The sequence below is a fragment of the Phaseolus vulgaris genome, chromosome 3 (assembly GCF_051622355.1).
Source record: "Phaseolus vulgaris cultivar YP4 chromosome 3, ASM5162235v1, whole genome shotgun sequence".
NCBI lineage: Eukaryota > Viridiplantae > Streptophyta > Magnoliopsida > Fabales > Fabaceae > Phaseolus > Phaseolus vulgaris.
This window is the reverse complement of record NC_143500.1, coordinates 8980261-9052201: the sequence shown is the minus strand read 5'-3', so window position 1 is coordinate 9052201 and position 71941 is coordinate 8980261. Positions and strand designations below refer to the sequence as shown.

Here is a 71941-nt window from a genome sequence, read left to right as displayed (position 1 = left end):
TAGCCATACCCATTGAGTTTGCCTATAGCTCTTTGCGCATCTTCTCTGTTCACAAAGTTAACAAAGCCAAAGCCCCTGCTCATGCTTGTCTTCTGATCAATGGCAACATAAACTCTGCTTACAGGACCAAAAGAACGGAACAGCTCCAGCAAATCGGGCTCTCTTGTGTCTTCAGAAAGGTTGGTTACCCTCACAGAGTTCTCATCGTTTCTGCGCCGCATATCAGATCCACTACTCCTCTCAGCCCCCGCCCTCATACCAGGTGGCACATAGGCTCCCTTGGTTGCACCAGCTGCTGCCGCTGCACCATCTGATGTTGCAGGCTTATCCACGAATCCCTCAGATGGTGGGGCCAGATCCTTGTATGGACATCTTGAGGTCCAGTGATCACCCTTCTTCCCGCAAGTCCTACACACCATCAGAACAGCACCTTTCTGGAATTGAGCCAACGGGTCTCCACCAGTCTTCGGCTCCTCCGTTTTGGACCCTGTTAACAATCACACAAACACAGTAATCAATCCTATTATTCTCCTCTATAACACTCCTATAATTACTTAGAACACACTGACCTCAACTTCACGTCTTCACTATCATGCATAAACAGAGGTTTTTAAAAACACAGTAATTTAGAGACTTTTCTCACTTTGTTATTTTGGTTTTAAAACTATTTCCCTCTAATTCTTCTTTTTATTACAGTTTTCACCAATCAATTTCTCATTAAAATCTACTGGGTTTTGAAATTTGTTCTAGACACATAAGTGTCCTAAAACCAAAAAACAGAATCGACTGAGAGAGATATTTTCTTTTCCTGTTTAGTTTCATGATATTCAACCTCTCCCACAATTCAACAATCAACTTCGAACAATGTTATTTAGTTACATTCGAAAACTAAAACCATTTTTTTGAAAATAGGAATCGAACACACCCAACCTCTCTAAAATAAAGTGTGCAAGTGTCACTATCGCAAAACCATATTGAAAGTCCAAAAAAATGCCACAAATAGAGCCATATCATGATGTATCTGAAGGTTATCCAGAATTGTGAACAGAAAGAAGTAACTCAATGTAATTGCAGAATATGTATTTTCTCCAATAGCTTATTACCACAGACATTACCATTCAGCACAGACACTACCACAGTGCAATTAAGAAAGAAAACAGAGAAATTGTGATGAAAATGGTAATAAAAGATAGATTCCGCAGAGAAGAGAAGCGTTACCGAGAGGCTTGGGGCGTTCGAGGAGGATCTCTTCCGTGGAGACCATGGTGAGGCGTGCGCCGACGTCTTCGTGGACGGCGTCGCCGAACTTGGGCCAGGAGCGTCGTTCGACGGCGCGTTTGCTGAGACGCGCGTTGGCAAGCTTGCGGGTGCGCGTGGTGGTGATGATCTTGACCTTGTTGCCATCCTCGTCGAACTTGTACTCGATGACCTTCTTTATGCCGTTGTCGTCGGGCCCTATGACCTGCCGCGGCGGAAGGAGGAAGTCGAGATCCTCGGCGTCGTCCTCCTCCAGCTCGCCCCACCGCAGCTTGGTTGGTTCCCCTTGATGCGCCATTTCTGCAATCCCAAACCCTTCCTCCTTCTCTCTTCTCTTAAATTATATTCTCTCTGTTCGCTTCTCTGATCCCTTACACAGTCCCTGCAAGCGAGCAACGGCCACAACCAGAGAAAGAAAGAACCACCGGGGATTGTAAAATGTCAAATGAAAACCTGGTTTTGTGTTTAGGTCTCTTTCGGGTCTTGGGCTTCCAGATAAGGGCCCAGATTTCCAATTAAATAAGCCCAATAGCTTCCCATCACAAATCTTTTATAATTATAATACATTTCAAAACATTAATTACAATATTTAAACATAAATCAAAATATTTATGAATAAGATATTAAACATTCAAAAAAATAAGGCTAGAATATTCATCGTATCACATTTTATTAGGAATAATTTTATGAGAAAACTATTATAATAATCTATACTTTATTTTTTTCAAAGTAAATTTACAATTTTTTATTTATTTATTGTTTTATAAATACTAACAAGTAATTGGTTTGATTAAATATAAAGGAAAATTATATTATTGATTATTTCTAATTCTTAGATTAAATTAACATGTTCTTTTTCAAATTAATCTTCAAATTTAGCAAAGAAAAGATGTTGTTCACAAGTCTTGTCTAATAGTAGATAATGAATTCGAATAATAGAATTTTAGAGAGTAAGAAGAACATAAGGAATATTTTACTACATATATAATAACAATTAACTCTAGAGTTTTGACAAAATCCTAAGAACCATTTTTCTATCATGCAAGAAGATGAAAATGTAGTAACAATGATCAAACATAGAAGAAGTACACTATTGTGGATTTTGAGACCATAGACCATGACAATATGCCACCTCTTGGATGGAAAAGAAGATAAAGATTGTGCTAAAATCATTATATCAATAATCTTAAAAAATGATATTTTATTGATCAACCAGTCTTGGACTAATTATGATGAAAAAAGTGAACAATTTCAATAAATAGTCATAAAGCAAAATCAAAAGAAAAAAAAAATAAAATCTTCAAGATTTCCAACACAAAACTTTATTTAGGTTTGTTGCTTTCTTAAAATCTTCATGATTTCTCTATCGTCATAGTTTTTCGTCAACTCCGCGAGTGGTTCATAGCCAAAGAATATATGACCGATCCTACGGGTCCTCGGGAGTGTATCCGCAAAATGCAATTGGCAAGTTTTCAAGGACGTTGTATAACAAACAACACAATCCTTCAATCTTCTATATTTTCCTTAGATTCATGCTAAGATATTTGTTCAATACTTTAAATCTCCTAGAAAGGTTTTCTAGTGGTGGTGACTCTATAAATACTGTAATTTAATAAAGGAGGATCAAGGGAAGAATATCATCTAAATAGTAATAAACTAGCTTATTGGAAAGAGAGTGACATACCAAGTCACTACTTCTTATCTAAAACATTGGTGCCCATTTTGGGGTAAGGTAAAACTTTTCTCACCCATTTTCATTAATCATGCTACTCTAAAGAAACTAGATGAGGAGTCCCAAACAAATGGCCCAAATCGACATGGAACATCCCAGCTCTCTAGAAAATCCTTCACATGAACCAGGATTTAGTACGAGAGAATGACAAAACAAGAAAACAAGTAGAGACAGATCAACATGAAATGGAGGCTCTTTGACGACAAACAGAAAAGATCAACTGAGCGGAAAATCCTTCGCTAAGAAGCGAAGAAGTCCCAACGTTAATTGGAAGATGCCTTGAGAGCACATGAAGATATGTAGAAGGCTAATGCCAAGCTGCACTAGACACTACGCCACAAATGCCTAGTCAACGAAGAGTCAACTTGAATTATATTCCAGTATCGTCTGACACTCATCATTTCTCCCCGTACCCCCTCACAACATTATGTCCAAAGATACAAATTTCAAGGGGTTACCTGACCTTGAGAACATCTCCGCATTTTCCACGCTTAAATGAAGATCTTCGACAAGTTAGACGTCGTTTGGTGCACGATGTTTTTCGGAACTCTTTAGGAATTGCACTGCAATGGTTCAACAACATCCCCGACAAGATTATTACCTCTTTCTTGAAGTTTTCCTAAATGTTCTTTGACCAATTCACGTCTAATGCAGTGAAGCCTCCAAAAGCCACAAATCTCTTTGATATTCGCCAAAAAGAAAATGAGACCCTTAAAGAATACCTCAGTCATTTTTGTGACATAGTGGTGTGCATTCACCTGTATAATGAAGAGATGTTCATATATGCTTTCGTCAAAGAACTTTGAGGAATTTGTTTAGTGAATCATTAATCTATAACTGAGTTGAAAATATGATTAAGATTCAAGCACGAAAATTGTCTCATATCGAGGTTGAGGAAGTTATGAAGAAAAAGAAAAGCCAAAGAAGAGTGCTTCCAACTCCTAGTGAAACCTAGATAACTTTACAGGATTGGAATCAAAGGAGAGACGAGGCATATCGTATGGGGTCACCAGTTGAGAGAATATTTGCACCTTACATCGCCTAGAGGAGAAGTCACCCTTGTCCCCCTCTATCCACATTAAGAAAAGAGATATTGGCTGATAATTACTTCGGTACTCACATTCAACCAGGCGGGTGCTCGACCTAAATCGTGTAGAATGGTGTCTTTCATAGGACTCATGATCACAACACAAATGCTTGTTATGATTTGACTAACCAGTTGGTCAGTCTAACAAATGAAGGACATTTGTATTGATATGAGGAGGCAATGAAAAAGCCTATATCAACACAAAGAAGGGAGGTGTCGGCCGATGCGTCTATTTATCATTGGCCCTTGGGCGATGAACATGAAAAACCCATCATGGGTGACTTCAACATTATCTTAGAAGGTTTTGCAGGAGGAGGTGCGACTGGCTCAAGACGCAAACCATGCTCGAGCCATTTTGTCATTGGACGCGAGTGACATTTCATAGGACTCATGATCACAACACAGACGCATCTTAAAGTCAGGTTCCTTTCATCACTTTAAAAGGTAGTAACTATAAAGGATAATCAAAGAATGGTCAAAAAATGTTATGTGAATAACACGCACACATGACATATAACCTATTAATTCACCATCTCATTCGGTTGTCTAAATATAATTTGAAGTACGAGCTACGAGGAATTATAAAAAGCGCAAGTTTTGGTCAACTTTATTGTTGAGTTGATCCCACCTCTGAAAAGCTCAGGACCACAAGTAACGAGGTGGATCTTATCAATAGATGGGTCTTCCAACTGCAAAAGAAGTGGAGTCATGGTTATCCTAGAAGGATCGATGGAGTACTTGTAGAGTAGTCTCTACAATTCTCATTCAAAACCAACAATAATCAAGCATAGTGTGAGTCATTGATAGTATGGATGTTGTTGGCCAAGGAGATGGGATTCAAAGGACTTATGATAAGAAGCGATTCACAATTGGTAACCGCGCAAGTGTCAGGGGAGTTCTAAGTCCAAGATCCCTATTTCGCGTAGTACTCGAGGTATGTACTGTAAAACAAGTTGAATATAAAAATAGATTGAATATATAGATAATCGTACAATGAACCGTCTAGCAACACATGAAAGTGTAAAAGCAAGAATATAAATAACAGAAAAGTAAAGACACGAAAATAAAAGGCAATATAAATGAGAAACAAAATAAATGAAACAAAATTTAGTAAAGCGTAATTGTCAAACCGTCTAGTCTGCAATCACTTGCTAGACCTTCTAATGGTTGCTTTATAGAAAATGAAATGAATTTAATGACAGATTCTTCAAACAACGATTAAACCTTCTAGTAAGCAATCACTTACTAGACTGTTTAATGTGTATACGAAGAAATAACAAAAAAGGGAAAAATAAGCAAAAACGTAAATGAAAAAGGAATTAAATGGAAGAATCTTTGATTGCGAGAAAAGTAAATGACAGAAATCTTCTTAAATTACGAGAAATGTAAATTGCAGAAAACTATATGATTGAAAAATTAAATTGTAGTAAATGTAAATTGTTGGAACATAAAACAAGACATTACGGAAAATGTAAATGACATTAAATTAAAATGCAATTGAGACAAAAAGAACATGTAAACTAAAATTATAAAGTGCATAAATGAAAATGATCAAGAATTAAAATGAATTGAAAACGAGAAAAGCAAAATTTAGAATTGGAATGACAAATAGGGAACAAAAATCATGGTTAGTAACCTTCATATTCAATTTGCAAGAAGAGACCCAAATTTGGAATCCTTATTACTGAAGAAATCACAACCAATCGGTTTGTATGTTGTTAAAAAAACTACTTTCAATTGAAAATAAACTTCCTAAAAAGATTGAGGAAGTAAAATACTAATAGAGAATGTCGTCTCACATTATTTTTATTTCACTATTATCCATCTCCAAAACCAAATTCAACTTCGAAAAAGGATTACAAAATATAGAATGTAAAGATGGAGAAAAGCGTAGAATAAAATGAAGAACTTTTTATTAGAACAGAAACGTCAAAAACAAAAAACGAATAACAGAAAAGTAAACTAATCTACTTGACTAAACTTTAATTATTTTTAATCAAGCCTTCTAACAACCCTTATACTTGAATTCCTTAATAATTTTATCTTAATTGAATGAATTGAAACAGGGATATATAAAATTTTAATTTTTCAATTGTAGACAATTAATTATTTTCTTTTTAAAATTATTTTTTTATGCGGACTAGCTCGCTGGCTTGTAGGCTCGCAGGCTACCTCTTATATGGGGCAGGCCATTGTAATGAACCTACATTCCTTGTGTGGGCGGGCCAACCTGACCAACATTTTAAGAGTCAAACGCATGACGCCTATGAGGAGCAGGCCAACCCACATTACCACCCCTATTTATAATAATCCATTATAGAAAGAAACTTAGTTTATGATTATGTATACAATTTATTCCTATATTCTCGAAAACTCTCCAATAATATCTTCTATCCCTCACATAACACTTATAAATTTATCAAACTTGAGAAGACATCTCAAGCTTACAATTTTCAAACTAAAACAAATTGCATAAGGATATTACTTGAATTATAAAGAAGACATCTCAACAATTTTCTCCAATTGTTTTTACTATGATTCATTATTTCTTCTTAAAACTTAGTTTCATAGTAATGATAATCTAATACAACTTTTACTATAAACATTTGATGATTGAAGATGTTTTTTTTTTTTTTTACTTTTAAATTATTTTTAAAAACTAAATTAACCGGTTAGTACTGATAGTAGATTGTATTGTTTATCAAAACACCTATACTATTTTGAAGATTTTTTTTCTCAATTTGGTGTAATTTAAAATGTAAATTTTCAAAAAGAGTAAAAGTTTCTTTTATTTTTATAATAGGTAAGTTGTGCACCACATATACGAGATTTTACAACCAAAATCATGCTTAAGATTAACAAATTTAATGGCTGAAAAAATTATCAAAAAGAAGTCGTGTACCTTCTCATTTTTGTTTCTTTTTGTTTTTGGAATTAAATTTGTTTCATTATTACCTATATTTTAAATGATGGAATAATTAGTGAATGGATAACATAATTGTAATAATGGAATAATTTAAGAAAGATTGAATTTTTTAGTGTAAAATTAATTTAATTAAAAAAGATTTTAAAAATTTAAATATAACCGTAGATTAATTTAATTAAAAATGATTTTAAAATTATTAAATAAAAATCAATTTTAGAGATAAAAGAGAATTAGTCATTGACTAAATTGAATATTATTTTAGAGACTAAAAAGATTATTGGTATATAAAATAGTTTTTATTATTAATAAAAAATTTAAATTAATTTCTAAATTGATATATGTGTTCTCGAACTAGGTTGGGGCTGGGAGAACTATTGTCTTCGGGTGTCACTCGGTCGGTCGTGTCTCACTTCCTCCTTCGGTCCTTCTCGCTGAACGACTCCTCAGGCTGGTGGGGTACCTGCAAATGGCACTCCAACGCTCAAGTCAGTGGGGTATCGTATTCGGCTGGTTAGAATACTGTAGATAATGACGTACCTTCTTCCTTGGAATGCGTGATATTTATATTACCTTGATGGGCCCTTGCTGTTGGGCCGGATTAGGGGGTTGTTTAGCGATTAGGGTTGGATTAGGTCGTTTCCTAACCGTGGTTGACCTTTGTTAATTGGGTCAACGGTTTGACTTGAGCACCTTATGTCGGTCGGCCACATATGACACGTGGTCGACCTCGTACCTTAAAGTAGGGTCTTAATGCTTGGATTGACCGGGTCCATGGACCGGTCGGTCATCCCGGTACAGTTGCCTCCCAAGCTCGAGAGATGGTACAGCCGAAGAGTCTGAAGAGTGGGCCCCGGGCGGATTGTGTAATGATGAGTGAAGTGATGTTTGGGGGCGCCTGAGCGATTGACGTGACACGCATTAATGGGGGGTTTTTCTGGGCGCCAAGCGATGCGAACCGTTGGATCAAGCGAATCAACGGTTGAGGTTCTTGCGACGTTTGGGATTCCGAGGTCCTCCCGGGCTATAAATAGGGGCTGGGAATAGTGGTTTTCTCACGTGTTAACTTTGTTTGAGCTCCGACACCTCGAATCGATCCGACCGATCTCTGTTGCCTTCTTCGTTCGTCCAAAGGTTAGTCATGTCTGCTCCTTCTGAGTCTCCCCCCGCTTGTTCGTCGTCATCTTCCCCTTCTTCCTCTTCTTCTTCTTCTTCTTCTTCCTCCGGCCAAGCCGTTCCGGTCGGAGATGTGGGAAGTGTCCCTTCCCCGGGGTTGGTTCGGGAGGACGCTGGTAACGTGTCAGACCGTTCGGCCCCTTTTAAGGGGCCGCGACCCCACGCGAGCCCGGCTTGGGTAGATCCTTGGGTGTGCGAGGTGTCGTCCCTCTTTTATACCGACGCCTCCGTTGCCGAGTTCTTGAACGAGGTTCCTGTTTTGAAGGCTTCGGCCGAGGAATCTCTATTGGCGTTCGGTCCTTGTTCTTTGGGGGACTGTGTTTATAGGGAGCGGTCGTCTGATGAGCCTCCCTTTTTCTTCATGTATAGTTGTCTCTTTGCGGACCTTCACATATCTCTCCCTTTTGATGTCTTTACGGCCGGGGTCCTTAGGGAGCTCAATGTGGCTCCGACCCAGCTTCATCCCAACTCTTGGGCGTCCATGCAGGCGTTCCGCATTGTCTGCCGAACGTTCGGGTTGCGTCCCCTTCCCGTTTGTTTTCTCCATTTCTACTCTTCCTACCCAGCGAAGCTGATTAGCTGGCAGTCTTTAGTTAGTTGGGCGGGTAGTGTGTTGTTTAAGCCCTTCACGGCCTCTTACAAGAACTTTAAAGAAAAGTTCTTTAAAGTGTACGTGGAGCCGGCCGGAACACGCTACTTTTTCGACGAGGTCGGTCAACCTCGCTTTCCGTTATTTTGGTCGCGAAGTCCAACAAAGATAACAGATTGGCCGCGACCGACTTATCCGAGCGAGCATGAGCGAGAGATCTTCTCTTTGTTCGATAGCCTTCCTAAGAAACTCCCCGCTCGGCCACTTATGTCACTGTACAATGCGACCGATCGCGAGGAAGCTTTCGAGGGTATGCCGTTTACATTTGTCCCCTCGCCCCCTCTTCCATTGTTTTCTTTATTTGTCTGACCGATTCTCCTTTTATTTGCAGAAATCGTCAAGCGAGAGATCCCCCAGGCGGTCGGGATGTTGCACACGTTCAAGAACAAGCTAAATGAGAAGAGGGGGGCCACAAGTGCTAGGCCTCGGGTCGAGGGGAGTGCCCGAGCAGGCCCCTCGAAGAAACGCGGTCGTGAGGGTGGGAACATCGCCCGCACGGTCCGAGAGGCAGGGCAGATGACGGTACCCCCACCCAGTCGTTCCGTCAGGGGTGCCTCTCCCGCCACCGATGATTTCAACCGCCGCATTCCGACGGCGGTGGCGGTACCTATAGCCTCATCCGGTGCTTCGACTTTAGCCTTGCTGGGGGGCGACCGGACTTTCAGCCGGGCCGTTAGCTTCAAATTGCCCTCCGGCCTTGAGGAGGAGATTAAGTCGGTCCCTGAGGATGATCTTCTCGATGGTGGTATCGAGATGATATGCCGGGGACTGGTGCTGGCCCGGCGTGGTGCCAAGGCTCGGAGAGGCCACGCAGAGGAGATTTCCCGCCTTGAGCATGACTTGCAAGAGGCGGGTCATAATCTGAAGCAGGCCATGGAGGCCAACACGGCTTATGAGAAGCAGCTGTGTGCGCAAACTGCCGAGCTGGAGTTGCGCCAGAGTCGACTGGCCGAGCTGGAGAAGGCCGACGCTGAGAAAGCTGAGGAAGTTGTGCTTCTCCGCAAGACGTTGGAGAAGGCCGATCGCCGGGCTTCGTTGGCGGAGAAGGAGGCTGTTGCCGAGTGACAGGGGAAGGAGGCGGCTGAAGCTGAGGTTTTGAAAACCATGGAGGATACCATGGTTTTGATTAACTAAAGTTTTGACTTGGCCGTCCGCCAAGCTGAGGTTCTTTACGGAGGCCCTCCGCCCTCTTGTCAATTTGACCAAGAGATGGAGGTTGTTGATGGCCGCTTGGTGCCTGCTGGGGGCGGTCAGCCTACTGAAGAGACCGATCCTTCTACTGCCATTCTGAACATTGAAGATTAAGGCGGTCGGCTGGTATATGTTTTTGTTCCCCTGGGGCCGGGGTGTGGCCCCCACCTTTCTGATTAATATAAGTGTTGTTTCCAATTGTTTCTGCATTTTCTGGACGAACGAGCCTTTACGAGCCGAGTGGCTTGGAGTAATTAATCTTAAATCGTGGTAAAATTAACTAAGTAAAAAGAACTAAGCAACCGGTCGGCGGATGAAATCAACTAAGTGACTTGTGATAATTAAAATCGACCAAGTGAATGTAACGGACTTCGATCAGTCGGTCGTTCTTTAGCGAATTCGATTTAGACGAGTTTTACTGTTTAGGCGAACTTTGGTTCTTGTCGAACGTTAGGTGTGTGCCGGGAGGGTATGCCGGTTAAGGCTGCGCTCTGACCGAGATTGGTACGGGTTCGGGAGGGTATGCCATTTGGGGCTACATCCTGGCCGAACTGTGTGTGTTACGGGAGGGTATGCCGGTTAAGGCTACATCCTGGCCGAACCGTGTGGGTGACGGGAGGGTATGCCGGTTAGGGCTACATCCTGGCCGAATCGTTCGTGTCATTCGTTGTATATACTTATGTACGAAACGCCTCGTTAAAACCTCTCCGACCGATGGATCGGTCAGGCGAGGAAAGAGTGCGTGTATTTTATTCATGTTTAGCTGAAATAAAACTTTAGGTGCGTGGCATTCCACGTTCTAGGTACAATTTTTTTCGATAGATGTTCCAAGTGATAAGCCCCCCCTTCTCCTACTTCTCAGATACGGAACGATCCTTCCCAATTTGATGAGAACTTGTCGTCCGACTTCCTAGCGTTGCTGCGCATTCTCCAGACGAGGTCGCCTTGTTGAAAGCTTCTGAGCTGGACCTTTGAGTTGTATCTCCTTATCGCTCGGAGCTTGCATGCCGCTTCGCGTATCTTGCTTTTATCCCGGAGCTCATTCAAGAGGTCGAGGCCGACCGCCAGGCTTTCCTTGTTGAGGGATACGTCGAAGAGTTGGCGTCGGATGGATGGCTCCCCGACTTCTACTGGTATCATGGCCTTGGTGCAGTACGGGAGGCTGTAGGGGGTTTCTTGTGTGGTGGATTGTGGGGTGCATCGGTATGCCCACAAGACCTCAGGCAGCTCCTCCGTCCATTTCCCCTTGGCAGTGTCGAGCCTCTTCCTTAGTTCGTTCAACAAGACCTTGTTGGCCGCCTCGGCTTGTCCGTTCGTCTGTGGGTGCTCAACAGAGCTTGTGAGGGATTTGATGTCGAGTTCGTTGTAGAAAGTCATGAGGCCTTGGTCGATGAACTGCTGACCGTTATCGGATATTATCTAGTGTGGTATGCCGAATCGGCACACTATGTTTTTCCACACAAAATTTTGGATGTTTCGGGCGGTGATTGTGGCTAGTGGTTTGGCCTCGATCCACTTGGTGAAGTAATCTACCGCGACTAGCAGGTGTTTCGTCTAGCCTTTGCCTGGTGAGAATGGACCGATGATGTCCATTCCCCACATGGCGAACGGCCAGGGTGAGGTCATGCTGTGCAGTTCTTCTGGTTTTCGGTGGTGGAGGGGGCCAAACTCTTGGCATTTTTGGCATTTCTTAACGTAATTAGCGTTATCTCCATGGACGGTCGGCCAGTAGTATCCTGCGCGGATTATCTTGGCCGCCATCGTTCGGGCTCCGGAGTGGCTCCCGCACGCCCCTTCGTGGATTTCTTGTAGCACGTATTGCGATTGTTCCTTGGTGAGGCACTTTAGGAGTGGCGTTGAGTATCCCCTTCGGTATAGGTCTTGATCGATCATGGTGTATCGTGCGCACTGCCGTCTGATGCTCTTCTCTTCGCCCGGTTGGCATGTTCCGTGCTCCAAGTACTGGGTGATCGGGGTCATCCATGTGTGGGTCTCGGTGATTGTCATGCATTCGGCGTTACCTACGCTCGGCTGTGCTAATCGCAACTGGACGACCGATCGGTGGTGGCTTTGTTTTTTCGAAGATGCCAAGCGTGAGAGTGCATCGACACGCTCGTTTTCCTCCCGTGGTATGTGCTGGACCGCCACCGTGTCGAATTTGGCCATGACGTTACGGACGGTGTGGTAATATCGTTGGAGGAGGGGCTCCTTGACATCGAATTCTCCTTTGATTTGACCGACGACCAGTCGGGAGTCGCTCTTGCATGCGTCCTCCCGCGCGCCTAGGTCATTTGCTAAGTTGAGGCCAGCCAGTATGGCCTCGTATTCCGCTTGGTTGTTCGTTGCTTTGAAGGAGAACTGGAGGGCTTGTTCGATCAGCAAGTCCCCAGGCCCCTCGAGGACGACCCCGGCTCCACAGGCCGTTTTGTTGGACGAGCCGTCCACGTAGAGGACCCATTTGGCCGAGGTTTTTGTGTTTCTGGGGAGCTCGGCTGCGAAATCTGCCAAGCATTAGGATTTAATGACACCTCTTGGTTCGTACTTGATGTCGAATTCGGAAAGTTCGATCGACCACTCTATCATCCGTCCTGCAAGGTCGGGCTTAGACAAAATTTTGTATATAGGATAGTTGGTCCTTACCCTAATTTCGTGGTTCTGGAAGTATGGGCGCATTTTCCTCGTTGTCAGCACCAGGGCTAGTGCCACCTTCTCTATCATTTGGTACCTGGTCTCGGCTGCATGGAGCGTCCGGCTAACGAAGTACACGGGGTGTTCTTCGCGGTCCACTTCTTGGACGAGGGCGGCGCTGACCGCTTCCTCTGATACCGCTAGGTAGACCACTATAGGTAGGTCTAGTCGGGGCTTTTTGATGACGGCCGGCAAAGACAGGAATTCTTTGAGCTGGCCGAAGATTTGTTCGCACTCCTCGTTCCAGCTGAATTTCGAAGTTTTGCGGAGCATTGTGGCTATCGGCCAGATCTGTTCGGCGAGGCGGGGTACAAATCTGGAGAGTGCTGTCAGCCGGCCAAGCAGCTGTTGAATTTCCTTCAAGTTTTTCGGGCTTCTCATTTCTGTTATGGCCTTGCATTTGTCGGGGTTCGCCTCGATCCCTCTGTGGGTCAGCATAAAGCCAAGGAACTTGCCACTTTCAACGCTGAACGCACACTTCTCGGGGTTAAGGCGCATGTTGACCCTTCTTAGGGCATCGAAAACTTCTTGTAGGTCTTTTATGTGTTGGCCGCACGAGTTGGACTTCACCACGATGTCATCCACGTACACCTCTACGCTTCTGCCGATCATCCCTTTGAAAATCTTGTCCATGAGTCTCTGGTAGGTAGCCCCGGCGTTCTTTAGGCCGAACGACATTACCTTGTAAAAGTAGTTTGCGCCATCCGTCGTGAAAGCCGTTTTACCTCTATCGCTATAATGCATGCTGATCTGGTTGTAGCCGGAGTAGGCGTCTAAGAAGCTCAATATTTTGTGACCGGCCGCTCCGTTTACGAGCCGATCGATGTTGGGAAGGGGATATGAGTCTTTGGGGCATGCCTTGTTGAGATCTTTATAATCTACGCACATCCGCCATTTGCCGCTTGACTTTTTGACCATCACGACGTTGGCCAGCCAAGTGGAGTATCGTGCCTCGGCTATAAAGCCGGCTTTTAGGAGCTTCTCGGCCTCACTTCGTGCGGCCAGCCGCTTGTCCTCTCCATGGTTTCTTTTCTTTTGTGCTACCGGGCGGGCTTCTTTATACACCAAGAGGCGATGGGTGATGATGTCCGGATAGACGCCTGGTACGTCGGCCTTCGTCCAGGCAAAGAAGTCTACATTCCTCTTGAGAGTTTGGTGAACGAAGTCCGCATCGACGGCGGCCATTGCCGTGCCTGTGCTCGTGTACCGGTCTTCCCCGTCAAGTTCGGCCCGGCGTAGCTCGTCCTTGGCTTCGAGTCTTGGCTCGATTTCCCTGGGGTCCAGATCTGCCATGGTGATGTCCTTCTTTGGTTGGGGGGGAGTGCCGATGGGGGCTTCTCCCACGGTCGGTGATCTTGCGCTTGGGCGAACGGCTGCCGCTGGGCCTCTGTTGTGTAGGCTCGACTCGTAGGCTTTCGGCGTAGCACTCTCGGGCGACCTTTTGATCTACGTGGATGGTCAGGATGTCGCCTGAGAGGGAAGGGAATTTCATTGCTAGGTGGGGCGTGGAGACGATCGCTCCTAGCTTGTTGAGGGACGACCTGCCGAGGAGGATGTTGTAGGATGTGGTGGCGTTTATGACCAGATATCTGATCTTGAGGGTTTTGCTGGCCCCTTCAAGGCCGAACGTTGTGTACAACTCTATGTAACCCCTCGTCCCTACGCGTTCCCCCGAGAAGCCAACCACGTGGTCGTTGTAGGGCATCATTTCCTCCTCCGGGATTCTCATGGCTTTGAAGGTCTTCCAGTATAATATGTCGACCGAGCTCCCTTGATCCACAAGGGTCTTCTTGATCGTAAAGTTATCGATATCGACCGATATCACCATGGGGTCGTCCTGGGTCGGGTCTATCCCCTTGAAATCTTCATCTGTGAACGTGATCGGTGGCATCCTTGGCCGGGCGGAGACGAGGTTTACTTGGTGGACGGCGCGTAGGTGCTTCTTGCGTGCGCTGTTGGTACTGCCTCCGCCACCGAACCCTCCGACTATGGTGTTAATCACCTCTCGGCCTTTGCGAGTTTCGGCTTGTGGGGGGTCGTCTCTTCGTCCCTGTCGGTCTTCCTGCCTGTCACCTTCTCGTGGGCCTGGGGGGGGGGGGGGGTTCGGTCTCTTCTTTTAGGCGTTTGCTCATTGCATAGGGAGCGACGCGTCTCCCGGGTCCCACGCACAAAGCGTCTGAGGTGCCCGGCTTGAATGAGTTCTTCGATTTTGTCCTTCATTGCTTGGCACTCTTCGGTAGAGTGGCCGGTATTCTTATGGTACCGGCACCTTTTGCTGCGGTCGGCGTTTTCTGGGCTCAAGGCCCTTCGGGGCGGTGGTATTAGCTCGGCGCTCAGGGCCTCTTGCAAAATTTTGCTCCTTTCCGCGTTCAGAGGTGTGTAGCAGGAGAAGCGGGGTCCACGATTGTCCCTTTTCTGGTCCCGACCGGTTCGGGACCTTCCTTATCGCTCCCTATCCTCCTTCTTTTCCCCGCTTGCTTCGGCTCAGGCGTTGTTTCTGAATTCACGAAGTTCCTCCAGCTGCATGAATTTCGCCGCTCGGCGTCTAAGATCGTCGAGGTTGGGAGCCAGCTGCATACACAGGCTATCGGCAAATGGGTCGGGTCTGAGGGCGGTCAGCATGTGGTGCATTGCCACCTCGGGGTTGAGGTTGCGAATGCTCATAGCGGTCTTGTTGAACCGGTCAATGAACGTTCTGAGGGACTCTCCCTTCTCTTGACGAATGCCGACCAGTGCTATGGATGTTAGGTGGTGGGGGCGGCTTGTTGCGAACTGGACGTCGAACTTCGCTATCAGGGTTTCGAAACAATCTATAGAGTGTGCTGGGAGCTTGGTGAACCAGCTTAGAGCGCTGCCCTTTAGAGAGGTTGGGAAGATTCGGCAAAACACTGCGTCATCCGTGGTGTACAGGCTCATGTGGGTCGTGTATGCATCCACGTGCTCATCTGGGTCGGTCGTCCCATCGTACCGATCCCTGTTGAAGCCTTTCCACTTGTCCGGCAGGGGGGTTTCCATGACACGGTCGGTGAAGGGATGGCGCCGGTCCGGACCCGCCGAAGCGGTAGTGTTGATTGTCTTGCTGGGATGGGATTCTCCATCCATTTCCAGAGTGAAGTTGTTCTTGGTGTCTTTCTCGGCCTGGAGGCCGGCCCCGGTGGCGTGGGACCTGCCGGCCTGATTGGTCATGGCGAGGGACGGCACCCCCTCGACCAGCTTCTTCATCCGCTTGTTCTCTTCTTGGAGGCTTTTGATTTCCTCCTCGTTCTTCTTAGTGGCTTCCTCGTGCGCCTTCCTCATCTCTGCTAGTTCCCTCTGAAGGGCCATCATTATTGTTGTTTGATCTGCTTTAGTCATGCTTGCCATGCTGCGGGTTGATACCATCTACTGCTGTGGTCTCTGCTGGCTCTCCTCGGCCCCACGGTGGGCGCCAATTGTTCTCGAACTAGGTTGGGGGTTGGGAGAACTATTGTCTTCGGGTGTCACTCGGTCGGTCGTGTCTCACTTCCTCCTTCGGTCCTTCTCGCTGAACGACTCCTCAGGCTGGTGGGGTACCTGCAGATGGCACTCCAACGCTCAAGTCAGTGGGGTATCGTATTCGGCTGGTTAGAATACTGTAGATAATGACGTACCTTCTTCCTTGGAATGCGTGATATTTATATTACCTTGATGGGCCCTTGTTGTTGGGCCGGATTAGGGGGTTGTTTAGCGATTAGGGTTGGATTAGGTCGTTTCCTAACCGTGGGTTGACCTTTGCTAATTAGGTCAACGGTTTGACTTGAGCACCTTATGTCGGTCGGCCACATATGACACGTGGTCGACCTCATACCTTAAAGTAGGGTCTTAATGCTTGGATTGACCGGGTCCATGGACCGGTCGGTCATCCCGGTACAATATGTTATTAAGGTTTTAGCTACCAATTAATTTAAATTTTATAGTTAACTAGATATCAATTTAAAAACTAGTTTAGAAATTTTATTAATAATAAAAACTACTTTATATATTAACAAATTTTTTAATATCTAAAATAATATATAATTTAATTAATATAGTAGTTAATTATTTTTATAAATGTTTACGAAGATATTTGTATTTGAGATCCTCTTAAACTATTCTATCTGCATGCATGCAGAAATACTCATGCACATATTAAAAGTAAGTTACACTACTTAATTCTACTAATATTTTCAAGCCATTACAAAATCTTTATAACATAGAAAAACATCTTACTTTTATCAATCTTTAAACTATTATCAATCTGTTTTATTAAATTGTTAACTTTTTTTCTTCATTTAACTTTTATCTTTAATATCTGATATAATCACTAACTTTCTCTTTTCAATTTTTATTTTTTAATACTTCACACATTAAAAAGTAAAAAAACTAATTAAAATATATTTTTAAAAAGTTATTTTTTTCATAATTTTTTAATTAAAATATTTAATAATAAGTCGAATTATTTTGGTAATAAAGAAAGGCAATTATAGAAGCAAGTGACAGGCAATAAAAGCACTTTCTTTGATAATAAATGTAGAGATATTTTAGAATTAGAAGAACCATCTATTTCTACACATGAAGATTGTGTGTGAGACAAAACAAGTAACTGTTGGCAGAAATAAGCATTAAGCTACCTTACAACAATAATATGTTTATTGCTACATTAATTTGTAGTTAAAATAAAGAAAAGAATACTCTTTTTCTTTTGTAAAACTACTTGTAAAACTATCCAATGGAATCACACAGAAGGGAAAAACTTGTTGAGATTAAAAGGTAGTGAGTAAAACTCCTCACTCCTGGTATCTGTCTTGAAGGATCGGAATTTGTCCCACCACTGCATGCCTCTGTCTTTTCTACTTTGGTTGTCTTTCTTTCTCAGTGTAACATCCAAGACAAGTGCTAAGGTACCAGCAACAAATGCCTCAGATGCAAATGGCACATTCATCATGTCATTGAACTATCAAAATCAAACCACATTATTTAGTCAAATGTGTATTCATTTTGTTGTGTTGCTCACCAATGTCTTTTTTTCAGTGATTGGTCAAACAAAATGATGCTGCATAAAACTTAGATATTGCTTCAAAATTAGAAGAATGAAGGAGTAAAGCTTGATACCCATCTTGCTCTTGTGTGTACAGGACCGTAGCCTTTGAATGCTGTGTACTCATTGAAGTATTGTGGAATGGAGAAGCCCATGAAAATGGAGAATCCTAAGATGAATTTAGTTCTAAAGCTGTTTAAATTGCAAAATTGAAGGAAGCCTAGTCCTGCTGAGCCTGTGTTGTGGGAACAAACAAAAAAGAGAGTAAATGAATCAAGCTGAATGAATTTATATAATTCAGGTCCTGCTTCTCTATGTTCATTGATACTAATACTTACCTACATAGGCAAAGAAAAGACAATATAAAGCTGCAACTATTGGAGCTGGAATTGAAGCAAAAACGGCTCCAAACTTTCCTACACACCTCATAACAAATAATTAGGCTCAAGTTTATGTTCAAAAGGAAACAAAATCACATCAGAAGAATTTTCAGCCTTAGAAAAATCACCAAGAATTGAGAAGAAGATCATGAAGGCAGCTGATATTTGAACAACTCTTCTACTACCTACACGTGTCAAAGCCAGCAGTCCTGCATTCTCTCTGGGAAATGAAAAGCCAATGATGTTATGTTATACAATTTGCACAAGGAGAATAAAAATGTGTCAAATAACATGGAACTATATTGAATTAGGGTCTTACACAGACACTGACGATCCATTTCCTGTGCCAAATATTCCAGACAACAGAATTCCTACTCCCTGATGCATTCAGATAACCATGATTAACTATCATAAAAAATTAGAAAAGTGAAAACATTAAGGAATGTAGTAGTTCTTAGTATCTGTTTTTTACCTGCCAACCAACACCACGGCTAAGAACTGAAGGTGGAATTGGTGTTGCACTTGCGTACCTTGACACAGCAATGAAGGCGCCAGTTGACTGTTGAACAAGTAAATTTTATGTAAGAGAAAAGTACTTAATCAGTGTGCAACACAACAGAAAAGAGAAAGGACATTGCAATAACAATGCATATGGAAATATACAAATAAACTAACCTCTACTAGTGCAACAAATGAAGCAGTCATCATAGCAAAAGCTTCTCCAGCATCAAATGTAGGAGCTCCCCATTGAAAAGGATATGGGATTCTTATCCTGAAAATATGTTTTGACAAATGGAGACCCCATTATTTTGCTATCATCTAAGACAGTCCAAACATGTAGGTAGCAGTGTACAGTACTATTATTGGAAAAATCAAAAGATGGATACCAAGGTGCACCCCCTATAATTCCAGCACGATCAGTCCTGCAAGTAATTTGAGTTTTAGGAGCTGAATTTCTGTAAGCTCCACCTACTGTAAGAAGATGAGCATAAATCCACACAATTGCCACTGAGAATATAACTGCAAAGCGATCAAAGATAGGTTTTTCTCCTTTCATCATATGAGGAATGTACTGCAAAAAAAAGCATGTCAAATTAGTGAAGAAAGGAAAAAAAAAACATAAAAAGTTAATACAGTTTAATCGGATGTGTGTTTGGCACACTTGGTAGTGTTGAAAAAATGTGTATAATGCTTCAATTAACAGAAAAGAGATTAGCTTCAAGAAAGTTATAAATTTATTAATCACCTGTGAAAAAACTACTAGGATGATGATTTCTGGCAGCCCAATCTCCACACACTTTGCAAGCTGGATTCAAAAGCCTCATTCAACACAGTGGGAATCAAACATTATAATTTTTAAAAAATGTAAAGGAAACAAGAACTAGTCCTTTTTGCAGATATGTATACCACAGGAAAACCCAGTTCATACAGCCCAAAGCCTGATAGAGCAACCAAGGGAACAGCAGAGAGAGGACTCAAAAACCTAAAAAATACATAAAAGTTATTCATGAATATGATTTCAAGAGGCCAAGACAAATCAATAACTTTCAGAATGGATAAAATTGTATCTATAATTATAACTGAAAATGAGGTCAGTCTATGATGCTTTTGAATGAAGTAAAATGAAAAAAGGGTTGTTACTAATTGACAAAATGATTATTATCTCTAATTGAGAAGTGGAGAATAGTATATAAGAATTAGCACTAAGTTAAAAGAAAAGTGTGAGAAAAAGTAGCACTAAGTTCAACTATTTTAGACAGGGCAGGTTGAATAACCTCACTACATTGCGCCAAAGGCCACTGAAGCCAAGAACAATTTGTAGGGTTGAGGCAACAATGAGGGCACCCTGTGTTCCGCGCATTATCCTCTCAAATTTCTGCATGTTTGTTGCAATGCAGGTGAACAAAGATGACGAAATAACGACAAAAGAAAAAGAAAACATAAAGAACAACGAGGTTTGTGATGAACCAACCAACCTCCAGAGGATTCACAATGTCACTGTAGCGACCTGCCAGAATGATTGAAATGGTTGTTGGCACAAAGGTGTAGGATCCTCCAATAACTGCAGGCAAACGAGTCCCAAAGAATGTTTGGAAAAAAGTGTTTATGCCAGCCACAAACAGTAGAGTCTGAATCACTTTCGCTTTCTCTTCCTATGGAAGCAAAATTGCAACATCGATAAGATTTATGAGTTAACAGTAATAAAAGTTCCTCCATCTCTCTTTTTGAAACTTAGTGTGTTTGATTTCTATTGTCAAAATGCAATAAACGATATTGCTCAGACAATAAGAAAAAAGATGGTGGAATTGAGAGAAGGAAGAACATGAGAAAATATCTCCCAGTTGTTTTTACTTTGTGGTTGTAAATTGTAACAACATTTGTTTAGGAAAGCATTTTCAAAACTGAACAGGAAATTCTGGACGAGAGAAAGTGATTAAATTGTTTTAGAAAACAGTTTTTGAAGCTAAGAAGTGAGAAGAGCATCCAACAGGTTCTTACATTTCCTCCTCCCATCTGGGGAACAAGAGAGCTGGGAATCAGAACAGTTGTGCCTAGCATCACCAGGTAATGTTGGAAACCAAGTAGGATTGCCTCCGCTTAATTAACACAAGTTCTAAAACTCAATCAACATGTTGAACATGAATGTAACTTATGAAAACATGAATGCAATGAAATCCATAAATGTTAACGCAATTCCACACCAGAGTGGTTATGTGACAAAAAAGAGCAAAAAAGTGTAAGAAAATGGTTCCAATGTAGCAGTGATCTTACGCCAGGGAGGAGGACTTGTAATGCAGAAAGAAACATTTGGTAATTGATCTTTCACTGGATGTGGTTGATGCTCATCCTGCTTGGGTGGTGGTGCAGCTCCTCCTCCTCCTGCCATTCTACTAATCCTACTTCAATTCACTTAATCAACTTCAATGCACCACAGCAACCAGAATCCAATGGCACAAAAATCAAAACTTGTACATCAACTTCTCAACTCAACCTTGTAGTGAGAAGAAGTTATGTGGTGCAACACTGACAGAAACCAACAAAAGCCGGTGGGAAGAAGCTATCACTGTGGGGTACTTTTCCCAATGAGAAATGTGGAATGATGAAAACAGTGGCAATGAGAAGAAAATGCAGGCACCCTCAAAGAAAAATGAATACTTTCTTCCCTTTTGGGAGCTTCACACAAGGAAATGAACAGAACAAGTCCAAGGGAGACAAAACTTGTGAGCAACGTAATGCAATGCAGCTAATGTTGGATGGTTTCTTAGGGCAAGACCCACATGGAGGGCAAGAAAACATGAAAAGCTAGTGTGAAGATGTGGAAGAAAAGGAAAAGGAGGGAGCCAGCTCCTACTAAAGCAAGAAAGAAACCAAATATACAAAAGAATCTCCCAGTTCAATATTGCTTTACAATATTGTAATCCAATATTTAATGCTGTTAAGACCATGCTTTTCTTTTTAGTTTTTATTCAACACGTAAAGATAAAGTTTGAATAAAAGCATCTTGACCTTCACCTTTATTTACCTCAAGTTTAGGATTTAACTATTACCAATATTTGTTGAAAAAGGTTAAATAATCAGAAACGAAGCTACCAATATCATGAACTGCTAAGAAACCTTGTCTTGCTCCTCAATTTCAGTTTAACACAGCAGAAAGATTACCACTTAAACCTTTTACTTGTACTGAGTACTGTTGGCTGCAATGATGGAAAACACTTATGTTTTTTTTACCTCTATTCAGCCTAAAAATTGAAACTAGTAGCTTGGTTGTTAACTGTGACTTTTACTTTGACCCAAAACAATAGATAGAACAAGGATTTTGTTATATTGTTGCACTTTCTGTGTGATAGAAACCTTCACATTGTTTCTGTCTCACTTCTGTCTACTTGGTTCACCGTTTTGCATGACCCTAGAACACTGTGCTCTCTCTCTTGGACTAGTCCTCTACAATCTGAAAACCTCATTCTTTGACAGTGAAAAGTGCTCACCACCAAAATCAGAACTGTGCATGGCCAAAGCACCATGGTAATGAGACTTGGCTATTGTTTCATATGTCAATGCCAATTGGCATCTTAATCCCAAGAATTATGGATCCTCTTTTATGTGGTCCTAAAGTAATCAAATTATTTAATAATTTAAAGTAAATTACACTATTACTTACACTGCACATGATTTTTACTTTTTTTAATCTTTTCAGCAATAAAGTATAATATTTTTTAGTCTATTAAGGAATTAATATAATGCATACATAATAAGGAGGTAATGTAGGAATAGAAAAGAATAGATATTAAAAAAAAGAATTGACAAAATTTTAAAAGAGTGTCCATATAATTTTTCAAACTATTGAATATTCATCGTTTAGTCTTAAAATGTATTTTAGTGAAATTCAGACATAATTTAATTTTTTTTAATATTTAAGAGAATATTTACTACAAATTTAATAGATTACTTAAGTTAGTTTATTTTATTTTCTAATTTAGGATCTACTTAAGAAGTAACACAGAAGTGTTAGTAACACTTCTTAAACTTATTGGTAAAGTTATTTTTATTTAGCGTTAAAGTATTTTTTTGTCTTTATTTTTATTTGAAATTGTTTTTTTTCTTAAACTTTATACCTTCTAAATATTGTAATAAAAAAAATTATTAAAATAAATATTTATTAGTTTTTTTAAATAAAAAATAAGATATTAAAATATTTTATGCTTTCATTGTTTATATAAATATTATAATAATATAATATAATCTATGTTAAAAGTATTATTAGAATAAATATTTATTAATTTTTTATATGACAAATAAGATATTAAAATATTTTATATTAATTCATTATTTAGGTAAATATTATAATATAATTTATGCTGAAAATTTATTTTGCATGTAACAGAAAAAATTGAATTTATTAAAATAATTTTCTTGTTATAAATATAAAAATATTTAAAATTTTAACGAAAAAAAAATTAATTTTGCATAATACAAGAACAATAAAAATATATTTAACCAATTTATTTATAAATAATGAAAGTTGTATATTCATAAGTACAAAACTCATCATGGTCTTGAACGTACAGTAGGGTATAAGTTTGTTTTTTCAGACCAAAAAGCAAATGTTTGACCAACGATAAAACCAGAAATGGTAAATTTTACTATTTTGATCATGATTTCAACGTTCATTGAATATATTTAAATACTACTTATGATAGTTAAAAAATCAGAGAGAATATGAAAATTTTATTTTACTTTTAAAATAACAGTTTGAATTCATACTTAAACAAAATTGATGTATATAAAAATGGAAATGTTGTAGCATAAGTGTTATATGAGTCTCTCAACAAAGTTTGAAATAATTAGTAAATAGTTATCTTCTTTTAATATGCTCACAGAAATCTGATTTATTAGTTATAAGGAAAAACTCCGTTAATTAATTTTAAAAAAAATTATGAAATAAAAACTAATTTTAGAGAAAAAAATAATTAGTTGTTATAATAACTAAATTAAATATTATTTTATAAATTAAAAAAATTGGTTTCTAAATTAGTTTATATTATTATTAAATAGTTTTAAAATTGGTATCCAATTAGGTACCAAAATTTTAACTACCAATTATTTAGATTATAAATTTAGTAACAAAAGCATTGGTTGCTAATTAGATATTAATTTAGAAATCATTCAACAATAATAGAAATTAATTAAAAAAAATTAGTCATTATAACAACTAATTATTTTTTATCTTAAAATATGTTAACAACTCAACTCGTTCTATATTATAATATTATAATATTATAATTGTTAAAAATAAACAAAAATATATATTTTTTATTAAAATGTAAGAACATAATGAAATAGAAAAGTTTTAAAAATTTGTAAAGATATCTTTCATTATACAATTTAACATTTTTTTAAAAAAAATCTCCTTTTAATTTTCAAAGGGTTAATTATGAAGTGAAATTATTACAGTTTATTGTGACACATTATTGAAATTTGTTTATTGCAATCATATGAGCATCTTTCACCTTTGATTTTGAGGGATTTGTAATGTTTTCTGTGTATAATTAATAAACCATACTTCAAAAATTTCACCACAGAATTTAAAAATAAGAAAGTTCAATTGTTTTTTTTTATCCTTTCCTTTAACATGAGGGTTGTTTCATTGCATCCACACTTTGTTCAACCACAACGATGCTTCATGTTGGTAAATTATTTACTTTATAATTTATGTAAATTAAGTTTAAATAAATGGCATACTCTTAATTTGAAGCATTTTTCTTGAATTCATCATGTAGCTTTCTGGATACAATGTTGTAATGTGAAAAGCACATAACTCTCAGCTGAAAAGGTTTTTGCCCACTGAATCATCATTTTTCTTCCACTACCTACTACTTTTTATATTCATCAAATTTATTAAAGAATTTTTTTAATTAATTATTAAAAAGTTAAAGGCAAAATGCACCAGAACAGTAGCTATCAGATTCATACATTTTAGATTCAGATGGACAATTCCGTTTTAAAATTTTGATTAGTGTAATTAATGATTATAGTTTTCATCTTAACTAGGATAAGATCATATAAACATAAATTTAGTAAACCTATTTAGTAGCATGGTGTGATAATCATACTACCTAACTCATTTATTTATTTTTCAACTATCAAGCACCATGCAATGTCTATATATTATCTTATGTGATTAATATAAGTGATTAAGTGAATATTAAATAAATTATTTTTATATATTTTTTCTTTTTATTTCTTTCACTCATTCCCTCTCTTATTCACATGGTATCATGAGTCAACTTTCTTGACTCGTGACTTTGTCTCCAACTTCTTCTAAAGTTCTTTCCTCCCCTTCCAAAATGGCTTATGCTTCTATTAAGCAATTTACAATCTCTATCAGTCTCAAGTTTGACGAAGATAATTTCATTCTATGACATCATCGAGTTTTTGCCACTATTTGTGGTCTTAAGCTCTTGGATTTCTTGAAGAAAACCAAGTTCCACCTCAGTTCGTTAAATTTGAATCCTCTACTTCTAAAACTTCAAATGGTTTTCTTCAATATAACAACAAGATAAGCTTATCATAGACTTCACTAGTGCAAAAAGAAGAAAAGGATACGCTTTATTTAGTGCGGCTTCTGCGCTACCCGCTTTCGTAAAAAACGCGGTGGCATTTTTTAAATTATTTTGATTTACGAATGCGGTTTTACCTTTAGCCGCATTCGTAAATCCTTTTTTACCCTAAATTTTGAAGCGCGCCACACACAATTTCAAACTTTATTTCTCGTCTTTGCCTTCGTTTAGTGTTCACACTCTGAGTTCGTCTCCTTCTGCTGCATCTGCATTCCATTTGTGCAATGTAAGTTTCTTGAACTCTCTTTCTTACTCTTCATCTTCACAAATATATGCATAAATGTTTTTCGTTTTTCTTATATATGTTTTTTTCCTTGCCTTGGTGGTCTCGAAGCACTGTTTCATTGGCTGACATTCGTTTTTCTTACATTGTTTGGTTTCTCGCATTGCTCAGTACTCTTTCATTGTCTTCGTGGTTTCTTGTGGATTTTTTGGTTTGCTCTGTTGCTGCTTCCCTGTCTGTCGTCGCTTCTGCTACCGCCACCGTTGTTGGCGCTCCCATGACTCTTCATCAACGTTGCCTTCACACAAGATTGACGATGTTTTAAATTTTTAATTTTTTTTAATGATTTGGCATATACAAGTGCAGTTAAAGCAAATAACCGCACTTGTAAATGGTATTTATAAATGCGGCTATATAGCCGCATTTATATTTCTTGATTTACAAGTGCGTGTTGATCAAATGCGGCTATAAAGCCGCATTTATAAATTCGAAATAGCCGCATTTGTTTTATGTTTCTGCACTAATGCTTGTTACTTGCTTCAATGACAACACACAAATTCTTACAAACGTTGTGAGTTTAGATACTTCAACATAAATTTGGAAATGTCTTGAAGAACAGTATGCACATCTTATACTCACGCTCAAGCTCAGAAGATAAAGTTTTTGCTAAAGACTCCCAAGAATGATAAAATTGGTTTTGCCTATCTTCATGATATTAAGAAAGTTGTCAACATGCTTGATGCAATTGGTGTCCTAGTGACTACTGAAGATCACATTGAAAGAATTCTTGAAGAGTTACCAGAAGATTACAATGTATTTATAGTTCTTGTCACATCCATTTCTATATCAATGAAATTTTCTCCTCCTTGCCTAAGAAGAACAGTTTCATAGGTATAAACTTAACTAAACCTTGTTTCAAGCTAATGCTACTTCTGTTCAGTCTCAGTATCATAAAACCACACCTTTTCGTTCGTCTTTCAATCAATACTCTTGTATTGTTTTCAGCATAAACACATAAGTCAATATTCAATCTAATGGACACAACCTTTTCAACGTGATTCTTGGAACTCATCTCCTTTTGCATCCTAGAAACTATACAAACTTCGTTGTCAATTATGCTCAAAATATGGACATACTGCCTTTTAATGTTGGCACTAGACTGGTAGGCAAACTCCTCCCACGATAACCACCAATACGACCCAATTTTTACTCTCTCCACTGATGATGGTGAACCTTCCATTCTTGGCACACCCCCCACTATAGAGGACCCTTTTTGGTATCCGAACAGTGGGACATCTCATCATATGACACATGATGAAACCTATTTCATTGATAATTAAACATATAAAGGTTATGTAAATGTTAAGCTTGGTAATGGTCCAGTATGACCATTTCTCACATTGGTCCTGCATCTTGTGTTTCTCTTGTCATCTTTCTTTACACAATATTCTGCATGTTTCTGTGATAAATAAAAACTTGTTAAGTGTTTCCAAATTTGCTCGTGATAACAACATTTTCTTTAAGTTATATCTTAATTCTTGTTATATGAAACATTAGGTGACCAAACAGGTTCTGTTTCAAGGCACTATTAAAGATGGTTTATATTTTTTTTTCTACTCTAAGATCATCACCATTTTGTGCTAAATACACTTATTTTATATCTGAAAAAAAATCTTATCTTGTAAGACTTGTTTGTAATAGTGTTATGTAGAACACTTCAACCATTAAACACGATTGAAACATATACATAATTAAATTAATTTCGACCATATTATTTGTTGTGGTAGAGAAAAAAATCATCTTATAACTGGTCACATTTATAAGTTGAAAATTTTCTTCCTACACCTCCATAGTTTTTTTTTTTTTCATTTCAATAATTATTGTAATTTCAAAAAACTCTTATAAGTTTGTATTTTAAATTTTTTTGTAGAATTCGAAATAATGAATTTCTTTCGAACTACAAATTTAGTTTCCAAATTTTACAATTCAAAAGTCTTTAACTCACTATTTGCTAACCTCACGTCAAACACAACAAAAACGTAAAAAGTTACACTTAATCACTTCTAGCAAGACCACGTCCTTTGATCAAAGATGCAAGTCCTAACATGCATTTAATGCATGTTTGTTTTACCATTTAGTTGCCATTATTGGATTGAAATTATTGCAATTATTATAACTACAAACACGATTTTAATAGCTTAAAAAGTAATATTTAATCTTTATTATCTTTCTAAATAGTTTAGTAACATCTCTTTCTCTAAATTACTTTAGATTTAATATATATTTTTAAAACGATTGAAATTGAGTAACGTTTTCATTTTAATTAAATGTTAATTTTTTCATTTGTTCTAAAACAAATTATATCAAATTTATAACCATACATTTATTGAAAAAGTGGAATTGTTATATGTCATTAATTTTAATCAGTGAAAAAAAAATCTTGAATTAAAATTAGTTTAGGAAGAAGTATATTAAGTGGGTTTAAATGTAACTTTGTATGTGAAACTTCAATTGTTTTAAAATTATTTTCCAATGTGTTTGATGATAAAAAAAAGAACACTTAACATAACTTCCTATTCATATTGTGTTTATGATCTCACATTTAAGTTTCAATCTAATGTTCCAATTGGTTGAAGAAATAGAGAAAAATAATGAAAAAGAAAGGAAGAGAAAGATACAAGAAATGAATAGAATTGATTTAAATAATAATTTTAATTGTTTATTGTTGTTGTTATTATTATGGAAGGAGAATTTTGAAAATCCAAAAGTTGATAGGTAGAGGTTAAAAATCATGAATGATGAGGTGAGATGCATAAAGCAATTGTCCCCTTACTTTCTTCTCTTTTCTTCACACATCACATAACCAAACCACCATTCATTGTCCATTTCTCTTTTCATCTACAAATCAAACTACCACCAAACTTCAATCCACCACCACCACTATTACCACCAAAAACACAACGTAACAACACTCTTAACAAAGGAAGAACCAACTTTCAAATAAAATAGTAAAGGTAGAAAGGGTACTTTAACAGGTTCTTACATCAGTTCAACTTTCTGGGAATTGACAATTTTTTTTATAATGTTACCATATCTTAATATAATTTATAAAAATCTTTTCTTTCACAATTTTTGTGTCCAACGTGCTGTTATTTAAAAGGATTACACATCCAAAAAATTATCATTTATTATTCAAAAGATCACACACAAACTATTATTTATTTTCATGGTATTTGTGCTGCATTTCCTTAATGTGAATAACAAATGGCATAGCATAATAATGAGAATCAAATCTATTTGTGGTAACTCTCTACAATAACACCATTAGTATAAGAAAATTTGCTGCAATGATCTAACCATCAAAGATTTGCTTCAATATTCATAATCAAATATCTTATAGGATCACATTCATCAAGCCTATAAAAGCACAAAAATATCAACAGAACAATTCTAACCCAGAAATAGGAGTTTATTGAAAATCATCCAAATAAACCTCCTAGCCTAAGTATGGTAATCAGAAGTGATTGGTTGTTCTTATTTTTTTTCTATCAAACATTCTTGTAGTTAGGAATAACACTTAAAAACTACTTGTTGATGTTATAATTGATATCAAGAGATACTAAAGCTTTTCCAAGAATGACATCATATACTCATAAAATAAAAGAAACAAAGAAGAATACTTATTTGTAGTCTAAACCCTAAATCCTAAACCCTAAACAAAGAAGAATCTTTAAGTGTTTATTAAATAAGAACTGAACATAACCCAACAACTAGGTGTGGAATGTAAAGAATGGAGAAGCAGGGAAAGTTGATTTGTGGTTCTTTTATTGCAATAGGCCATAACATGCCCAAGAGAAATGTTGGAAGTTGCATGGTAAGTTGGTAACCCTCCCAATTGTTATTTGGGGAGGAAAGAGAAGGAGAAGCGTATGAAAAGGAACATCTTTGGAAAGTGCATACGGAAGAAACAAAATGAAGAAAAAGAAAAATCTTCTAACTTGTCTTAACCTACTAGCCTCAAGTCAAGAAGAGATAAAAAGAAGGACACCCTTTTTCCACTAGTCTTGAGAAATCATCAGGTATGCTTCTACTTTCTTTTGGATTTAATATCTTAAGAGAGAATTCAATATCATTGGAGCTTAAACCATACTATGATCTCTTTATCTAAACACTTCCATATAAAGAATATTTTGAAAATCAACACCTATCAACTCTTGAACTAACTATAACTATAACTATAACCAACCATGTTACTAATTCTTTCTCAACAAATTCAACTGTAATCTTGATTCCCCCTTGGATTCCCCAAGATGGAAGGTACATACCAGCACTTCCAACTAACTTGGGAGTAATAAAAAAGATCTACTTGGGCAAGAGGCTTAACCACTTGGTACAAGTTACACTAAACGCTATCAAGAACAAATGGGGTGAGACTTTCACACTCAGACAAAAACAAAACAAAAAATATCAATGCCTAATCATCCATTGCAGAAGCCCACATCTAACCACCATGGATAGAAGCTTCCAAGAAAAACACCTTTGATTGCAAACCCACCCTTTAAAAAAGGAACTAAAACTGTCTTCATTGAGGACTAAAAGTCCAACACCAAACTCTGAACACAGCTTTAAAACCAAAAATAATAGAGATCATGCTTAAAATAACCAAAAGAGGCCTTTCACTAATCCTGGAAATAACCAAAAGAGGCCTTTCACTAATCCTGAAGAAATTCAACTTCACCTTCCTATGCCATGTTCACTGCACCACTGAGGATAATACAATACAAAGAGTCTTGTAAGACACCACTCTTCTAAAAAAATCCTATTCGCAACTCGAGTTCCCCTATTAGAACCAATTGGAATAGCTTGGCCTTTGGCCCTTAGCAATGATGACAACTTTTTTAGATGACAGAAGAAGCAGTAGGAAGTGATGAGGCATGCACCAAGTGCAGTAATAAGTATTGATCAAACCAAAACACCAGCAACATGCATGCTTGTAATACCATTTACAACTATAAAGATGATGCATCAAACAAGCACTTGAAGTAGACCAAAACAATATTAATTAGACCTTCATTAAATGATGTTACATTACAAAGTCACAAAATGGAACAGCAAATTAGACCAATGATAACAGTTCATGAAATAACTCTTTTGTCAATCAAGCAATCCCCAGATATCATTAGCCCGAACAATACTACCAAGTAAAGAAATCAAGAGCACAAATAGTGCTAGCTTCACTGAAGCACTGATAAAAGAAAAATGACATCTTAAGCGGAGGATTTTCTGCATCAAATTTCAAGACTGAGAATTTTGTGAAACATGGAGGTGGTGATGTGGCAGACAAGATTAAAACTGCTATCCATATCCATATCTGAGCCATTGTAGGATTGTGATCAGAAAAAAGCAAGGATAACATGTTGCCAAAAATGGGGAAAACAACAAGAACAGATTGAAGAATGACAATAAATTTTGATCACCCTTGTGCCTCTTCCAAAATTGCATTTGATCAAATATGACTGACCTAAACTGGAAAATGCAAAAACTGGAACATTCAAAGGCTCAAACAAAATCTTCAAGAAACAAAGCACTAAGATCCAAGAAACAACCACGATCTCAATGAAAATAAAAAAATTCTCATTGCTGAATCAGAGAAAAAATCCATTGAAGAGTCTGAGCTAAAACCACATCAATATCAGAATCTTGAGTTTTGGAGAAGCGGGGAGGGAAGCGCAATTGTAGTGAAGTGAGGAAGAGAGGACGAAACTGAGCTCATGGAAAGCTCTATGCAGCATAATGAAATCTTCCTTTCCAGTAGATGCCAACACTCTGATTCCAGGTTGGGAGACATAATAGAGCCCAAATGGAGAAGAAAATATTTGTTGAATGAAAAAATGAGGAAAACAATACAATTAGGCATAGATGGGCATCAGATAGAACTAGAGAATCAGCACCTGTCAACTAACTCCAAGTTACCAACCAATTTGAGCTAGTATTTGAAATTGAAACAAAGAACAAAGACCAGACACATCTGGAACAGAGCAGAACCTTCAGGGCGCAAAAGACAACTAAGGCTCCAATCACACCTAAACTCAGGGTGACATCAATTCAAAGACAGTAAAGACACAGTGCAGAAAATGAAGACTGGAACCTCCATATCTAGACGTAGAGGACAAATTCAGAACAAGACAAAGAAAGGTGCAAAACATGAAGTCAAGAATGTATTTCTTATTTGATTAATTTCTATTTGAGGCCCTTCTCAAAAGAAATTGGAAAGCATACTACAAATACCCTGCCCCAAAAAACAGAACAAAATATTTTCCAAGCCTTGTCTCTTTCTTAATGTTTTCCCCTTTGACCCCAAAGTGCAATCAAATATTGCCAAAGATCCATCCAAAGAAGATTAAAATCCAAAAAACAATAGCAATCAAACCTTATCATAGTGGGGACAACCAAATAAAAAAATTAAACAACAAATTTTTAGAAACAAGAAATAAACAAAACTAGAAAGCTTCAGGTAGGAATATCAGCTTGATTTATCCAAAGCATTTGCATTATTAGATAAGGAGCAAATTAGAGTCATTTTGAGTTCATGGTAGCCCGTTGTAATTGGTTAAACTTTCCAACAGCAAACTGACAAATTATATAAACCCAGTCACCTGTTCGGGTTCCAAGTGTAACACACCATACATCATACGCTTCAGCATTCACTCTTAAGAAGAATCCGGAGGAAGTACCTCAAATGAACTCCATAAGCAAGACAGAACTTGAGAGCTCAAGACAGCAGATAATCAAAAGATATCTGAAGTCAGGAATATGCCTTGGAAAACCCTCTTGTATAGGGTTTGTTAAAAGCAACATACCCATCATGTTTACTCCTTGGTGGCACTTTCCTGACCATAAAAGGATGCAAATGTGAAGCTTTACTGACCACCAGAACCGCGAAGTTGCAACCTCTTCCTCTCAAACTCAAGCTACAAACGAGGAAAATGTAAAGTCAATATCACCCAAGTTTTGCATTAAAAAGACTATTACGGTAAATTATTACCAAGAAATAAATTGTATTATTTTCCGTAAACAGTCATTATTAGAAATCACTGAAAGTTGAATGGATGAAATTTAAACTGCACAGTGCAACTGCAATTGAAAACCTTGTTGCCTGTACTTGTCCTAAATTTCTTGCAATTTTTCTATACAGAATACAAACATAGCTTCAACAGTGTGACCACAACCACAATTGAAAATCATGAATTGAGATTTAAACCAATAACCATGTTAGGTAACCCCCAATAACAATGTTAGGCCCATTGAGGACGGGTTTATGTTAGTAGACAAGCAGCTGTCTATAAATAGGAAGAGGGATTGGGAGGGATTCCATCTTGTCATTTGGGAGGATTACTTTGGCATTAGAAGGTGCAGAACCTCAAAGTTCTGCAATCATACTGTAATCTGGGGAATCTTCCCATTTGTCTCCATAAATCTGATCCAGTTCCTACCAACTGGTAATTGAGATCAAATCTAAGAGCTGTGGGGGGAAGTTGTCAAGAAAATGGCTTCAAGATTGATTCCTAAATCTGATGAAAGGAAGATTGGCGGCTGATCAAGGTTGAGCAATATTGAGGCCAAGCAAGTTCATGAAGATATGAAACCATTGTGGGTTGTGGGCATTGGAAGGAGGGGCTCTCGTGCTGGGTGGAGAACAACCAGAATGCAAAAGGTGGACTTTCAGAAAGCAATCTTCAAGAACTGCAACCACGGCAGCAAGATCTAGAAGAAAGAAAGAAACATGAAAAGGTGGAAGAAACCACAGGTAGGAAAGCAAGAAAATGGGCTTAACATTCTGAATCAAGAACCTGAAGACAGAAACAAAGATAAACATTTGAAGGTGGAAAGCATGAACCACTTTGGAGAAGAGGCAAAATTCAGCAAAGAACTATGATAGGTCTCATCAGCCATCACATGCAATAGTTCAGGTTGTGTTATATTTATAGAAATAAGAAACCGATAGTATATAATCAGGAATATTGTTAATTATAGAAATAACAAGTTGATCCTATATAATCAGGAATATCTAGATTATATATGTATTATTAGGAACATGTTTATTTATTCCTATAACATTTTTATATAAAATCTCCTCTATTTCCTTTTTTCTTAATATTAATAAAATACCCATGTCTTCTAGAGTTTAACATGTTATTGGACCTCTCCCAAAACCATGTTGGCCTAGTAGATCCAATGTGTCCAAAGGATTTTTTTTTTCCTATTCTTGTGAACCCTTCTCCCATGTTAGATTTCATTGTTACAGCACCCTCTGCTTAGGGTTTTTTCCTCTAGCCTTTAAGAAAAATGTCTTCCAACACCACATCAACCTCCAATAGATTCTCCCATCTTTTCTAACCATATTGTTAGTGTTGAGAAGATGGACCAATCCAACTGTTCCACTTCCACTGCTAAGTCACCTATTGCTCCTACATAACTAGTTGATCCATCTCTAACAACATTTGAAGGCTTTATCAATTGGTGTGTGATAGATATGTCAATCCACTAGTAACATTGCTTCAGTGCCATACACTAGTCATTCATCTGCTTGTCTCAAAATCAGCTTCTCTTGGTCCCTAAGTTATTGACTCTAGTGCAACTAATCACATATGGTAACCGTTCTCTTTACTATTCCTTTACTAAAGTTGTCAATTTCCTGTTTACAATTGTTGCAGCATTTTTATTACCCAACCCCTCCCGCCACTTACTGTTGATTTTATTCTTCATATCCCGAATTGCCCTTTAAATCTATTGTTCGTTAATCAATTGACCTAATCTCATCATATTATCCTCATCTTCACTGAAAATAATGTTAACTTACAGATCGTATATTGGGTTAGACGATTGACGTCAAATGTGAGTCACATGGCCTTTACTATCTCATCGAGATTGATATGCGCATTGACGATCTCTCAAATGATGATTCATGCTCAATTAGGAAATCTTGCTTAACAAAATTGAAAAGCATGGTGTCAAGTTTAAAACATTTGTCTACTTTGAATTGTGAATCATGTCAATTAGGAAAACATGTTCGTCAGTCTTTCCCTGATAGTCTTAATAAATGAGCTTTATCTTCTTTTTCTTTAGTTCATTTTGATATGTGGGGTCTTTCTCATATTGTTACCTTTATTGATGATTACTCGACATGTACTTGGATCTAGTTAATGAAGAATCGACCAGAAGTGTTTTTTTATATTACAGCCGTTTTATAATGAAATCAAAACACAATTTGGTATACCCATATGCGCTTTTCGCAGTGACAATGTCTATGAATATTTGTCTAACCAATTTCATGAGTTCATGACATCCAATGGTCCAAGCGTGAGCTACGGCGAGAGGCAGCAATTTGTTTTCATGGGTATGCTTCTCAGGTTGGTTTTGGGGGTCTAATTTGCTTACAAACCCTAGCATAAAAGCAAGCACACGTATTGGGCCTTCAGAACCAAGCACCACATAAGGTAGGGTTTCTTTTTTGTACAAAAAAGGCCCTTCAGAAGACGAGTAAACAAATCGAGACGACCCAACGACCCTTCCATTATGCAAATGGCACGCATACTCGCTTTGATCTGAACGGTTCACGATCTGCCATGCGAGTCACCTTGCTTTCTCCTCCAAACTCGTTTAATTGTATGAGTATGCAAGTATACTCATGATTTTCACAACACGCCAAATACTGTTTTAGTTGTAGAAATAACAAGATAATCCTAAATAATCAAGAATATCTAGATTATACGTCTTATTCAGTGCCATAAATAATCAGTTATGGCGACGACATGGCAGAAACTGGTGGCAAATTTCCTGATCGCCGCCACAACATGGCGGTGGCAATGCAGAATTTTCGTGACAGCAGCTTTTTGCATGACGAGATGCTAGAGGTAAATGGAGATAGCGGAAAAAATGAGAGAAGGAGGTTGAGCGGCAACACAAGGCGCGATGAGAGGCGGTGTGCAACGGCAATAGGAATCTTAAGCAATTATTAGGGTTTAGTCACATCAATTGACTATTGTTATTAGGTTAGCACTATAGCATTTTATTTGGGTCAGGTATGGTATGACCCAATTCTTAGATTCTTTTTTGTTGCAGTTTGTTTTTTCGCATACCATCTAAGTCATGATGCCTATTGTTTGAGTTATTGATAATATTTCAGCCATGGGCCGCCATGTTGTGGTGGCAATCAGGAAAGTCACTACCAATTTTCGCCATGGCACCGCCATAAACGAATATTGATAACACTGAGAAAACCCTAATTAAATTAGGCCATGTCATACCCGACCCAATTAAAATATTATAAGTTAACCTAGTAATATTCTAGACATAATAGTATTATTAGTTATGATTATCTCTTTCATTATTTTTGCATTACAATTATATTTCTGTTTTTTTTTTAAATTATCTATATGTATATATTAAAAAATTTTACCGCAATGTTTTTGCCATAACCCGTTATGGTTTTCGTTATAACTTTATAAAGGATTTTTAGAGTCCCTGATATTGTCCGTTATCCGATATTTTGATAACACTGGTCTTATTAGGAACATTATTTATTCTCGTATCGTATCTTTGCTATTAGAGTCTCAGTTCATTGTATTAATTCATTTTTCTCAATATAAGTAAAGCGCTCATATAGGTTCAGCTCAATGTTTCTCTTCCCTAGAGTTTCAGACTCTACAATAGACATGGGACCTTTTCAGCATACTACAGAGTTTCCAATGCACTATTTGGCCAAAAATACTGCAGAAAACAGTGTAGCCATATCAACCATAGGACCATTTTTGTGTTTGACCCATGTGGGGCCATATCAACCAACAGCTATTCACCTTGAGGACAAGGTGAATGTGTTAGGAGGCCTTTTGTTAGGCAGCCCCCATTAGTAGCAAGTTAGTTATGATAGTCTAAGAAATACAAGGGGTTATATTAAGGGGCCTGCTACTGATTAAACCAGTAGCGATATATAAAAATATATGAAGAGGGATTTTATCATGTCATTTTTTAGGATTGGGGCCTTTGGGCATTGGGAGGTGCAGACCTTTGAAGTTCTTCATTTTTTCTCCAAAAATCTGATCCGGTTTCTATCAAACTACCCAAATCCCTCAGCGCAAGTCATTTCAAATTAATGGTAGTAACACTACTAAAAATAGCTTCTTTTAGAAAAATCAAATGTAATGAACGAAAAAGGGAAACAAAGTTCTCTTGATAAGTTTTCGTTTTGCACTTGCTAATGTTGCTTAAATAAAAATGAACCATAAATGCCAACAGCCAAGAACCTCTAGTGCACATAATTCAATACCAATCTACACGATATTTTACATGCCACTAATACATACATTTAGGCACACTAAAAAATAGCAAAAGCACGATATTTACCACTTTCTTCACCCGTTCATTTGCAGCAGGAGTACCTCCAACAACTGATTCTGGGTGATAAGGACTGCCGACGCGCACATCATTCATCACAACTATGACTGTCTTGTCCCAGCGAACTGGAAGCCTGAGTACATTCTAATGTCATCAGTTGAAAAGGAAAATTAACCTACTGAGAAAAATATACAAAAGCAAGAAATAAGGAAATCCTAAGGCAGAGGCACTCTTAAGGCAAGTGGGGACCGGGGTTATAATGCTCTCAGGCAAGCATCAAAAAGTGATCCAGAATAGATCTCAACATGAGGTATCAAGTGATATCCCCTTTTTCTAAATTTGAATACAACTAAAAATTCACTACAAAATAAATAAAAATTAGACAGATACTATTCCTCTAAAGAATGGCTGTTATCCAACATAAACACTGCAATTTCAAATGTGACATTATCACAAAATAATTAACTAAAATATTCATACAAACTGGGAGAAGGACTAAAACAATTTCAAGAATATACAATATATGTAATAATTATATACTTGGGTTTGAGAACAGCCTTCATAGTCAGAAATCATACTAAAGTTCAAGTACTGCATTAATATCCACAACTTACAGATAATGACTGCAGTTTCACATCACAATTTAAATCCTAGGAACAAGAGAGGAAAGAAATCTTCAAGAAAACAAAGGTATATCAATTTTCTAGCATATCTATTCTAAAATAAGCATACACAAAAAAAATGATCAGGTATTTTCCTTTCTCTTTATAGCCCCACAAAAAAAAGGATAAAAGAAGGAAACTCCCATTCCCTTCATATTTTTTCTCTGGACATTCTGGTGATGAAAGTTGGGAACATTTAACATAAATATAATGCTACTTTTCAGTTTTAAGATAAAAAACAATCAAACATAAGAAACCTTAACAAGGCAAGGGGTATTTTATTTTGTGTAGTATAAGAAACCCATACAAGGCAATGGTCTTCCCCTTAAAATCATACAGTCACCCTCTCCGAAGCATGGGTATTTTATTTTGTGATCCAATCAAGTACAGGTACATGTAGAGGGTACATTTAAGCATGATAGTTGAATTGGTATACAAATTGTGAATTGGAAGATTCATTTTCTGAATCATGAATCAAGTTGTATTGTGAGTAGTAAGATTTGTGATCATAATAAAACATAACATTTATATGCATAAAAGCACAAATTCATGATCAATAACTAAGCATTTTTATTTTAGTTTCTAAAATATCTAATTTGGAAAATATATCTATTTAGATTTAATTAAAATATAAAACTTGATTATAGTGCATCTAAATTCGAATTTTTATATTTTCCAAGTGTAGATTAAAAGAGATAAGAAAGTCTTATATGAATAAGGTCCAAAATTAAAATTAGAAGTCCAAAAAACAATGTTCAAACTGACAGTCCACGCCCAAACACAATTAGTCTGGTCCTAGAACTAAAAGAAAGAAGTTGTTAAAAGTACAAAAAAAAAAAAACACAGTACTGTGCCATGACTCCAAACAACCTTGAAAATTTTCCATATATATGTCTCACACGACCATTTTTTATTTGTCCTGTCTTGTGAGGTCACACATCCATCTATCATTTTCATTTTTGCTACTCATTTTTCTTGTTGTCGATGGCAGAAAGCCAATAATCTGTTATATCATATAGCAGATAGGCATATAGCAAAAGTTACATAACAGTCTAAAATATATATATATATATACACACATAACAACTAGCATTATATCAACTCAAAAGTTTAATTGGCTGAAGAGTTGAAAGAAATGACAAGAGCATGCAGGACGAATGTTGCAACCTCAACATTGATAGGGACCACAATAGTAGACAGAGTTGCAATTCCGAATGTGAGAAACTCCACTATGCAACAGTGCTATAGAGCCACTAGAGTGGCTTTTAACAACACTGCTTGTTGTCCCTTTAAAACCTAGCATTTAATACCATATAATATAGGCATATGTAGCAGTACGACAAAACTTCCCTGTGAGCTTGCTACATAATTGCCAATCTCAAATAACCTCCAATGCCTTTCTCCATTTTCACAGTCCTACTGTGCAATGTCTACACTAATTTCCTCCTCATTTTGTAATATTGGTCCAAAATATTTAAATTTAGAAACTTGCAATATGACACCTTCCATTTTTACATGCAATCACAAAATAAATAATGTATATGCTACACATAGAGAGAGTCAAAGAAACCCATGATAAATAATAAGGTCAGTTTATGCACAAATCACCATCAATCTAGGAGCAACAAGAGCATGGCAATGAAGTCAAAATATGAAAGACGATACTGGAATTAATGTAAGAAAAAAAACGCGACAAATATTAGTTAAACGTGAACTTGGAAGGAAGATGTAAGAAAGAGACACAAGGAGGGAAAAGGTAGTCCTGTTAAGTATGAGGAATAGAAGTCAAAACAGAGTTAACTTTAAGTGAAACGGTCAAGATAGTTTTCAAATCAAATTACTTTTGTGAAGCAACAAATGCATTAGAAATGAGAGCAGGAAAAACAATTTTACTCAAAATACCCTAAACAACATTGTTTTAGGGGTAAGAACGGATTATGGAATATAGCAGGGAAAAAGTCCGGGTTAAAAACCACTCTGCTATTTTAAATCCCGTAGCAACCAGGCTGCTTTACTCTACTACACCACTATAACACGATATTGACGTCCAATATGTCTCGCTACAGCACACCACTATAATGCTGCAAAAGACCACTACTCAAATACACACTGATATGCTAAATTTGTAGAACCCCAAGGCCACTCCACACCACTAAACACATATAGCATGCCATCAACAACTGCATGAGACTTTGAGCATGGCTTATGTATTTGCTAGATCAGTCAGTTTACCTATTTTTGTTTCTCTACTCAATTACTATATCCCTCCTTACTTCACAGGGCAAAGATGCGAACTTATTAATTTCTTTTATCATACACATTTCCACAACAATCTACAAATATTTTATTATATAAATACCATGCTCTGAAGTCTATTTGCTTCAAAACATAATCAAAGACAAAATCCCTAGACAATACACGCCAGGAGACAAACATACAAAAGCTAAAATCCCGATCCACACCACAGTGGTTAGTTCAACACTATATTTCACTCACACAGCACTTACGTTTTGGACAAAGCATCAAAGATGCTCTGCGCCTCGCTGGTAACACCAACCCCGATCCTCTCAGCATCAGCCTCTGCTTGTCTACACCCAAAAATCATTTGAAGCCACGCATGAATTTCGTAGAAAAACACATTTAAAGAAAACTAGAAAAAAACAAAAAGTTGAAGAATTGCACGAGAATACCTAATGGCAACTTCTTCCCTAGCTTGGAGAGCGGCGAGGTCAAGGAAGCAGTTGGTGGGATCAAGAGGGTCTTCGGCCTGGCCAAGAAAGGTGAAGTCTTTGATGTAATTAGCCTTGAGCAACCGAATGTTTCGACGAGGGCCATGTTTGGAAGGTTCCTGGAGTACGAGGATGTTGGAGGGGCGATCGAAGGTGACAACCTGGCCTTCGAATTCGTCGCCCAACGTTGTCCTGATCGAAAGCAAACACCCCACCGCCAAGTCCTCGGGGTTGCTGATGTTGTTGCTGTTGCCACCCTCCATTGTCGTGCTTTCTGCTCCTTCCTACACTTCCCTCCTACTTTACCCTTCCTTCCACCAAACAAGACTTGTCTCTTTCTTGCACACAATATTCAACTGGGAACCTGTTTAGGGCTTGGGATACCTTCCTTCTGCATTGTTCTAGGTTCTTGCTTTCCGCACCCCCACTTTTGAACCTCCACTCATCACGTAAGGAAATGATAGAAATGCCCTTAAGGATTTATAATTAAAAACATTTAATTTCCTTCTTCTCGTATCCTTCTGAGTTGCATTATTCCATTTGTATTGTGGTTGCACTTTTTCACTCCTTGTGTTTTGATTACTTGGTTGCTGCTTTCCATTCATCTCGAATGGGGTTCTATTGGTGATTGGCAACATTCTTATACAACGAATATTTTTTGCTTGATGAAAAGGTTGATCCCAAAATAATATTGAACTTTGAATTTCGGAATAGGGGAAGTGTGTCTTAGCGGATAACTTCTGAAATAAGTTTTCCAGTACATATTTTTATAATAAGTTTTATGAGATAACTTTCTCAAATATGTTTTTTTGACAATTTTCCAAGAAATATGTTTCTAGAAACATATCTTGGAAAGAGAAGTAACTTATTTAGAAATATGTTTTTTTTATAACTTATGTTTAGCTATCAAATATTAATTTTGTTTACATATATGCAAAGAAACATTTAAGAATTAGATGAGGAGGTTTTTAGACGGATCATGCACACCCAACTATGTCGATTAGACAAAGAGAGCAGGGTGGTGCTAGTACCATTGTTGAAGGTGACAAATGTGAAGAAAATGTGGTAGTTGAAGAGGCTCATGAAGTGGAGGATGATGAAGCCTATCTTGGAGGGCCCGTGGATAGGTTATTACTTTCTAGTTTTGAGGACCATGTGACTAGACAATTACGAAATGGAGTGGTAAGTAATAATGTTAATATACATGCATTGAACTTAATGTGTTATTTATTAGACTCCAATGCTCAAATGAAATTCACTGGTTGTTGTAGGATTGCGGTTAACTAAAATTTGCGCATTGCACAAAAAATGAATAAGTTAGGAACGCCACAAGAATGGATAGAAGTTGTGGTTGAGTTGTTGAGTTTAATCATTTTGGTTCATGCTAGCTACAACACTGCAAAACAAAGGATTGTTGTCTGCCTTTGTAATAAGGTGACATCTAGATACAAATTCTTTTATCTACCATTTGGGGAATTGAGCATCACATTGGATAATGGGTCAAATTAGTTGCTCCTACCCATTATGGGGCAATTCTACACGTACCCTACCTTAGATGCAGTTGGGGCTAGGAAGTTGTTGGTAAAGATGCATTGTGTTGATTGTGCTACTTAAGGATAGCATTGCGGGGTGGGCCAAAAGCGGGACGGGCAAATGCGGCAAGTATGCATTGCCATCCCTAGTACTACTGCAGCTTCAAAGACTAGGCAATGCAGGGGTGTTCATATGCGACTCAATTAGTTGAGAGAGGTATATGAGAAGGCATGCGACAATAGACAATGGACAGATGCTACTTAAACCTATTTGTTGCACCTAGTTGGTTGCACGATTTTCGCATGTAAGAGTGTGACTTTAGTGAGTGTTTCATACTTGGGGTTATTAGTTAATTAAAGCTTGCACATTTTTAATTGTTATTATGATGTAATAAGTTAGTAACATGCATAATAGACAAGTGGCACAAAAACTAAAAAATTAATTAAAGTACATTAAAGTAAGCAACTTACATACAAAAATACTTGATTTAGAAGTAGATGACGATGAAGATTGTCCATGCTTACGCTTTTGAACATTAGATGATGTTGCCAAACCTTTGTTAAAATATTCAGCAAAAAGTTTGTATAATTTTTTCTTGATTTTTTCCAATTTCAGCTCCTAAGTAAGTGAATCAATTTTTCAAAGCAAAAACCTAATATTTCTAACTTCATCCTTGGGTCTAAAATTGCACCAAATGCAAGCACAACACTATATTCATCCCAATATTTCTCAAATTTGACTATCATCAATTCAATCATATTCTTAATTAGTGCATCCTTATCTTTCACATTTTCCATCAACAAACATTAAATTTTCCAAACATGTAAAAATATAAGTTGAAAGTAGGATAACTTGTGGCAGAAATCAAGGTAGTGATATCATAAAAGGGTAAGAAGAACTTACGAAATTTGTCCATTCTCTCCCACTTTTCCTCCAAAGAGCAATATTTATAAGATTCATCAACTAAGTGCAAGCTTCCAAAAGCATGTTGATATTTAAGAGCACTTTTAAGCATCAAATAAGTTGAGTTCCATCTTGTAGGGACATCAAGACATAACCCACATGATGCATCAATATCATTAAATCTTTCAAGACATTGTTTGAATTTCACCATTTTACTCTCTAAACCCCTCACATATTTGATGTCATTTCTAATTTAGTCTAAAACATCACCAAGCACATTTAATCATTCTTGAACAATTAATTTAAAGATGTGTGCACAACAACAAATATGAAAGAATATCAAACCATTTAGTAAAATAAGTTGACTTTTTAAAGTATTTTGGAGAACATAATTAGTATAAGCCTTATCCTAAGTAATACAAAATACTTTTTTCTCTAGTCCCTAATCTTGTAAAAAAATCATTAATTTTCTTAAACAATTCAAAATTTGTGTGAGGGAGATGCATGTAACAAAAGTTGAGGAACTTGCTATTTAACTTCCAATTCATGCCAAAAATTAGATAATCAATGATTTGAAACTCTCAATATTAATAGATGTCAATAAATTTGAAGTTAAGCAAATCTTATTAGGAATGGAAGCAAGCAATTCCTTAAGCATTGTCTTTTCTTTCATATACATTCCCCTAATATCAGCCTTAATAGTGTTTCTAGAAACCATAATTGCATCAAGACACAAGTAGTTTATCTAACTTCTTAGTTCAAGATACTCAACAAATTCGTAAGGCAAATTATGGCTAATAATTATATTAGACAATAATTCACGATGTAAAACTTGATTTATCTTTTTTTCTTCAACTTGTAAGACTTGAAGACTACACTGAGTCATATTTGATGCATCCAAACTCTCATGAAGATTAAAAATTGATCATTTCATTAAGATGAAGATTATGGTTGTGTTAGGTTGTGTATTGAGTTGATTTCGTTGTATTTTCTTTATTGTTCTCTTCCCAAAACTTATTGATCCAAGAAAAATCTCCAAGAAATGACTTTCAAATTGCTTTGGAACTTGTTAAATTTGTTAAGGGGATTTTAATAAGTTGATTAATATATTAGTCTGTTAATATGTGTTTTAAGTGAAGTCTGTGTGAATTAAAGTGGATATTTTAAATGGTTGATTTATAGAATTAATTGATTAAAATTACTTAAAATATTATGAAATTCAAGGAAATATTTTTATTAAGAGTAAAATGTTCTCAAAAACTTAAAATTTGTTTTAGAGAAGAATGTTGACTTTGAAACCGTGACTTAAATTCATTGTTTTCATTCTTAACTAAAATCAACATATTATTTCAAAGTTTTAATATGTTAAAACTATCATATTCAATTTTAGATAATTTTTTTTTTACAATTTAAATATAGTTTACAAAAAAAGGTTTTAAAGAAGGAGAACTGATAGATTTTCATACTTCTTTGAGCAAGAAAAGTATTTTACTAAGCTTTTTAAATCTTGGAGAAAACAATTTAACTTTCTTGGATCATCTTGTATTGGAGAAGTTTTTTTTTTTTAGTTTTACCATAATCTGAAAGCTTTTTCTGCATAAACTCAAGTGTATTCATTCTAAACTAAAAAACATCAAGTGTGTTGTTATACAAAATTAGATAGGGCATTAAACTAAAAAACACCAAGTGTGTTGTTATACAAAATTAGATAGGCCTTTAAGTTTCGTAGTGAGTCTTGTTGTGTGTGTTTAGAAAAAAGATATTGTAGGGTTCAAGAGTTGTTTTCTTGAGTGTCTTGATTTGCATTAATCTTTGGTTTAGTGAATTCCCAGTTGGTGTACATAGGGACTGAATGTAGCTCTTAAGAAAGAGTGAATCAATATAAAATTCGTGTGTGATTCTCTTTCTCTATCTCTTGACATTTTTGCATTCAAATTTCTTGTATTATTTCTTGAACACCCAGAAATTCAATTGTTTGATTAATTAATCTGACAAAATTTAACTGATTAAATTTTTATGATTTCTTCTGGTTAACTACATTTGAAATATATTCAATATTCTAATCAATTTATTTTGTAAAAATATTATTCTAACTCAATTTTTTGCGAAAAACTTTGAAAGTTCAATGCACCCCCTCTTAAACTCGGCCAACGTTTCTAACACAACTTTCCTTGTCTATCTAAAATCATTTAACCCACATCTTCAATTTTTCTTTTATCACATTTTATAACATGACGATTTAAATGAGAAGTACCATATATTTCTTCTACCAATTATATATATTTTGTTGCAATTGCCCTTTCTTATCCATCCTTACCCACCTCAATCTTACTAAAAATACCTTTACCAATTAGATGTGTTAGCTTTATCCTTTTTTTTTCAGGTTCAATAGTTTCATATTATTTTTCAATATTATGTTCCTCAATTTTATGTTCACAAAGGGGCATATTAATACCTTTCTCGTCCATCCAATTTCCAAATTAAGATTCTGATTAATAACATCAAATAAAAGATAGTAAGTAAATTAGAAAAGTTGCATTTTAGAAGATAATATATATTTTTATGAAATTTATAGGGAAATAAATTAGGTTTAAGGAGAACGTATGCCAACCTCAATTATTTCTGAAACCAATTTTAGAGAAAAAAATAATTTGTCACTATATTGACTAAGTTATATATTATTTTAGAGACTAAAAAAATTATTAGAATATAAAATAGTTTCTAAATTGGTATCTAATTAGTTTCTAAGGTTTTTGCTATCAACTATTTTAAATTCTAAAATTAGTAGTTAAAATCTTGATGGATAATTAAATCATATCATCACCACTATGTTGATAACATGAAAAATTAATAAAATACAAATGCACAATGTTTACATGAAAAACATATACTTAATCGAGGATTATGTTAGAATATATGACCTTAAACGATAGGGGGGTGAATTGTTTAAGAGGGATTTTCGTAAACTTTTAAGTCTAGAATAAAAATACTTCAAGAAAACCTTGATTAAGAAATCAGTTTTTCAAAACATAAAGCAAAGGCACAATACTGGAAAAACAATCGGTTGTTTTACCGAAACAATCGGTTGTTTATACCAGTTATCAAATAACAAAACTGAATTTTAAAGAGTTAGGGATAGAGAAAATGTACACAGATATTTATACTGGTTCACTCCAAACCCAGAGCTACATCCAGTCTTCTCAGAAACCCTGAGGAAATCCACTAAGCAATCACAACTTGATCACTTACACAACAACCAAGAGAATGACCTTGAACACCTCAAGACACACACTCTCCTTGGCCAACACACTAACACTAAGATTGTTGATCTTGATCCCCTCAAGAACACACAACCAATCTTAGCAAACACAGAAACGAAACTTGTTTAACAGAGTACAAGGATTACACTTGTTACAAAAGATAATCTGAAATAAATACAAGCAGAATCCTATTCCACAAACTTTGATCAATCACAAACTCTTAGCAATCTCAGCTCTTTGAAAAACTCAAAAACTCTTAGCAAAAACTTGTCAAAGATTGTTACTCAAATATGTTATTCTGAGTTTATTCAAAGATGTAGTTTGTTATCAAATCTTAACGAACTCTTAAATTGCATTAAAAGATTGGTCAAAGCATTTAATGACTGGAGCGTAAGCAGTTAAATCATTTAAAGTTCAGTCAAAGATAAAACAGTTTTTCTGTTATGGTCCCAAAACAAACAATCGGTTGTTTCTCGAATCAATCGGTTGTTTTGGTTCTTAACAGTTCAACCATTTGAAAAATAGTTTTCAATCTTTTTCTCAAAACACTTAAGTATAAACAATCGGTTGTTTCGACAAAACAATCGGTTGTTTTAACTTAGTTTGAAAACATTTTAATTTCATAAAAATTGAGAATGCCTATGCTTTAGATTTAATCAAAGGGTGGATTACAACACTCAAACTACCCCAGAACTAAACTAAACCAGCACAGCAACACCAAGCACAGCCAAGGCTTCAACATCCTTCAAAGGGTTTGGATTCTTCAAAGCTTGACCACCACATGGTTCAACAGATTATGCTATTGTAAACCAAGGATTTTATTCCAATCATAAGACATTATAATGTGAACAATTATTGTATTTACACTAAGAATTAGAGGATACAATCCTAACACTTTCCATGCTTCTAATCAATTTCAATTTCAATTTCTTTTAATCAATTTCAATTCTTATGCTTCTAAAGAACCCTTGAGCATTTGATCTTTCATACTCTCCACATCATTGGATTCCTCCATGACAACTACAATGAGATGAAAATTCTGAATCAAAGTGTGCATGATCTTAAAATGAAAGAGGGCTTTCATCTGCACATTCCATCTTTCCCAATTACTGTCATAAAAAATAGGTAGATTTCCAAGAAATCCTCCATTGCCAACTAGGTTGCAAGAACAGAGAACATGGTCTTCACACTCAATTTCTCAATTAACTCTATAACATACTTTGAATGCCAATTTGTTGGAAGAAGAAAACACACTTCAAAAAATATTACAGAAAACTACATTGCTTATTAATATATTTAAATTAACATAATATATGTTAGTTAATAACTTGTTAACTACATTACAAACTTTTACAAAAAGGTTTTCTTTACTGAGTTATGCGAGCTTTGAGATGATACCATCAAAATTATAGAAGTATTTCTGACGTGATTTCTTACTCAAGTTATTTATTAATAAAAAGAATATTTTATTATAATCCACAAACATGAATTATTTTAAATGAAGAGTGTTTTTTTTTATATATAAAAGCATCTCTCATGAAATTTGTTTATGGGTAAAAATATTATTTTACTATAGATTCCATCTTAATTTTTAAGCAACTAATTATATTTATGAAATTCATTTTAAAATAATGTCTTGTAAATCGTGAAAAAGTTTTGTAAAACAATGGAAAACGAGTGAAAATATCTTTAGTATGCTAAAAAGAAGGCCAAAAAGTTAAAAGCTTTGTTGTGTTCATACTCGTTTGAGCAGTGAGGGTGAGCATCAGAAAAGAAAGCTTTAAGAAAGAAAGAGGAAAGGTAAGGGAAAATGGCTAGAATTTCATCAAACCAAATCAAAGAACAATCTATCTCCCTCACCAAGAGAACCAGAATTGCATTACACATGGAAGGTCTGACATGGGTTATCTTTATTGGAGGTGGAAGCCTAGTGAGTGTCATCTTCCAAGGTTTGACCCTCTTGCTTTTCTCACCCTTGTGAGAAACAAGCACTTGGCTTTTGTTGGAGACTCCATGGCTAGGAATCAGCTGGAGTCTTTTCTTTGCATGTTAGCCACTGCTTCTAGTTCAACCCTTTTGTACAACAATGACAACAACAAGTTTCTCAGGCAACACTTCCCTTCTCATAATGTATCTGTTTCTCTGTATTGGTCCCCCTTTCTTGTAAAGGGTGTTGAGAAATCAAACAGTGGACCAGATCATAATGAATTGTATTTGGATCATGTTGATGAGAGGTGGGGTGGGGACATGGGTCAAATGTCCTTGATTGTGCTATCAATTGAACACTGGTTTTTGCATCCTACTGCTTATTAAGAGGGTGGTTTGGTTTTGGGGTGCCATTATTGTCCTGGTTTGAATCACACTGGAATTGGATTTTATGATGTGTTGAGAAAGGCTTTGAGAACTACCCTCAATGGCATAGTTGACAGGAGAGGTGGTAAAGGCAGTGATGGGGTTGGTGTTAATTTGACCATATTTTCACCTGCTCATTTTGAGGGTGAATGGGATAAGGTTGGTGCTTGTCCAAAGACTGGGCCTTATAGGAAGGAGGAGAAGAAGCTTGAGGGAATGGAAGCTGAAATGAGAGAGATTGAGATGGAGGAAGAGGAAGCAACAAAGGTGAAAGTGAAGGGAATTGGAGGGTTTAGGTTGGAGGCTTTAGATGTGACTAAATTATCCTTTTTGAGACCAGATGGCCACCCTGGCCCTTACATGTATCCTTTCCCCTTTGCCAATGGGGCTCAAGAGCGTGTGTTGAATGACTGTGTTCATTGGTGCTTGCCAGGGCCTATAGACACATGGAATGAGATTTTTCTGAAGATTTTGAAGAAGTGGGAGGAACAACTTAGGATTGAAGAATGAGGTTTACGTATATATTTTTACTGTTTAACATTTGTTTACACAAGTGATGGATATGAATATAGTTGCAGTGGTGAAAAGGGATTTTAATTGGGGTTGATTGTTTTGTTATATTGGGCTTTTCTCTTCCATAGTGGAAAAGGAAATTACTGAATACAATATGAGAGTGACACATGAAGGGTAGTGAATAGTGGATTCAATGATATTTTTGGAATGCATGTAAATTGGTGAGTTTAAGAATGTTGAAGATGGTTTAATTGTGAACAAATTAAGGAGTTCTATTCATTACAGATTATCAAGGATTTCTCTCTTACTTGATATGGTAGCCATCAATTTTGTCTAGTAGGATACTAAATAGGAAACTTCCTCTTGCTTTAAATGTTTTTTGTATATGCAAGGGTGTTCCTATGTCCCAGATTTCATGTTTATACTTTCATTTTCTTCTCTTTGTTCCTTAAAATAAGAATCTACAACTCCATTATGAACTGATACCAGTCATTTCTAAAGGCCAAAACAAGATGCACTCTGTGTTGTTCATCTAAAAGGGGAAATTGACAACACAATTTTCATTTTTTCCAGGTTGATGTGTTCCTGAATCATGACTCAAGTGTTGGCTGACACATGTAGTAATTATTCCATGATCCCAAACTATGTTTAGTATTAGATTATCTCATTCATTATTCATACTATGATAATTTTTCCGTCTTTAATAACTCTTTCATACATCTTTCATATAGGACTCAACGCAGGTCACTTAAAAATCAAATCGAGAAAAAATGTTTAAGTTTAAAAAATGCGAGCAGTGTGCTGCCGACAAGAACCACCACATCATCCCCGAAGACCTTGTGGTTGGTGGGCCTGCGACGATGGAGGTCATCGTTATCCATGCAAGGTAGATTGTTGTGGATGAGCGACATGGTATGGATCATCTCGGCGGCGCAGGCGACGGGGATGGCAGTGGCCTTGTCACCACTGACGAGCTCGCAGGCAGCGTTGTAGAGGATGAGGCAGAGCTTCTTACCGTCGTGTAGTGCAGTGCATGGCTGCGTCTAAGGATTTTTTCAGTGTGTGGGCCTTGTGGAGCATGTAAAATTTGAAATAAAAGTTTGGGGTATCTTCCATTTTTGCAATTCTCACAATGGTGTCTACCTTAGTGAGCATAGTAGGAACTGGAAGAGAGTGAAAAGAAGAAGAGGATAGTTTCAACGTTGGTGCTTTTGTGGTACTGGGAAGCATGAGAGTGTGGAAAAGAGGAGTGAAAAACACATGTGAAGGTGTGTTAAACATGGAGGAATTAGGACAAACATAAAGAGAAACCATATTTGGTGCAAAGAGAGAGATGTGAAATGGTGTTGTGTTATCAAAGTTTATGTTAGGAAGGCTTGGTTGGTTTATTGCGTCTTCTATTATCCGGTTGCTATCAAATTCAAATGTGAGGTTGAAGAAGTTTGAATTTATTAATATAAACAAAATCGATTTGTATGATGATTGTTGTCACATTTATATATTATAAATTGATCTTATCTATAGTCAATAGTTAGTTATATGAAAAATGTCCTTAATGAAAAATATGTATCCTTTAATGTGAATGTTATCCTAAGAGTTTTTTACCTATATTTCTTTCTTTTTCCTTTTTTTCCTTTTTTTTTCCTTTCTCATGTATCTTTCTTCCTTTTTCTTTCAAAATGCCTTTGTTTTCTGTTTTGAATTCTCACTCCATTTCACATCTTTAGAAATCAGGTTTTGTCGTGCAATAGTTGATGTGGTTTAAAACTTTTATATTTGAACAAATTTCAATTTGAAGTGAGTCCATTTTTACCATAAGATAGCTTAATTTTCTATTATACAACGTTAAGGTAAAAGTCCAACATCTTAAGGTTTTAATTAGTGGTTCAAAACAACTAACTATAAAACATGATCAAACTTCACCAATAAGAAACAATATATCATATAAGAAGCAAATGTTTCATTTGATAAACAATATAATACTATGCTGGTTTTCTCAAAGTCTGGTAAGGTGATATTACTCAACTTAACAAGAAGCTGACCACGAGCCTAAAGGACTATTCAAGACTAGGTCAAAAATCTCAGGCGAAGACATAAGACCACACCATTCATTAGAAGATCCTCAAGAGAAGAACTATCGGGCATGGGCCAGAGTATCAATCATTTTTCCTTATAGTCTTTTTAAGACAAGTTTAATTTGTAATCATTTAGGTTCACATTGACCCAATTAGAAGAAGAAGAATAAACTATCTTAGTTTCTAGAAGATCACCCATGTGCCACCCATGTGCTCATCTTTGACCTAGATTATAGAAGACTCCCCCATGTGTTCACACTTGACCTAATTTCTAGAAGCTTGTAGTTATTTACACTCCTACCCTTCCTTTCTTTCTCTTTAGACACTCATATATATAAATAGGGTGTCTCCCCTATTGTAAATCACATTGAGATTGAAGTAAAGAAACTCTGTTAGAGTGATTCCTTGTGTGGTTTTCAAACTGTTTTTGAGTCTTATCTTGAGTAGAGAATACTTCAAGTTGCGACTCCTCCTCACTTCATCATTTTCTTCATGCTAGATGCTTGATATGAAAATGTTGACTTCTATGTAATCTTCACGTCTTTAAACTGTATTTGAATTTCAAATATTATCTCCATTTATATGAACTGTATCCGTTGAGCTTTAATTTTCTCTGGACTTGGATATTTCCAATTATGTGTTGTTCCCTCTTCTCTTTTGTGTCAGACACGGAGATAGGAAACTTTAGGTGTGTGTGTCTTAAATGCAATTTCTTCTTTTGTTAAATGTCCAAAATGCTTTGCATATTGTTTTCCTTTGCTTAAATCCTCTTGATGTTGCTTGAAACTTGATTGGCACAATTCTCGCTTGTCAACTCCATTATTCTTCTATAAAACGCTAAGAATGGAAGTTTTTTCTTTTGAATATATGTGTGTCTTTAGTTCTCTTTGTCTTTAGTTTCCTTTGATAGTATTTGTAAACAAAATAAGTTTCAATGAACAATATAATTTATAATTTAAATTATGAGTATCATTGAAATAATATCTTTTAATATATGTGAATTATTTAAACTTTTTGTTCTCATATATGATGACTTTTTACAGCAAGTGCACCGCGTTGTCAGAAATAATTATGTGTCCCTAAGAACGGATATCGAACCCACAAGGAACAGTTGGATATTCAAGTAGAAGATTCAGTAAATATAAAACAAAATAATAAAAGTTTGTTGGAATTTGTTGTGATGATAATGATTAACAAGAAAACAAAACAAAGACTTGTTGCTTCAATTGGAAAAATAGGGATTGAGTTTCATTTTTCTCACTTTTTTCTATTTTGATTCGCATGGTAACATTATGTCCTTTGATTGATATTGATGCCCGTATAAAATTCATGTATATCAATTCCTCGCATATAAATTATTAAGATTTTCCCTAAATATCGATTCCTTGCATATTTATAAAAACAACTTAGTATTCATATCAGACGTTGATAGCAATTAATATTTCAAGTCTATTCCTAGCACTCAAATATGTTAAGTATTATTTATTAGGTCAGAACCCTAAAAATACTTTCCAGTCAAATTTAAGATTGTACATCAAGAATTAGGAGCAACACAATAATATCAATAATCAATCAAGAACATAATATTATATTCAGAGAGATCACCTCAATACATAAGAGTTTGAACAAATTACTCACAATCCTAAAGGGTAGAATTAGCCACACATCTTCTAACATCTTCTATTTTTCCAATTGGGTTACAAGTCACTCGATGATGTTTTTCTCTCGATTTTGCACACCAGGGTTGTGCCTCAAGCCCCCTATTTAACCTAATTTGCTTGGGCTTAAGTGACTTCTCGCTTGAGCGCTAATGGGCTCGCTCTTGGACGAGTAAAACATAAAAAGGCCCAGTGTTACTAGTGTTATCTCGCTTAAGTGAGATTCTTGACTTTTTGCGAATTTGGACAACTTTGGTGAGTAATGATGTATTCCAATTTTCTCTTTTTAGCTTTGTATATTTTCCTTTTGCTCAATTATTATATCCATTATTCCCTAAAATCCTGAAATTAACACAAATTTGGGAATAAATCGTTCTTATTCAAAGATACAATTGTTACTTCTCACTAACTGAAGCTTTGGAACGTGAGCCAACTAAATGCAACATTTATCCAAACACCCTTTGTGTAAATCATGGAGCTTCTTGAATCTTGACCTGTAATGTTGAACATTATGTTCTTCCAAAAGATAATATTGAAAAGACCTATTAACAAAATACTCTTTTAACACATCAATAATTTAACTTTTTAACATAATAAAAAAAAGCAAATAGAAAATCACAATAATAAATTATAATAATACATTAGGACTAAATAAGATCGAACTACATAAATGATTGAATTATATATAAATTTATAAAAACTCAACTTATTAAAGTGGAAACACTTTTTAAGGGAGTTAATTTCTTCAAATAATTTGAGTTTCCAGTAAAACATTTTCTGGGGTCAATGAGAGCAAAAGTTACATGATTTCAAACTCACTTCTTGATTTCAGAGTTTTCACAAGTTTTATGAGTTTTTTCAATGAATAGTTAACTCATTTTTCCTACCTAGAATTGTAAGAGTTTAAGAGTTAAGTTAAAAGTTTGACAACCATAGTTGTAATGTGCATTTTACATTTCCGAGGACTAGAAATTTTGACTGTGGACTAGGGGAAATCCGATAGTGAGTGACACTAAGTCTAACAAACTTGATTAGAATAAACTCTAAATGACTCTAATATCAGCTTAAGAAAGTGAAATTTAAGCCACACACAATTGTCTTGTAAAGTCAGGCTTGCACTCACTTATATATTATAATTTGGTCTTATGTGGGCTCTTTAACACCTTCTCTCATGTTAAGGACTAAATATCTCGAGCGTGGGATTATGGGAGAACTTGATAGCAGGTGACATGAGGTTCAACAAATTTGACTAGGATAAACTCCTAATGACTCTGATACCATTTTAAGAAAGTGAAATTTAAGTCTAATTTAACCTCACTAGACCAACTTTATAAGATGAGATTTGCACGTACTTATAATTATAATTTGGTTATATCTCTATTATCTAGTTCACATGGAATCTTAAACATATACGTAATGAATAACTATATACTTTCTCCCCTTAGCTTTTATTTTTGGTTCAAGTGAGGACTGACCACATAGGTGTGCAATGGAGGAATTCCATAGGGGCATGGGAAGGGGATGAACTGCGTTACAGGGTTTGAACCCATGGTATGTGTCCTACTGCTATACCTGTGTCATTGGGACACTCCCCATAGCTATGCTTCTGATAATTTTTACTTATAATAATTGTCTTTGTTATGCAGACATCTAAGAAAGTTGAACCCAAATTATTGTTACTGTTGCTGTGAGACTCTAGTAGTACTTTTCACAATAATCAATTAAAGATGCTAATAGTTGTAAAATACTGTTTATGGTTGATCAGATGAAGTGAGAGAATACTGTTGTTCGTAGTTAAGTTTTATTGGTGAAACTCTGATTACATTCCCTTTATCAGCTGAGCATGGAAATGGTTGTGGATGAATTATGGCTTAAATTACTGGGTAAGTAGTTCTCAAAGTGAAATGCACTAGATTAATTTGAAGTTGGTGATATATTGCATTGATGCAATTTTAGTGAATTGTTTCTGAAATTGAAGAAAGGAAGCAAACTGGCCTTTAGGCACTTGAAAATATACAGGGAAGTGATTCTTTAACTATCCCAATATGAGGTTGATTAATTTGATTATTTTTTACCAGATATATTGATATTGATGAATTTTAGTCAAATGCCTCTGAAACTGAAGAAAGAAAGCAAAGTGGCTTTTAATCACAAACATCTTACGGATAAATGATTCTTTATGTATCACAATCTGGATAAATGAAGCTTTTCAACCCCCAAATTTATTAGTGTTTGACACATGATAAGCCCCTTGATAGGAGTTATGCCTCAACTAGTATTTTGGATGAACTCTAGATATAAACAAAATTCCCTGAAATTTTAAGCAAGAGATAACAAATATAACTAAAACTTTTGCTTCATGGTTGCAAGAAGCAGAATAAAATAGTGTTAAAAATGAAAATAAGGGTTAAGGACTCACTTAACTAGCCTCTTTAGGAAGTGAGCTTACCTCACAAAATTGGCTCTGGCTTGCGAGGCGAGGTTTGAACCCTACTTATATAATCTAATTTAATCTTATCTTTGGTTGATCTGAGATCTTTGACACATTCCTTCATGTCAAGGAATGAATATCTCCAGTATGAGATTACATATTTGTAGTTGTGCACAAAAGTCTTTCTTAATGACTGATAACATGTTTCACACACGTTCCTAGGACCGAACGTATGTTTCGTGAAGATGTGTGCTCTATATCATTCCTTACCTATTTTATGTTTGTGAAGATGTGTTCTACATTATTGGTGAAGCTTGCATTTGGGAATATGAAATAAAAAATATTGAAATTGTCTGAAATTCTAACAATATTTCCATTTACCAAACAAATATCCATGTATGAAATTTCCAGGGTTTTTGACCATGATGGGGTTATTTTTTTTTGTTTTTACCAAAATGGGGTCCGTTTAAAAAAATTACAAATTTAGGCAAGTCGTGCCAATTTGACACGACTTCATATGCACAAATCGTTCCAATTGGACACGACTCTACCATGTCATACTGAAGCCGTGCCAACTTGGTACGACTTTTGTCCTGTCATACTGAAGTTGTGCCAACTTGACACGACTTCTGCAACGTCATAATTTTTTTAAAAAAATTTATTGTTTATATATTGGGCAGTAAGTTATGTAATGTTAAAAATTAATTTGATACATAATTTTCTAAGAGTGTTAGTTTTAACGAACAAACTAATCAGTTTTTCTTATTTCAAACTAATCAGTTTTTCTTATTTCTTACTAAAGCAAGGAATAAAGTTTGTACCCTGAGTCCATTATACTTTCAGCACAAAGTTATGTCCTTCAACCCTTGCTAACAGTAAATGGGTTAAAGCAAAGCAAACAAAGGTTAACGGACAATATTAAAAAGATTCCATAATTAATTATGGTTCTGCATGTTATAGGCGCAAAAAGCTAGTTTTGTTTTATTAATTAATTGTAGTTACCACCCATTCTAATGTTATGCAGAAAAGTCTTCTGTGAAAGTGTGCAGGCTGCAACTTGATGCTTTTTTTTCCATTAAAAAATAACAGGGAAAAGTCGCTTGAATTTTTGCAATTTGAAGGCCCATTGCCGATCAAGTTATATACTTCGAAGATGGAAAAAAATAAAGATACAATAATCTGAACATTTTTAACTAGTTACAACAATTTTTTCCTACAGTTATAGAGAAACTTTTTCTTTTTCTCCAAAGCCTAAAGTACTTAGAATTGATTTCTTTCTGTAACTATGTTTCACTAAAGTCACCTTTGAAACAAGTTGCAGATAATTTAAGGTAAGCCTGGTAACTAGACAATATAGTTAATGATTGTAAGTCTCAAGCACTTACTGTGGATATGGCAGCAGAAAAATCAGTTAAGTCGGTTTTCTTTTTCCCATCTGTCAACCATGGAGAATACTCCTCACCAAATTTCAATATTATCCAGTCTATGTAGGTCAATCTTGAAATTCAATGACATCCAATTCATTCTTGAAAAATAAAATCAAACAAAACCAAACCAAATTCTGATTCAAAACATTTGGTGTTTGATTAAAGGATAATAAGAAAAAAATTCCAGTTGCAACACAAGGGTCTAGTTAAACTGGGAATTTTCTTATATTCGACATATATGGTGAAAAATACAGAGAATATCATATGTACAGCTTGCCCTTTTTTTCTCTATAGGTTATCCTGCTCTAAACCATTCCTCCTTTTATTTGTACAAACTATAGTTGAAACCATGAAATTTTAGAGATTCATTTTATCAATGAAACTCAATACAATCATGATGGAAACAGCCCTGAAAGTGGAGCATGTTTAAAATGGTGTTGACAATGGTTTGGGGTATCAAAGTAGCATCAACTTTAAGTATTCCTTCACAGTGATCAACCTGGAGCAAATCTATCTGAGATTGCAGAAGTGATGCAGGCATATAATGTTTTCCTTCTGCAGCTCTGGCCTTAACTCGAACACTCAGCACTTCAGCAGGAGCATCCAACAAAATGAAGTTAACAGGACTTGCATAAGTCCCCAATTTATAAGCAGGGTAACCTGATCTAAGCATTTCTCTATATTGATTCTTCAAAGCAGAACAACCAAGAATCAGACCCTTTTTGTTATCCAAGTACTCATTTATGACATCACGCAGTGCTTTAAGCCACGGCATCCTGTCTTCATCTGTCAGTGGGATTCCCATTCGCATCTTTTCTGTTGTATTGGAAGAAATGAGATCAAAACAAAACAAAATGAGAAAAAAACAATAACAAAACAGATAGAATCAGTCCTTGTGCATAACCATACACACACACCTTTGTTTAATTCAGAGTGAAAATCATCAGCATCAAGGTACTTATATTGCATCTCTTTTTCCAGCCTCCGACCTATTGTTCTGCGAATAAATAAGAAATGTTAACCCAAACAGCCATGCTCAACAACGATCATCCTCTTTCTATATTCATGTATACAAACATTTTAAAGCCTTTTGATTGATGCTGACTTTCACTTCTAATGTCAATTTATTTCTTATTCTCAAAGATTTATAAAAAAACCAAAAAAAATTGTTCACTGAATCTCGTGCAAATATACGAAAACAACAAACAGATTGAATTTTTCTTTTAATGTAATCTAAAAGTTAATACTGAATAGGAAACCACCACCACCATAATAACAACATGTGAAAAGAAAAAAGCTTACGTCTTTCCGGCGCCACTGACACCCATGACAACGATAACTGCACCTGTTTTGGGTCCCAGATATGAATTCAGAGTGTGCAAATAAGAAAGCACAGAAATTGAAGACGAGAAAAAAATGGTGAATCATTACCATCGTTTGAAGCCATGTTGATGTATCTGGGTTTGGTAATGAGAGATATGAAAAGAATTGTTGAGAAGTTGTGTGTATATAAAACAATTTAGACGTGAAAAACAGAGAGAACCTGCAAAACTTATATATAATAATATTCAGGAAGGTCGTAATCACATTCAATTTTGGCGAAGTCAAATATAAAAAAAAAGATAGAAGGTGTGGTTAAGTACAAGTCTGTAACAAGGTTGTACCTGTTGAAGTGAGATTGAGGTTGTCTACGTGTGAGAGTGCGTAGGATCAGAGTCATTGCATTGCTTCATCTCAATCCAATGCATCTGCAACTCACTTTCACATACCAATCTTTTTCCAGACACCTATGTTCTGATTTTGACAACAACCAAATCAAACTTAATAATTTTCTTTATTTTGATAACTCAACATATAGTGAAGTACATTTATAATTATGATGTGATATAGTATAATTTTTAAAATTATTTCATCTCTTTATATAAAGTTAGAACTAAAAACAATTATTTCTTGCATAATTATAGTCTAATATACAATTGTAATCTATTGTAGAATTTATCAACATTTTTTTCTAATTTTCTTATTCTTTCACTTGTTCCTATTCAACTATGTATTACTATTACTATGGTTTGTTATCTCAATCAATCTAATAACACTTTTGTAACATTATATAGTATTTTAATTGATAAAAATATACCTTAATATTACATTTTACTACTCAATTATCATATATTTTTCTTTTTTATTTTATTTTGATGTTTGTTTTATCCCGTTTTGTCATTAATTTTTTAATTTGTATATTTTATCACATTTTTATATGTTTTATCTTTTTCTTTACATTATGTTAATAATAAATCATGAGGTTTTTAATGTTGTAAAGACTTTCATGGAGACACGTCCATATCTTGGGACACACTTAAGACTTAATAATTTAATAAAATGTGTCTTGTATTAAAGTCTGTGATAAAAATACGTGTTGCATTGAAGAGGTACACTCAGACTTTTTGACACATTAATAAATCAAAGGAAAAAATTTAAAAAGTCAATAATAGAATATGAAAACAATTGTGATAAAATATGTGAAATGACGACAATCAGTGACAGAATATCTCATTAATTTAATTTAATAATTATTATTATATTTTATTTTAAAGTATTATTTTATAATTTTTAAGTTTTTCATTAGTCTTTTATTTCTTTAAGGGTATTTTTTTGTCTAAATGAAACATTTTTAATGAGTTTTTCTAAATATACACATCCTTGTAAATAGTATTTTAAGCATTGTTTTGGTATGCATGATTTATTATATTGTGTGTGGAGATTGATTCACGAGGATTGTGTATATTTGCTGAAGATGATTTTTTACAATTTGTGATGAAAAATTTTAAATTGTCAAAATTTAAATTTGGAAGATTCATTTTCTGAATCATGAATCAAGTTGTATCGTGAGTAGTAAGATTTGTGATCAATAATAAAACATCACATTAATATGCATAAAAACACAAAATTCATGATCAATAACTAAGCATTTTTTATTTTAGTTTCTAAAATATCAAATTAGGAAAATATATCTATTTAAATTTAATTAAAATATAAAACTTGATTATAGTGCATCTAAATTCTAAATTTTATATTTTCCAAGTGTAGATTAAAAGAGATAAGAAAGTCTTATATGAATAAGGTCCAAAATTAAAATTAGAAGTCCAAAAAACAATGTTAAAACTGACAGTCCCCGCCCAAACACAATTAGTCTTGTCCTGTGCCGTGTCTCCAAACTACCTTGAAAATTTGCCATATATATCTGTCTCACAACCATTTTTTATTTGTCCTGTCTTGTGAGGTCACACATCCATCTAAAATTTCCATTTTTGCTACTCACTATTTTTCTTGTTGTCAATGGCAGAAAGCCAATAATCTGCTATATTGTATAGCAGATAGTGTAATGGGCATATGGCAAAAGTTACATAACAGTCTTTTTTTTTCTGCAAAATATATATATATATATATATATATATATATATATATATCAACTAGCATTATATCAACTCAAAAAATTAATTGGCTGAAGAGTTCAAAGAAATGACAAGAGCATGCAGGACGAATGCTGCAACCTCAACATTGATAGGGACCACAATAGTAGACACAGTTGAAATTTGGAATGTGAGAAATTCCACTATGCAATAGTGCTATAGAGGCACTAGAGTGGCTATTTAACAACACTGCTTGTTGTCCTTCTAAAACCTAGCATTTAATACCATATAATATAGGCATATGTAGAATTATGATAAAACTTCCCTGTGAGCTTGCTACGTAATTGACAATCTCAAATAACCTCCAATGCCTTTCTCCATTTTAACAGTCCTACTTATATCCTATGTGCAATGTCTTCACAAATTTCCTCATCATTTTGTAATATTGGTCCATATTTAAATTTTGAAAGTTAAAATGTGACACCTTCCATTTTTACTTGCAATCACAAAATAAATAATGTATATGCTACAAATATAGATAGTCAAAAAACAAAAAAGAAACCCAGAATAAAGAAAACCATGATAAATAATATGGTCAGTTTATGCACAAATAATGTATATGCTACACATATAGATAGTAAAAAAAAAAAAAGAAACCCATGATAAATAATAAGGTCAGTTTATGCACAAATCACCATCACTCTAGGAGCAACAAGAGCATGGCAATGAAGTCAAAATATGAAAGACATACTGGAATTAATGTAAGAAAAAAAAGCGCCAACAAATATCAGTTAAATGTGAACTTGGAAGGAAGAAGTAAGGGACACGAGGAGGGAAAAGGTAGTCCTGTAAAGTATGAGGAATAGAAGTCCAAACAGAGTTAACTTTTAAGTGAAACTCACTATAGCACACCACTACAACGCTGCAAAAAACCACTACTTAAATACACACTGATATGCTAAATTTGTAGAACCCCAAGGCCACTCCACACCACTAAACACATATAGCATGCCATTAACAACTGCATGAGACTTTGAGCATGGCTATGTTTGCCTTATGTATTTGCTAGATCAGTCAGTTTGCCTATTTTTGTTTCTCTACTCAATTACTATATCCCTCCTTACTTCACAGGGCCAAGATGCGAGCTTATTAATTTCTTTTATCATACACATTTCCACAACAATCTACAAATATTTTAGTCTATAAACACCATGCTCTGAAGTCTATTTGCTTCAAAACATAATCAAAGACAAAATCCCTAGACAATACACGCCAGGAAACAAACATACAAAGGCTAAAATCCCGATCCACACCACAGTGGTTAGTTCAACACTATATTTCACTCACACAGCACTTACGTTTTGGACAAAGCATCAAAGATGCTCTGCGCCTCGCTGGTAACACCAACCCCGATCCTCTCAGCATCAGCCTCTGCTTGTCTACACCCAAAAATCATTTGAAGCCACGCATGAATTTCGTAGAAAAACACATTTAAAGAAAACTAGAAAAAACAAAAAGTTGAAGAATTGCACGAGAATACCTAATGGCAACTTCTTCCCTAGCTTGGAGAGCGGCGAGGTCAAGGAAGCAGTTGGTGGGATCAAGTGGGTCTTCGACCTGGCCAAGAAAGGTGAAGTCTTTGATGTAATTAGGCTTGAGAAACCGAATGTTTCGACGAGGGCCATGTTTGGAAGGTTCCTGGATTACGGGGATGTTGGAGGGGCGATCGAAGGTGACAACCTGGCCTTCGAATTCGTCGCCCAACATTGTGCTGATCGAAAGCAAACACCCCACGGCCAATTCCTCGGGGTTGTTGTTGTTGCTGTTGCCACCCTCCATTATCGTGCTTTCTGCTCCTTCCTACACTTCCCTCCTACTTTACCTTCCCTTCCACCAAATAAGGACTCTTTCTTCCTACACTTCCATACTTTCTTGTGTCACCCCATACTAAATATGAAAATACCGTTTTATCCTTTTTTGTGTCACCCTATACATAATCTGGAAGATATGTTTGGATCCGGAAGTGTTCTTTAGATTTATAAAATCTGAAATTCTTTTTTAATTTGAAATAAGCCTATGAACCGAATTACATAATCCCAAAGTTAATCTCATATTTTAAAAACTTTCAAATTATGTAATCCGAAAGTTAATCACACATCTGAAAAAAAAAATTCCAGATTACATAATTCAGAAGTTAATCTTATGTATAGAAAAGACTTCTGGATTATGTAAACTGGAAGCTAATCACAAAAGGCTTCCAAATTACATAATCTAAAAACTAATTTTGAATCTAGAAAAAAGACTTCCAAATTATGTAATCAGAATATTAAAAAATGCTATTTTTTTAATAAAAAAAACAACTTAGCACAAGAAGGTATGGAAGTGCAGGTCCAAACAAGACTTGGCTCTTTCTTCCACACAATATTCAATTGGCAATTGCTTCCTGCACCATATCACTGCACCCGATTCCAGTGGAAAAGATGCACCCGATTCCAGTGGAAAAGACGAAACTGTCCTTAAAAAAATTTCTGAAATATGTGTTCTGGAATTTTTTTTTCGAAACAAAATTTTATATTATGGATTTTTTTTATCCAGAATGGGTTTTTCATTTTTCTGGACTTTTATTTCTGAAATACAATAATTTTTTTCTGGATTTTTTTTCCGGAATGTACCCTCCTTCTTCATTGTTCAAGGTTTGTGCTTTCTGAACCCCCAATTTTGAACCCCCACCCCCATTTTTGAACCTCCACTCATCACGTAAGAAAATTATAGAAATGCCCTTAAAGATTTATAATTTAAAAGCATTTTTTTCCTCCTTCTCGTATCCTCCTCAGTTGCATTATTCCATTTGCATTGTGGTTGCACTTTTTCTCTCCTTGTGCTTTGGTTACTTGGTTCGTGCTTTCCATTCATCTCCAATGGGATTCTATTGGATTGGCAACATTCTTATACAAAGAACATCGTTAAAGAATTATAGGTGCAATATTTTTGCTTTATGGCAATATTTGAATTCCCGAACAGGGGAGGTGTGTCTTAATGGATGATTTCTCAAATAACTTTTCCGCCACATATTTCTATAATAAGTTTCTTGAAATAACTTTCTCAAATATGTTTTTAGAAAACTTTTCGAAATATTTTTTGAAAAGCTTAGTCTGAAAACATATTCTAGTAAGACGATTCTAGAAAGCTACAATGGGAAGTTTATTTAAAAATATATTTTCTTTTGTAGAGTTGTGTTTAACTATTAAATATTAATTTTATTTACGTATATGTAAAAAAAACATATAAAATTAGTGAATGATGTTCTTAGAAAGATCATGTACAACCAACTATGTCCATTAGACGAATAAAGTCGAGTGGTGCTACTAACATTGTTGAAGGTGACGAATATGAAGAAAATGTGATAGTTGAGGAGACTCATGTAGTGGAGGATGATGAAGCCTATCTTTGAGGGTCCATGGATAGATTCTTACTTGCTAGTTTTGAGGAGCATGTGAATAGACAATTACGAATTGAAGTGGTAAGTAATAATGTTTATATACATGCATTGAAATTAATGTGTTATTTATTAGACTTCAATTCTCAAATGAAATTCATTGGTTGTTGTACGATCGTGGTGAACTAAAATTTGTGTCTCATTGCTCAAAAATTGAATAAGTTGGGAACGTTACAGGAATGGATAGAAGTTGTGTTTGAGTTGTCGAGTTTAGTCATTTTGGTTCATGCTAGATATAACATTGCAGACAAAAGATTGTTGTTTGCCTTTGTAGTGAGGTGGCATCTAGATACAAATTCTTTTCATCTACCATTTGGGGAATTAAGCATCACATTCGATAATAGGTCAAATTAGTTGCACCTACCCATTACGTGGAATTTCTACACGTACCCTACCTTAGATGCAGTTGGGGCTACGAAGTTGTTGGTAAAGACACATTGTGTTGATCGTGCTACTTAAGGATGGCATTGTGGGACGGGTTGACCTGCGGCTCGATAATAAAAAAATGTGGCGCGAGCTACCTATTTTAACTTGGGATTAGGTCTGCCTCACATAACCTGCAACTCGCATGAGCCAAGTTCGAGACAGGACATCCTCCATAATTCTCACATATTAAAATTATGGAAATTTCTTTTTGTACCCCCCATAATTTCTTCTTGCACCCTCATACTCTCAAAAATTTCAAAATTATTCATCTAATATTATACAATCCAAAATACAAATTTGTATTTGGTATTGTACAATCCATAATACAAAATTGTATTATGAATTCTATAATCTAAATCAAAAATATGATTTTTGTAACCTAGAAAGTCTCAAGATTCCACATTCTGGAATTAAAGAAAAAACATTCAATAAAAAAAGGCAAAGAATAATTTCAATACTTTATGAAGTATAAGGTGCAAAAAGAAACTTCTCTTAATTCCTAATTCATAACACGTTCACAAAATTCGGTAAGACTTATTTATATATATATATATATATATATATATATATATATTTATTTATTTATTTAATTAATAGTGTGTTTTTGTCTTTATGAAATGCATAAATTTTTTAGAATTTCAATACTCCTCCAATGTAGTAGTCGGACCTAAGTCATTTTTATAATAAAATTTAAATATAGTGTTATATATATATATATCATATTATTTTATATTATTATTCAATTGAAATAGTAATCATGTATATACATATATTACCTTAAAAAGGAGTATATATTTTATTAGTCAATTTAATAGTATAATCAAAATTCAAATTTCATTGAAAATCTGAATATCATAATAATTTATTTTACCCATATCTTATTACGCATGTGTCGTCATAATAATATTAATATTGTGAGACCATTTACATAATTCATCTAAATAAGAAAAAAAAGTAATAAACAAAAAAAAAATATTCAAATTTTATATTTGAAATTTTATTTTTCATTAATATCTAGAAAAACAACATTTCTTATGTGGGTTGGCGCACAAGCCCGTGGGCCATCTTATGTGAGATGAACCAATAAAATCAACCCACATTTCCTATGTGGGACAGGAAAATGCGGCGAGCTCGCATTGTCATCCTTAGTACTACTACAACTTCAAAGACTAGGCAATTAGTTAGTTGAGAGAGGTATATAAGAAGGCATGCGACAACAAACAATAGACAGTTGTTACTCAAGCTTATTTGTTGCACCTAGTTGGTTGCATGATTTTCACATATAAGAGTGTGATTTTTTTATAAGTGTTCATAATTGGGGTTATTAGCTAATGGAAGCTTGCACATTTTTTAATTGATATTATGATGTAATAAGTTAGTAACGTGCATAATAGACAAGTGACACAAAAACTAAAAAATTAGTTAAAGTACATTAAAGTAAACAACTTACACAAAAAAAAGGCTTGATTTAGAAGTAGATGACGATGAAGATTGTACATGCTTATGCTTTTGAACATTAGATGATCTTATCAAACCTTTGTTAAAATATTCAGTAAAAAAATTCTATAATTTTTCCTTGATTTTGGTCCAATTTTAGCTCCTAGGTAAGTGAATCAATATTTCCAAAGTAAAAACCTAATATTTTTAACTTCATCATTGGGTCTAAAATTGCACCAAATGCAAGCACCACACTATAGTCATCCAAATATTTCTCAAACTTTATGAATATAGAACTTATTGGAAGTGCTTCCTAATAAAGAATTTTGTTTGTGATGTTAAACTTTAGTAGACATAATTAATACACCTATTCCTTTTGTACATCCACACTTAAATGTTGTAATAGGACTAACCTGCTAACAATTGATGGTAGATGGGACATTTAGATCCAACTGGAACTAAGTCAAAATACAACAATAACAATTCAAAGACACAAAAACTTTCCCTACAGCATGGACCACTTTATATGACTAACAAAGACAATTTCAATGTCTACAAAACAACCTTACTTTCATGTTGTCGTATGTCAAGGCTGCCAGATATTCCATCCATGGCAGCCGATGCAGATACATTCTAATGCTACAATCTAAGTATCGCTTATTTGAAATAATTGATGGGACATAAACCTCGCACATAAGCATCTTTTGGAATAGGAAAAGAATTAGGACATATTTGGATAAACTTCTCCATAAACACTTCTAGCTGGACAAAGAAAATAATATTTCATTTTTCCTTCTCATTCTTTTCCTCCTAGAGCTACTTAGAGGAGAAATTTATCCAAACAAATCCTTACATTATATTCAGAAACCATGTAGTCTTCTGTGTCCTTTTTTTGTACATTAGACCTTTGAACAGAACTTCATCTATGAGCAGATGTATGTGGCATGGGGTATGGCACAGGACCCAAGTTCATTGGGGCTCCAGGAACAACTGTCACAGGAACCGGGCCACCAAGACCATATGCCATGTGTGCCGATGTAGGAAGGTTCACTGGGGTGCCAACTGCAGATACAAGGGGTCCTCCTACAGGTTGTCCAATGGTTGGAGCAGCATATATTCCTACACTTGGGGCAGCAGTTGGGGTGGGAGGGGCTGGTTTGGTAGATTTTCCAGAGTTTGCTGCAGAACCATTTGTTTGGCCAGTAATTGGTCCTTGAGGTGCTGAAACTTCCCCGTTGTTGACACTGGTGATATCATGTATGCTGGATCGCCTTCTATCTTTATTCATCGAGTTCAAACGAATGAAGTATTTTTGGGCATGGCTTGCAACTTGTGTAGGTGTTCTTGTCACTACAAAGTTCCTTGATATGCTTCGCCAGTCACCTTTTCCATACTTTTCCAAGCCAAGAAGAAATAACCTGTTCAAGCAAAGAAATATGTAATTGTTAAAAACGAAAATTGTAATTGGAAGCATGTCAAGATACCAGAAGAAAAAGTACCAATGAAATGTACATTATTATTCATAAAATTATCAAATCCACATGCAACAGAGATCCTTAGTTTTTAACTTAACAGAAGAAAAAAATCTATAATGATCAAGGATGTGTTAGTACATGAAAGGTGAAAGTACATTCAATACTGTTGGCCCTATGTATCAAACTAATTAGACTATTGATTCTGATCACATGACTCCATCTCCTATTCTTTTCAATTCGTATGTCAAAATGACTACAGACTAACTCATTGCAGTTGCAAATGATGATACTGTACCGAAATGCGGATCTAGAAATATAACTTTAGAATAGTCTATTGTATTAAAGAATATTTTATATGTCCATAACAGGTCTAGAGTCTTATCTCTGTACAAAAACTTACAAAAGATTTAACTATTCAATAACTTTTTTTCTCTTCTTTTTGAGTATTTCATTCATGACCTTGCCACAAGAAAAATTATTTTAATTGCCAAGGACCAGATTGTAGCCACATTACATCTAGCACATAATTGTTCTTCTACCTCTCAATGGAAACTCAGTTTCACTCTTATAGTTTCATTCATCTTCAAAATTTTCTTCTTGAAGATTTTATTCTTCAAGCAATCTTTTACTAGGACCTTTAGCTTGACATTTGTTCTAGTCCGATCTTGGTAACTAATCAAATTTCATATCCTAACTTATCAGTACTCTCTTCATCTTCAAGTTATATATTTTTTATCCTTTGGAGTTACTGTAGTACCCCAAGAAAAATTCCAACTACTTATGAGCAAGTTTTTCTCTTATTACTTCAAGAATAAGAGGATAACATATGCTTCCAACAAAAATTAGATGATCCATAGAGGATTTTCTTTCATACCAAACATCAAAAGCTATTTTTTAAAGCTTTGGTGGGCAAAATATTTAGTTGATACATTAAGGTATTAACTTCCCTAAGCCAAAAAAAATTTGAAAGTCCTTTCTCAAACAAAGAACATTTGGCCATCTCCATCACAATTTTATTAAAGAGAATAGTATTGTGGGTCATATGGTTTGTGCATCCACCATCTATTGACCATGCTTCCTTTGCTCTTGTTAGCTAATACAATGTAGCATAAATAGTTGTTCCTCCTTCTGTTGATGACATTCAACAACTTGAGCTAAGTACCCTTATTGGTTTGGTTTATTCTGTAGATATTCTTCAGGTGGCCAAGCTGATTACAAGCCCTACATTTAACTCCTGGCTTGGACCAATAGAAGATTTTGTATGGTTGTTCATCTTTGTTAGACCAAAGATGGTTACAGACCCTTAATTTTGATGGTAACAAACAATTAAATATGTATAAGGCTTTGGAGAAAAGTTTGTCTGATCAAATGAGGCTTTAGTCTACTAGTGCCCAACAATGAAACTTGCACGACTTCTGATGAACCTGTACGAGTAGTTAACACTCTATAATATATTAATAATATTCTTCAAGCATACTATGATGTTTTTCACATGTTTAAAAAACTTTATGGGATAAGTTCTACGACTGAGACTATAAAAATAAACTGCCATATAGAACACAAGTATGACTAAAGGAGAAAAATTTACAGCACAAGTCCCATTCACTAGCTGTGTCTATGATTTCAAAATGTAAAGGGATAAAAGGGGTTTAAAAGAAGAAAACAAAACAGGGAACCCACAACTTCTATCAGCAAAAGACAAAATAGAAAATGAAATAATTGATTAACTTGTGAGGACTCAAACTCAGAAGTTTAACTATTCCATTAAATACTGTATCTTTTGTAAGTCCACAACTTAAGACTAGTGTCACTATGGATGGACTACATTCTAGTTCTACTTTGGAATAAGCAGCAGAAGTGTGTTTAATAGCTTAACCATCCAACAGCCAAGATGATGATTCTATAGCGTTATTAACTCAGTAAGCTTCACACCAGACGGGATTAAACTACCTCAGATATAAAATCAAAACAAATGTAAGAGAAATGAATAATTTTTTACTGCAGAATGACCTTCCTAAAGAGAAGTCACCTTAAGTAATAGAGCATCATTGACTACAGTGACTTGGGGCATGTTTTTTTGGCTCAGGCAAGAGACTGTTTTAGGCTTTTAACAATTCTGCATTATACTTAAATATTTTCATTTCAGAAGTCCTTGACTTCACAAAATTGTTTGATGATTAATCGATCATCTAAACATTTCTTCTTAGTGTATTCTCTCGCGTACACATCCAGAAACTATCATCAGGCATATCACTTGAAAATTAGATACTATTATTGCTCCAATGAAGCATTAATACAATAAAAAATAATTAAAATTTCAACTTCATATTCATTCCAAGCAATAGCAGAACTATGAGTTTGACTTGCTCTTCCTCTAAACAGAAACCTAATCTGAATACCTTTTCACCATCTCCAGATTATAAATACCGTTCAAGTTTGTGGTCAACAAAACAAATAATATGGAGTTAACATACAATTTGGTTCTTGAAAGTAACAGCTTGTAATATTTTATTTATTTATTTTCTGAAAGAGCATGCCTATTGAATTGGTTCTTTAAAATTTTCAACTTGCTAGCATGTTTATCCAACTAAGTATCAACTTGAAAAGAACTCTATCCATCCAAGGACAAACTTTCAGACACCAATGGAACACAGGTGCCACTCCTATGGACCATAGTATGTGCTAACACAATAATATGTATAAAACCATCTCAGTTTTAATCCCATGCCCCAGATGCTCAATTTAACATAATCATTTGTTGCTAGCTAGCTGCACAGCATTAATCTAGATAAAAACTACTAGAAGAGCATTTTTTTATGGAAATCATGGAGCATGACAACAAAAGAAGTAACAAGTAGGCTTCCTGTCAGAATAGGGTCTCTTCCACAGTAAGATCAAAACTAATATTTCTGAAAGGATCGAAACTAAAATACTCTTATAAACACAAACCAGTGGCGCAATCCAAACAGATGACTAAAGTCATCGAGGAGCAAGTATGGTTTAGTAAAATATTCTTGTAAAACAATTAAAGTCGTGCATTTGAGACTGAATGAAAAATAAGCTGACAAAGATCAGAAGAAACAATTAGTTAACGCACACAAGGATCAACTATATAATCAGATTCAAGTTCCAACTACCAAAAAACCTTTTGGTTAAAAAAACAAACTTGAGATAACAAATTCAAACAATGTCAAAATTAATAATAAGCAACCTGCCTCTGCTTACCATGCCATATACTAGGATATATAGGCTTTCTAAATATTTAAGCAAAGAGAAACTAACTTGTGTTCATCCTCTGTCCATGCAATACCCTTTCGTCGTTCCTGATCTGATCTTGAAGCCTTATTTCCATGATTTGATTCGTTGTTACTATTCCATGAACTGCCTCCCTTCTTGCCGGCTCCTTCATCACTAGCATGGCCTGCTGAGCCCTCTGAAGAATAATTATAAGATGGCAAAGGTACGCAACCAGATTCAATCTGATTAACATCTTCAACCAAGAGCTCGTAGTGGTGCTTAATCTCTTCCAAGGTTTTCCCTGGTACATCAGCCGCAATCTTCTTCCATCTGTCCGAAGCATCTTCAGGATGAATTGCCAAGGCATTTTCAAATGCTTTATCCTGTTCTTTGCTCCACTCGGAGCTACTCCCGACTTCATCCACAGTCATCTAGTCTTGTTTAAATCAACTACTGAGATTTGTTTCAAAAGGAGAGGAAAGGTTTCTATTTAATAGTTCAACAATCTACGTCAAGCGCACACCTTAAATTCCACAAACACACTGGTTTGTTTCATGGGAATAATGGATCTAGTTTATTTCTTTGAAGAGTACCTTAATATTACTTTGATCTTATGCTAAACTATTGGAGCAGATATGTTGGAATAAGTTCCAGTCCTGGAGTAGAATCAACAGAGACAGAAAATGCCACGAAGCAGAACAGAGTTCAATACCAACTCAATCCCAAACACTGAGGTATGTAAAATTTCAGTGGTGATTTTGCTTCAGAATTGAAAAACTGGACTCTTGTGAATTGTTTACCTATTAATGAATGAAAAGGCAACAAAGTACAGTTAGGGCATGAGAAAAATCTGATAATCATTAATACAAAGATGCAATACTTGGCATTTTAAGGGAAGTGAAAATATGGACATTGATGTGATGTCAGTCAATGAGATGGTAATTAGGGCTCTGGATTTCTAATATACGAAAGAGACAATTCATAAATAAACAAAGTAGAAAAACCGAGAAATCTATAATTGATAATAACAAAAGCATTTAAATTACTATATTTCATATGCAAAAAGGAAAAATAGATTATCCATAGCTCTACTGATAAGAACAGTTTTAACAGCACAGGACCACAGAAATATATCTTTCCACCACCATAACTAAAACCTATAACCGATGTAAATCTCACATTCACTGAACACATTCAATGCCCTCGTATTTTGTTTTTTATTCTTGCTACATCACTTTAAGTTCAAAGCCTACCCTGAAGACCAAATCAAGGTCCAACCTGCATCTTTAAGTACTTGTCTGGATTACCGTTTCAGAGTCTTCAAACAAAGCTTCTCACTTTCCTATGCACTAAACGTACAAGTCTTTTGTTTCATTGAGATGGAAATGAGTTTCTTTTAATGTAACGGTTGCACAAACACTCTAAGCATTCTAAAGTTGAAGTTTCAGAAAGACCAAAGGGTTATTTATAAGAACATTATAGTGATTATCAAATGAGTTTAGGTCTTTATTTCCATCTTGGCTATCAATAAAAAACCTTGCAAGAGTAAGCAAAACAACTTCAATCTCAACATTTTGATAAAAAAACCTAGTAACCCAATTCAACTTACCTTGGAACAGTAACATAAACGGTTGATTCCCTTCAGTTGAGGTATTGCTATGCTTTTTTTTATGAGCTAAAAGTGATTAGTAGTAACTAATCCCTCAACAGCATAGTTGGCCAAAGGTACAGCGAGCATTCTCAGGCTTCTGACTCTCTAACTAACCAACCTAAGTCTGTCTTTAACACCATTTAACTGATATAATTGACAGTCAAGTAAAAAGTTAAAAACCTATTTCTGATTGTGAAAGACTCTGTCCCTTGTTTCTTCAAATTTTTTGGTGGAAAAGAAAATTCATATAATTTTCAAAAATATTTCATTTTGATTTTAGAATTAACTTTAGCCTATTTAAAAAATAAAATGAAATTGACAATTATCCCAACAAAGGAAGATAAAGATAATATAGATATTAAGAAGAAAAAAAAAGGAAAAGCAGAAGAGAACCAGATTTAAGATTAAAAGCC

General features: G+C 35.7%; 5 protein-coding genes and 2 pseudogenes across 12 annotated transcripts in view; 1 reads left to right on the top strand and 6 right to left on the bottom strand.

Moving 5' to 3' along the window:
- LOC137806492 (uncharacterized) overlaps positions 1–1777 on the bottom strand; it is a 1926-nt gene extending 149 nt beyond the window's left edge. Inside the window, exons 1-2 of the mRNA XM_068606642.2 lie at positions 1219–1777; positions 1–487 (exon numbers count right to left, since the gene is read on the bottom strand). The exon at positions 1–487 is cut by the window's left edge and continues 149 nt beyond it. Of these exons, the coding sequence (XP_068462743.1) occupies positions 1–487; positions 1219–1555 (824 nt within the window). The 5' untranslated portion in view covers positions 1556–1777. The remainder of the gene's footprint in view (positions 488–1218) is intronic.
- Positions 1778–13922: 12145 nt separating this feature from the next.
- Positions 13923–16066, bottom strand: LOC137825130 (uncharacterized; annotated as a pseudogene).
- Positions 16067–17237: 1171 nt separating this feature from the next.
- Positions 17238–21527, bottom strand: LOC137806491 (nucleobase-ascorbate transporter 6). The gene is made up of 14 exons (XM_068606640.1): positions 20891–21527; positions 20618–20715; positions 20095–20271; positions 19894–19994; positions 19526–19601; positions 19365–19424; positions 19006–19190; positions 18794–18890; positions 18591–18677; positions 18438–18496; positions 18247–18338; positions 18077–18154; positions 17813–17973; positions 17238–17654 (listed from the first exon to the last, which is right to left on the bottom strand). The coding sequence occupies exons 1-14, from the start codon at positions 21003–21005 to the stop codon at positions 17436–17438; spliced, it is 1605 nt and encodes a 534-aa protein (XP_068462741.1). The 5' UTR covers positions 21006–21527; the 3' UTR covers positions 17238–17435.
- A 10464-nt stretch (positions 21528–31991) lies between these two features.
- LOC137806490 (uncharacterized) lies at positions 31992–40647 on the bottom strand. The gene is made up of 4 exons (XM_068606639.2): positions 40206–40647; positions 40023–40103; positions 36863–36986; positions 31992–32430 (listed from the first exon to the last, which is right to left on the bottom strand). The coding sequence occupies exons 1-4, from the start codon at positions 40505–40507 to the stop codon at positions 32380–32382; spliced, it is 558 nt and encodes a 185-aa protein (XP_068462740.1). The 5' UTR covers positions 40508–40647; the 3' UTR covers positions 31992–32379.
- A 590-nt stretch (positions 40648–41237) lies between these two features.
- On the top strand, positions 41238–48802 carry LOC137839023 (xyloglucan O-acetyltransferase 1 pseudogene; annotated as a pseudogene).
- A 7797-nt stretch (positions 48803–56599) lies between these two features.
- On the bottom strand, positions 56600–61746 carry LOC137806489 (gluconokinase). Of its 5 annotated transcripts, XM_068606636.2 has the most exons (6): positions 61165–61244; positions 58061–58190; positions 57828–57853; positions 57699–57741; positions 57314–57393; positions 56600–57212 (listed from the first exon to the last, which is right to left on the bottom strand). In XM_068606636.2, exons 2-6 carry the CDS (start codon positions 58114–58116, stop codon positions 56770–56772), a joined length of 648 nt encoding a protein of 215 aa, XP_068462737.1. In that variant the 5' UTR covers positions 58117–58190; positions 61165–61244; the 3' UTR covers positions 56600–56769. The 5 variants fall into 5 exon arrangements, 4 of the variants coding, with proteins under 4 accessions (XP_068462737.1, XP_068462738.1, XP_068462739.1 ...); XM_068606637.2 differs by lacking the exon at positions 61165–61244 and having other exon boundaries at positions 57828–57939; positions 58061–58194; XM_068606638.1 differs by lacking the exon at positions 61165–61244 and having other exon boundaries at positions 57828–57947.
- Positions 61747–65665: 3919 nt separating this feature from the next.
- The window catches only part of LOC137806488 (transcription factor SRM1), a 7268-nt gene continuing 992 nt past the window's right edge, over positions 65666–71941 (bottom strand). For 3 of the 4 annotated variants that reach the window (XM_068606630.1, XM_068606634.2, XM_068606635.2), the window contains 2 exons: positions 69923–70677; positions 65666–66583 (listed from right to left, as the gene is read on the bottom strand). In XM_068606630.1, coding sequence (XP_068462731.1) covers positions 66085–66583; positions 69923–70308 — 885 coding nt within the window. In that variant the 5' untranslated portion in view covers positions 70309–70677 and the 3' untranslated portion in view covers positions 65666–66084. Of the gene's footprint in view, positions 66584–69922; positions 70678–71486; positions 71902–71941 lie in introns of those variants that run through there. The other variant, XM_068606633.2, reaches the window with a different exon arrangement.

Coding starts and splice junctions, on each gene's coding strand:
- LOC137806491 (XM_068606640.1), bottom strand. CDS start 21,005: ATGGCAGGAGGAGGAGGAGCTGCACCACCACCCAAGCAGGATGAGCAT. Junction 19,995..20,094: donor ACATTGTGAATCCTCTGGAG/GTTGGTTGGTTC, acceptor ACAAACATGCAG/AAATTTGAGAGGATAATGCG. Junction 17,655..17,812: donor TACACACAAGAGCAAGATGG/GTATCAAGCTTT, acceptor TGATTTTGATAG/TTCAATGACATGATGAATGT.
- LOC137806490 (XM_068606639.2), bottom strand. CDS start 40,507: ATGGAGGGTGGCAACAGCAACAACATCAGCAACCCCGAGGACTTGGCG. Junction 36,987..40,022: donor TTTGATGCTTTGTCCAAAAC/GTAAGTGCTGTG, acceptor GAATGTACTCAG/GCTTCCAGTTCGCTGGGACA. Junction 32,431..36,862: donor ATGAACGGGTGAAGAAAGTG/GTAAATATCGTG, acceptor CCTCGTTTGTAG/CTTGAGTTTGAGAGGAAGAG.
- LOC137806489 (XM_068606636.2), bottom strand. CDS start 58,116: ATGACTCTGATCCTACGCACTCTCACACGTAGACAACCTCAATCTCAC. Junction 57,854..58,060: donor CCTCAATCTCACTTCAACAG/GTACAACCTTGT, acceptor TACCAAACCCAG/ATACATCAACATGGCTTCAA. Junction 57,213..57,313: donor TCACTCTGAATTAAACAAAG/GTGTGTGTGTAT, acceptor CCAATACAACAG/AAAAGATGCGAATGGGAATC.